Source organism: Thalassophryne amazonica, chromosome 7 (assembly GCF_902500255.1).
Source record: "Thalassophryne amazonica chromosome 7, fThaAma1.1, whole genome shotgun sequence".
Classification (NCBI taxonomy): Eukaryota; Metazoa; Chordata; class Actinopteri; order Batrachoidiformes; family Batrachoididae; genus Thalassophryne; species Thalassophryne amazonica.
In genome coordinates this window covers 50,166,138-50,238,226 of record NC_047109.1, presented here as the reverse complement: position 1 = coordinate 50,238,226, position 72,089 = coordinate 50,166,138, and the positions used below count along the sequence as shown (strand labels likewise).

Genomic DNA, 72,089 nt, shown 5'->3' with positions numbered 1-72,089 from the left:
ACTCAAGATCAGAGGAGGTCAGTTATGTATGCCCTTCTGCTTCACCAGCAGAAGGGCATAGCTAAACATCCAGGCATCAAATTACAAAGAACCCCAAACGCAGAACATGTATCTCCACACAGCAAAATTTGCAGAGTAAAGTAAAAGTAAAATGCCTTTATTGTCATTGTATACACACACACACACGATCCCAATACCAGTGTCGGGTGTAGGATGTAGGATTTTCACACTCAAGCTCCATAATTTCCAGACTATAAGCCGTTACATTTTCATACGTTTTGAACACCGGCTTAAACAATGATGTGGCTAATTTATGGATTTTACAGGCTTTCATGTAATTTACTCTTTAAGTCAAAATACGTCCATCAATGCTGTCCACTGATTGGCTGAAAGCTGCAATCCATCATGCAGAGTAAATTCACACACAGAGTAAATAATAAAGTCTTACCTGTTTCAGTGGAATTCATCATCACATGATCCTGAAGAGAAATAATCCACACAAAACCTCCTGAATTTGGAAATCAACACCTGAAAATACTCTAATTCCTTTAATGGCTGAAAAAAGTTCCTCTGTGACTTAGGTACGTTGCACCAGTTCCTCCATCAGAACTCAGATCAGTGTTTCAACGACGGAGATTGTCCATCAGGTTGGTGAGTTTCAGCCCCTGGTGTGGGTGTTCAGGCCGATGGGAGGCCGACTTGATCCGCAACAGGTGTAATCCGTTTGTTGAATGTCTGTGTCACTGAGTTCGGACCCTCCGCTCCTGCTCCACGGGCCACAATTTGTGCCAGACATGAGTCAGTGCGCCTCATTAACGGTTCGTTTAGCACAGACAACAGGCAATTCTGTCTGAATGCGAGAAAATTATCCCATGATCCACAAAGAAAAAAATAAAATAAAATAATGTTTAAATTACTATGTTTTGCCTCCGTGTGTTGCGGAGATGCCGTGCAACACCGTGTGTGCGTGCGTGCACCCACGCCATGCTCCTCCAGTATTTACATGTTCCGCCTTTGAGGAAAAAAAAAAATTACAGTTTGTATTTGTGTATGTTACTGGTACATATTTAATTAAAAGTTTAAAAAAATAGTATGGAGAGTGAAAGGCTGTTTAGCTTAGTGTCACACATCGTAGATAAAAACAGAAACAGGTTCACAGCTGATAACACAGAGAAGCTTCTTTTCAACAAAAAGAATCTGCCCCTCACATTTAAAAAAAAAGCTTTTTATCCTCACAGACATAAGTAAAGTTATTGATGGACAGTTTCAGTTCAGTTGTTGGTGTTGCATACTTTGTATTGTTGAAGTCCACAGGTTACATTTCAGTGAGATGTCTGGCAGTGTCATGTTTGTTAAGAAACACACAATTAACGTTAAAGGACAATTTGTTGAAGTCAAAAAGTGAAGTTACATGACCTCACTAGGGGGGAGGAGGAGTAACAAGAAAAAATGTCCCCCCAAAAATCTGTCCACCCTGCCTTCACTGCGCATACATCATTTTGAAGCTCAGCAGCGCCATTTCTGAGCATCACCAGCGTTTCGCTGATTAACACCTCGTTTCTGCTTCAAACTGCACTCCAGTCATTGTCTATCTCAGCAACAGATATCTGAAGCTTTTGTACAACAATCATTTCCACATAAATTTAGCATTATTTCATAATAAAAGACGACACGACTGATCACAGTGCAGAGCAGCTGCTGCGGCGCCTACGTCATTTCAGAGCACCAGTAACCACTCGCCAATTGTCGCTTAGTTTCTGCTTAAAACTGACCTTAGAATGATTTAAGAGGTTTTACCTTGTCATCTGATGGTTAATAATCCCATGAATCCATTTGATTGGTTTGGGTGTAGAGTGTCAGTCTCAGACGTGCTGCCGTGGTCCCAAATGACACATGCGCAGTGAAGTCAGGGTGGACCGATTTTTAGGGGGGTCCGTTTGGTCTGCGACACCAGCACATGTCATATCACCAATATGTTGGAGAAACTCCTGCAGATTATGTTTGGATCCATCTATCCATTTTCTTCTGCTTTATCCGGAGTCGGGTCGTGGGGGCAGCAGCTCAAGCAAAGCCGCCCAGACCTCCCGAACCACACACACCTCCCCCAGCTCCTCCGGGGGAACCCCGAGGCGTTCCCAAGCCAGCCGAGAAACGTAGTCCCTCCAGCGTGTCCTGGGTCTTCCCCAAGGTCTCCTCCCAATGGGACGTGCCCTGAACCCCTCTCCAGCAAGGCGTCCAGAGGGCATCCGGAAAAGATGCCCGAGCCACCTCAGCTGCCTCCTTCGACGTGGAGGATCCAGGAGTCTGTTTGGAAATCCCAGTGTAACCAAGTCCCGAAATGTGCATCAATCAATCAATCAATTTTTTTATATAGCGCCAAATCACAACAAACAGTTGCCCCAAGGCGCTTTATATTGTAAGGCAAGGCCATACAATAATTATGTAAAACCCCAACAGTCAAAACGACCCCCTGTGAGCAAGCACTTGGCTACAGTGGGAAGGAAAAACTCCCTGCATGAACAGTGAAGTTTGTTGTGCTCCACCTTTCCATCCACTCACTACAGAAACATTACTGCTGTAGTCAGATTAGTCTTTTACCAGTACAGTATAATAGTTAATACAGTTTTTGGCGCAAAGAAGATGAGACAGTTTTTTATGGTCAATAAATGTTTATTTATTCAGCTTACCCAGGCATCACAGTAAGCCCAACAATTTGTTTCCACAGTGTTAAAATTACACTCTAAAAAAGGAACTGCTGTCTCAATGAGAATAATTGATGTAACAATTTGCATTGAATTTTTTTTAAAGTTATTTAAACTTTCAACTGAGTTGACACCAGAAGACTTCTCTAGTTAGGTTGAAATAACTTTAGTTAAGTTGAAATGACTTTAAAAAAAAAAAAACTATACAAATTGTTACATCACTTTTTCTCATTGAGACAGCTGTTCATTTTTTAGAGTGTAGTTTATTTGTCAGACTCTCTCACTTCTTAGGGATTGTGGGATCCCCAAGGAGTTAATGGACATCATAGCCAGCCTACACACGGATACTGCGAACGGAAACAGAAAGACTGAGGTTTTCCCAGTAAAGACTGGTGTTCATCAGGGATGTGTTCTGGCTCCTGCACTATTCAGTGCTTGCATAGGCTGGGTGTTGGGTAGGGTTGTGAAAACCAGCTATTTAGGTGCATTTGTTGCCAAAGAAAGGTTTACTGACCTTGTGGACAATGCTGTGATCTTTGCGGAATCAATGGATACCCTGGGTGGTTGTGATATTTGGATGCTAAGCAGTGACCAAAGGTGACTACTGGATATCTTTGGTACCGGACCTTTTCAGAGGATCCTTGTGTACCACTGGAATGACTTCATATCATTTGCATTGCAAGAGCCCATTTGCTTGGATGTTTCTGCCATGTGGAGCCTTTCTCTGTGCATGATCTAGAACATAGTTGCTTGAGTTCTTGATGACCGCAGTGGATAGAGAAGGCCATGGGGACACCCACATTTCACCTGGGTATGGCAGATAGATAGTCACTTTCAAGAGCTGGGGATATACCTGTTGACTGCCTGGGTTGTTGCCATCCAGGATTCAAGGTGGATCCGTGGTGTCATGGAGGCAGCAAAGGGTGACACCAGCACATGCGCCAGACTTGACTTGATTTTTCCTGGATTCTCTCACTCCCAAAGCCTACTTCTGTTGGCCAGCAAGCCCACCACTGCTTATGGGTATAGGTTACAGATTAAGGGAAAATCTGACACAAATCTTGGGAATATGAATTTTAAAAAGACATCTTGCTGAGTCACACTTCTGCAGAGGTTGTGATTCAGAAACCAGAGGATCACCTACTGTACATGCAAAATTTGAAAGCGCTATGGAGCCGGTTCACTGTCTGCTGGGAGGACACCCTGATGATGAACACCCAAACACTGAGTGCCAGAGCCAGATGGAATGACACTCACCAGACTGTGAAGGACACATTCAAGGCAGAAGACAGACCAGAGCTCATATTGGGTTTCCAAACTTGATAGCAGCTTTGTTTCCTCAGGGAAAGGCGCACCACGCACAAGTTGTTGTTGCACTGTGTAATCCGACTGGCATTATAATAGCCTTGATCATAAACAATGTCTGGCTGACTTCAAGTGTGCAAATAACAGATCAACTGGAGTGCAGTGAGTGCAGATATCTGTTCAGCCCCCTTCGCATCCAGTGAGCCCTGATGAGAACGTGACGATTGGGCCCTGCAGCTGAACATTATCATGGCTGATCTGTTTACAGAATTTATGTTAATAATGGGGATATCCATTCTGAACAAAATAGCCTGATTCCATAACAGAGAAATGGCAATGAGTCTGAAACTCATGACAAATCATATATGATGTTAAAATAATGTGGTGCTAAACAAAATAAAATTTAGTGATGAATGCAATCATGTAATAAATAGGACAATCTTCTTGGGATGTTAATAACATTCACATATTTGCACTTAAAGATGAGCTTGCTGAAAGCATTCATGTTTTTTCCCTCAGTCAAAAACATGAAACTACATTTAAATCAAAACCTCAGATATTCAACTGCAATCTTCTAATTAGTGTTTTGCAGCATCATTTGTCATTATAATGAATCTTAGGGTTTTATATCATAATGTATTGCACAGTAAACTACACTTGTTTTCTTTATGGTTCCTAATTTAATGTATTCTCTGTGCTGGTAACATTATAGGGTTTGGACAGCAAAAATGCAGATGAGCAGGTGAGTGAGTTAGTTCTTCCCAGCCATCTTTAGATTAGATTAGATTAGAGTAGATTAGATTAGATTATGTTAGATAAAACTTTAGTGATCCCTTCGGAAGACTCCCTCAGGGAAATTGAGGTTCCAGCAGCATTGCATAGCAGCACACAGGGTAAGAAGTACACAGATTATCAAAAGTGAAGGCAAAAAAGGAAAACAGTTTGCAAATATACAGTAAATATAAGTACACAATATAAATACCAGACATCCTGATCAATACTGGTTTACTGGCTACTACTGTTCCTCTCATTCCCGACCTTTGTCTTCTTGTTACTCCTCCTCCCCCCTAGTGAGGAGCTTGTGTAGACAATAACTTAAAAAAAAAATAACAATAAATGCTATCTTGTAACTCACTAAATTACAAAGTGTACATATAAGAGGGGAACTAATTAGTTCATGGTGAACTTCAGCGCTCCAGATCAATCCCAAAACATAAATTTGTGTTCCCTATGTAATAGCCTATATGTAGCTGCTCTGCACCTCATGTTAGCATCAGCTAATGAGCACAGGTAAGCTAACAACCACAGGAACCAACATGATGCCCAGGACATGGACACATGAGACAAAATATACAACATAAAGGGAAAGTCAAACCTGAAGAGTAGATAGAATGTATAGCTGGGGATGGTGCCAAAATTTTTGTTGGTATTGCAAAACATTTTGATTCCTTAAGAAACATCTATATTTTGAACATTCATCCGGAGAGTGTATTAAAAAAGAAGACGTCGCATGCTGTGATGCCAGCTGGTGGACACTGGCACTCAGGAATGTGCATCAATATCAAATGATCAAATTATGAATGTTATTCATTCATTTTCTGAGGCTTATTCAGATTCTACACTTCCCTATCCTTGGCAAAGTCCTCTAACTCTTCCAGGGGATCCCAAGGGGTTCTCAAAGCCAGCTGGAAGGTATAACTTCTCCAGTATGTCCTGGGTCTACCCTGGGGCCTTCTCCCAGTTGGACATGCCTGGAAGACCTCCATAGGGAGACAACCGGGGGCGTCCTCACCAGATTCCTGAACCACCTCAGCTGGCTCCTTTCAATGCAAAGAACCCTGTCCCGGAGTGTAAGCTCACATACTCAAAGGAGGAATCTCATTTGCACCCTTTGTATCCATGATCTTGTTCTTTCTGTCATTACCCAAAGTTCATTACAACAGTTGAAGATGGGAGCATAAATTAACTGGTAAACCAAGAGTCTCCCCTTCTGTCTCAGCTCTTTCTTCACCACAACAGTCCAGTACAGCATCAACCGAACATCAGACATAGCCCCAATCCATCTATTGATCTCATGCTCCATCTTACTCTCGCTCATGAACAAGACATGCAGCTTCTAGAAATGTCTCCTGACATATAGAGGACAATCTGCTTTTTTCCAACAAGGGAACTATGGTCTCAGAATTGGAGCTGCTGAACCTCATCCCATTCACTTCAGTCACTGTCTTAGACCTCCTGCGTGCACATCTAAGGTCACTGTCTGATGGCCGATTGATCTCCGGACAATTTTAGAAATATCAAATGTGGCCAAAACATTTTGGAAAAAGAATTATGAATAGCTCCTCAATACCAAAGGTTTATAAATAAATAAAAAATACCATTTCACATGGAAATAAACTAAACTTTTCTTTTAAATTGTCTCCTGCAGGTCATATGCACTATGAAAATCAGATTGTATTTAATTATGCATTTACATTGATTTTAATATTAAGTGACCATCTGCACTTGAATTGGGGGGCTAAAATCAAGGTTTTTGTTTGTTTGTTTTGGAAATGAGGTTTCTATATTAGTAATCTGTTTGCTTATTTATGAAAATGAGAAAAAAAAATTTCACCTGGGACACTGAACAGGCTTTTTTTTTTTTTCTTTTTCATTTTTATAAAAAAAAAATTCTGAAATGTCTAAAATGTTTGCACAATACTTTACATCATTTTGAGCCAGCTGGTCAATAATTTCAAAAATGGCACTCGGAGAGTACATACTTCAGTCAATGGCGCCAATTGCCCAATGACAGGTATCTATAGATTTTTATTACATTGTTGGGGGTTCTTAAAACAGGGATTAAAGGAAGAAAGAAAAACCCATCTCCATGTGTTTATTTTGTGATATTTTATGAGCAGATACACAAACAGACAGGTGTGAGTACATTCGGTGTTTTGGCTTTTCCCATAATGCCCCTGGCAGTCGCCTGCGCTCCCAGAATGCACCGCGGTGCCAGCAGAATTCCGCCGTCTCACAGCGCATGTAAACAATGGCAAAGCGAGGATGTGGAAGGCGTTAATTTAGCGAGTACACAGGCGATTATGATTATACGTTCTCCCAAGTTGAGAGGGTTATCTAGAGGAGGTGTAGCACCTTTGATGGACTTCTGCTGTGCCCCGATGTTGTCTTATTGTCCATACACTGTGAGTGCTGAGCTCCTGACACTGGAACTATGCTGAAACTGACCTCTTGCGTGAGTCATGGACCGCCAGACGGACCGCCAGGCACGAGATTCACAACTGCGAAACACCGAATAACCTCCCTCATTTGGGTGGAAGTAGTCATTAAAAACATAACCTTTATTTTTGCTGTACATTTCCATTGAACAGTTAATATGCTTGTAATTAATAAAACCAAACGAGCAGTCAGGTTTTATACATGCCACATTATTATGTACATGGCAGGTGAAAGCTGCAGCTTTTCCCAAAGCAGATCTCAGCTTTTCACTTCAGCATGCAATACTTAATCAATACATTCAACTAAACGGCTTTGGAATAGAGCAGTTTCTCCCCAGCCTACTTTAACAGGTCCACAGAAATGGAATTGATTTAAGTGTCTATAGACCAGCCTTCGAAGAGAGAGCATAATTCATCACTCTTGATGCAAGACATCCTTAATTGCACATCGATTTTAAGCCCTTTTCCAAAACTATTTGGGCAAGCTGTAAAGTCAGCTCAGTAAACTATTCATTCAGAGCTACAGCTCAGATAGAAGCACTAAAGAATTAATCATTTGCTTTTCTTTTGCATGCAACCCAGGCCTGTGTTTGGTTGCTTCTCGACATCTGAAAGACTTCACTATCATCTCTGTACGTGCAAATGCCGGGTGCTTAAAGGTACGCTACATCAGCACCAACAAATTAGGATAATCGGCTTGATTCTACATCATTTTTTTATCAGGGATGACAGAGATGTAACCTGATTCGTTTAACAATTTCCCGTGTCAGCAGCTATTGATCGTGTGCACGAGGCTTACTTAATGCGGCACACACGGTCTTAGATGTGGAGTCAGGCTGCAGTACAATGGAAAGAAATATGAAACAGATTACAATTTAATAATGTGTGAAATTTCCATTGTTGCTGTGCCAGAATAAGTATAGCAAAAGAGTATACCACGCAAAATGACAATTATATATGAATGATTGTCGCTGCTCTAAACCCCCTGCTCACATCCTTTATAGGAAAGCACGTCTAATTCCCATATATTATCCTAATTATCCGTTGTTTACCAACTATCTACAGGCTCATTCGGTTCTCATGGGCGAAGTCAGTGTGCAAGTCTATTAAGGCCCAGTACTTTCCATTACCACAGCTAATGAGTGCATTAGTATACGGCAAGCTAGACAGGATTATGACAAAGAATGACTCCATAACAGTGAACATGGGGACACTTCAGGTGTTTGGATGGGCAGAAATGTTGTTCTTCAAAATGTCACCTGATAATTACAAGTTGTACGCTGAGGCTTTTAGCCATTGTTTTTTTCATGACATCAGCTCAAAAGCAAGAAATTCAAACGTCTTTATTAGTGGTGCTGCTTAGCTAAAATTTCCATAACAATTGTGCATAGAATTTGGCACACATTATTCTAAATTAACTAATGTTTATTTTCAGATATGGAGCCATGCTGGAGTTGACCTCTAATGAGCTACAGGGGTCAATAAAGAATTACACACGGGTCAAAAAGCTCCAATGATGTTGAAAACTATACAACAATTTTGGTGGAGTATTTAGCATGTGTGGTTAGTGTGGTGGTGTTTTTTTGGTTTTGTTTTGTAAAAATGAGGTGTCTTATGAATGTTGAGCAAGTGCTTCAGTTTTGTTTTTTTTTTAACTGGAGCAAGATGGAGCGTGCAGCGTGTCATCAGAGTCTTAACCAGACAGTGAGGATTCTGATGATGTAGGAGATGATTCCTCTTTTGTTCTGAATGAGGAACCAGAGCAATTGGATCCACCGACGTGCGCACAGATCTCCACAGTGGTTCGGATCACGCGCTTCTGTTTGCAGCTTCAATCAAGCCTGCTCCAATCAAACCTGTCAACAGAGGTCTATGTATTGTATATAATTTAATGTTTTGTATTCATTGTAATTGTTGTTTGTTGTGTGTCTGAGAACTACAGATGGAAAGTAGCTTTTTTGCTAAATCTGGTATATTTACACGATGTTATGAAAATGTACAAAGTGTTCATTAATGTACATTTTCCTCATCAAATAAACAATAAAGAAAGAAAAAGAAAGAAGTTTCTCCAGGACTCGGGTGTTATGAGCTCTGTCCCAGCACTGAGTCCTGGAACGCAGAGATGCAGACACACACTGCTCCAGCAGTGGCTCCAGGCGCGTTTTGTTTAAAGCATCGAGAACAACGTTAGCTTCAATTTCATTTTGTTCCTGTTTCATTTCTTTTGCACTCTTGATTTGCAGGCTATAAAGCTCATTCGTCCACCTTTTCTCAATGATTTGTGACTTTTTTCCCTTTGTTCAGGAATCGTCATATGCCGTGTGACCGGGCTTTTACTTTGACAGCAGCATTGGATGTTTCAGGGACCAGGTGCCGACAGCCGTCCATGTTCTGATGTCCGTTTGTCCTTCGTTTGCTTTTCAGCAGTTCAACTGGATGGACCCTGACCGAGTGAGTCTACTGGTTACCACTGATCAGGTTAAAGGTGCTTCACCAAGAGTAACATTAGGCGGTTCAGTGCTTTGTTGAATTTGATGGCAGTTTGAATGAACGCCACTGCACACACTGATCCGGATGGAGACATGCACTAAGAGGTTGCCATCTTGGTTTATCAGAATAAAGGTTTTTATCGATCTATTGATTCAGTCGCAGCAACGTCTCTTCCAGTTTACTTCCACGTCAGATCAGATGCCAGCATGACAGCACACGGCTGTCGACATGTGTTACCTCAGAGATACATTGTGTATTTGGGAGTGGCATTTGCTCTTGAATTCCAAATTTATATAATTATTTGTTTGAATTTAGTCATATTTCTGTTGTTGGGGCCTGAGTGTGGCCTTCAACTATTCAGAGGGCTTGGATAATATTGCTCAGGAGTGATATAAAAACCAAATTAGCAGCAGCGGGACTGGCATCTTGTCCGTACCAACTCCAAACTGGACAATGGAAAAATGATCCTACACAATGACCAGATGTTCAATATCCTGATATTTATTTTTTCCTCATAGACACACAAGGTATTTATGAAACTAATTTATATTTTATAACATTTATGTCATGTATGCGTTGTGAATTTATGATGACTCAGCACTCTCCTAGACTGCCTTCACTGTGCATGCATCATGGTGGAGCGTTAGCAACAATTAACAGATTATCACCTTGTTTCTGCTGAAAACGGCTTTGTTTCTGCTTAAAACTGACTTTAGAATGATTTAAGAGGTTTTACGTTGTCATCTGATGGTTAATAATCACAGTATTCAGTTTGATCGCTTTGGTTGTAGAGAGTCAGACTCAGAGAGAGAGTCTCAGACGTGCTGCTGTTGCGCTGTGATCGCTCTCCCGCCTTTTATGTGGAAATGATTGTTGTACAAAAGCTTCAGATATCTGTCGCTGAGATAGATGGTGACTGAAGTGCAGTTTTAAGCAGAAACAAGGCGATGATCGGTGAATTGCTGCTGACGCTCTGAAATGATGCATGCACAGTGATGGCAGGGGGAGTGCTGAATTCCTCACACCGGATGCTCTGTAGGTGCACCAAGCTTGTGGCATCATATTCAATAAGACTTGAGGCTGTAATTGCTGCCAAAGGTACATCAACAAAGTAGTGAGCTAAGGGTGTGAATACATATGTACATGTGATTTCTTAGTTTTTTCATTTTAAGAAATTTGCCAAAAAAAAAAAATTCTACATTTTTTTTCATGTTGTCATTATGGGGTGTTGTGAGTAGAATTCTGAGTGGAAAAAAATGAATTTGCTCCATTGTTGAATAAGGTTGTAACATAACAAAATGTGGAGTGCTGTGAATACTTTCCAGTTGCACGGTTCAAAGTCCTCACAGAATGGACTAGATTGAAAGTGAACTTTCTCACTCTGAGGCAACAGTGCGAACCACTAAGCCACTGGGCTGCAAAAGAATACATATGCAACATGCTATTTTAGATCATATTGTACAGTTTTGTTTTTACTTTGGGATTAAAATGATCATTATAATATGCTCTTTGTATTGAATACATAATTATAAATTAACCCTGCATTTTTTTAAGTAATTAAAAAAACATGTAAAAGCCTGAATTGGTGAATAATTTTCTAGATGGTGAATATTTAAAATACCAGCAAAGACATCAGGTCACGGTGCTGCCAACCTTGCCCTCATCCTCACTGCAACCACAGATGGCGTCTTGTCAATCACTTACCTCTGTAAGAACTGGAGCGTCTGGCTAATTAACAGCGTGCTTGCTCCACAGAGATATTTGCAAAGACCAGGCAACACAATGAAGGTATCACACCCACCATGTCTCCCCTAGTCATTAAGTCGCCCACCTCGCATCTCCAGCATAGTCACAGTCCTATTACTTGGCCTCTTTCAATCGCCAGCCCACGCCTGGCATTTTCCTTGTCAGTCATCCAGAGAATAAATATGGGTTGCGGTGTTGAGAGCTGACAAGCAACACTTGGATTTCTTTCCCATGACAGTGCCAGCTGGTGGGGTTTTTCTTCTGATTTATATTGCAGTTAGTCTCCCAACATGTTGGGTGGAGGTGATGGTCTAAACTCTAGAGTTTAGAAAGGTAGGCTTGTGACCAAAGGATTCTAGGCTTGATTTTTCTGTCAGACAGGAAGAAGTCCCTTGGGCAGTGTTTTTATACCCCCATCACACATAGCCGGAATCACACAGAATGGTGTCAGAATTATGAATCAGCTCACATCTGAAAAGTGTCAGATTTCAGTTCCAAAACGCTCTGACAGCCATCTGCAGAAGTCGACACAGTTGGTTAAAATTGGCTAGCAGCCCCTAGTGTGATGCACATGTTCAAAACTCGCCGAGCACCATAGAGATTGGACACCTATCTGACAGCGATCCATTTGTAATCTGACGACCCTCTGACCGCAATTTACATATTCTGGCGGCATCAAAACAGCATGTGAAATTATCTGATCGCGGTTGATTGAGCTCTGAGACTGATCGGTGACAGCAAAGTCTGCCGACATGCTGTGCCACATTTGTCCACCTCCACTGTACCCCAGCCAGAGAGGGTGAAGGAAATGTTATGTAATAACATGTACATGGCACTGTGCGCACATCAGAAGCTCGGTGCAGCGCCTGCAATGCAGCTGAACGGGATGTCACCGCAGTAACACATGTATTATTACACCTTCACCTCCTAAGTCTGTAGCAGATATGATGTGGAAATGTTTGCCCAGCACATGACAACATAAATAAACATGTAACTCACCTCTGGTACCTCGCGCTCCACAGCATAGCACAGACAGCTGGTCAAGTCCCTTTCTCCTGGCTGCGCTGTGTGCTGGCAATGTCGATGAGATGACAAACCATAATCCACCTCTGGTTTAAATAAATCCCATGTGAAGTGCTGTCCCACAACGATAATCCAACTACAGTTGTGTTAAGATGCGTATCAAGTACAATGACAACAAAAAAGAGTTTAAAAAAAGAGAAAAAAGAAAGTCCACTAGCTGCATCTGAAATTTGCACACAGTTGGGAAGTTGGTGCACTGCCAGCACAGTCCAACAGCAGCTACGGAGTCCAGCCAGATGAATAAAATCTAGTAATGCAAGTATACACTGATCAAGCACCTAAAGGGCTGCATCCTGCAGGTGCGCACGAGGCAGTCTGGAATGCATTTGGACACGGCTGACCACACCTTTTTTCCTCCAGACTACGTCAGATTATGGCAATATTTGCCGTGTCGGAATGGTTTCTCCACATTCTTGCTATGTGTGACAGGGGCTTTATTCCCCAGGTTGCTCCGGGTGTCCAGCTGAGTGACTTGCATGGCAGCACTCCTGACAATGGTGGGTGACTTTTAGCATCTGCATCAGATGGAAAAGTGCTATATGAATGCAGTCTACTTATTATGTCTGCCAAGGACATAATAAAATCTTCAGCATTTATTTATTTATTTATTTGTCTGTCTGTCTGTTAGCAAGATTACGTCAATACTACTGCACGGATTTTGAAGACATTTTCACCACAGATAGATATTAGGCCAAGGAAGATTCCATTAAATTTTGGAAGTGATCTGGATCCGGATTCTGGATCAAGATTTCCCATATAAGCTTTGAAGGATTACTTTAAACTACTTCACGGAGTCTCTTCAAATTTGCACCATGCATAGATATTAGGGCATGGAAGACTCCACTGAATTTTGGAGGTGATCTGGATCCGGATTCTGGATCAAAATTTCACTGTATATAGGCTTTGAAGGATTACGTAAAAACTACTTCACGGATTCTCACCAAATTTGAACCACACATACTAGGGCATGGAAGACTTCACTAAATTATGGAGGTGATCCGGATCTGGATTAGCGGACCTCAGAAATCTCTGATTGCTCTTGTTTATGTACTATGATCCATGACGTGATGAACATTATATGATTATATGCTGCATGCCTCCATAGCACCATGTAAAAGCTGCTGTATCTGATGATGAAAATGCAATTTTACCACATTTAGAGTTTTAGAAATAAACTAATCCTGCATCACTGAGAAAATGAGTAGTCTTTTATTTTCTGTCACACATTTTCTTTTCACAGGATCACATTTAAAATGTCGTCAATGCAAGCGCAGACGAAAAAATGAACAAAAAGAACAAAGCATTTGTCTTCTGCGCTGACAGACTTTCAGCACTGTGAGGAGATAATCATACTGCTTTTGTTTTCACTTGTTTGCTGAACTTGTCTGACTTATTTTGGAGTTGTTTTTTTCCCCCTCAAATCAATGATGAGGGTTTAAAATGATATCAAGAGGAGATAGACAACAACAAAAAAAAAAAACACTTTTATTTTTTAACAGGCTGCTTGTGGTTTGTTGTCCCCTGTGGTTTTGAAAGACATGAGGTCAGGGAAGTTGCTTCAGTTTGATTTTTGCTTCCTGCTGAGTAGAGTCTATTTGTTGTGTTTGCACATTTATCTTATAAATTGCAATTAAAAAATAAAGTCTAAATGCTTCAGGAGATGTCAGAATAAATCAGCCAGTGTCAAATAATGTTCTAAAATTTGATATTAATATTATTACAAAAGGTTATATTTAATTTTGTGATTTAAGTGATCCAGCTTTTTAAACTTAAGAGTCATTAATTTGATAATTATTCATTCTTAACTACATTGACAGAGTGAATTTTGATTAAACGGGCAGTTGTCAATGTTGCCAAACTACACAAAGTTAATGCTTCCAACAAAGCATGTCGAGCAGCTCAGTGGGTTAACGAGTTGAATCCCAATATTTGGACATGGGTTTGATTCCCAATCTACATGTGAGTTGTTTCAGTCCACCCAGCTGTAAATGGGCTGGGGAAATAAACTACAACATACTGGAGTCCTGTCCACGGAGAGGCATCAACTGTCATCTTCCTTGTGCTATAGCACAAGGGAAAAAAGATCGAGCAACAGTGGGCCTTGGGGCCTGTATGGAACTGTCCCGTTGCTGATTTTTGACCCATTTGCCTATGTATTTGGCACAAAAACACAACAGATTTCCAATCAGGACCTGAAGACGGGTGTAATTTGTGGTAAGAGGAGCATTGTAGAATACAGTAAGAAATCGTTTTAAACATGTGATGTCAAATTAAATTGTGATCAACAAAATGAAAATAGCGGGTACAGAATGGGCATAGTCTTGTATAAAAATAGATGAAAATCGATGACTGGGTACAAAATTCAGTAATTGGGAACTACATTTTCTCTGAGCCAAAGCTCCTTGTTATCCTCCTCTGCAATAAGAAACACATGAAAGGCATGGCATGCTCTACATCAGAAGACAGTTTTGAGTTGTTAACAGGTAGAATTTAGCATTTTGAAAAGTGTGGGGGGGAAATGCCGAAGTAGCATTTGTTATGGGAATTGTACACATAGGTGTGCTCAGCAATATTCGGGTGTATTACAAAATATTCTATTAAACTCATATGTAAGTGAATGTAAAGCAGTAGGTGGCAAAAATTTTACCTGCTATTTTTTTTTTTTTTTTTTTTTTTTTTTTTGTGCCAGGCTGAGTGTCCACTAGGTCTCCAGTCACAGGAGTATTCATGTCATACATGTTGGATAACATGCAGGGAAACACACCACATGGCCACAAAACTGTAAATATCATGACTTTTCAATGTAGGTAGGTACACCTTATGTCGGTCACTCTGAATATCTGCTCATGTGACAGAAAGTCATTCCAGCGGTCCCCAAAGATTCTTAGACAAACCTGATAAAAGTGCCTTCCAGTCTTCAGCTGTGTGAACTGTCTGAAGTATTATTTTTAGTTTAAAAGGAGGAAGAAAATTAAATACACTGCATTTATGCTGCACTTATCTGAAACAAACACTAAAGCACTTAATGATGCCTTTGCATTCACCTATTCACCCATGTTGATGTCAGTGTACTGTCATACAAGGCGTTCACTGGTTGCGAGAGTGAGACTGGTGTTGTTCTTTCAAGTACCCCCTCACACATTTTCCTAGCTGGTCACGGGATTGAACCTACGGTCCTCTATTCACAAGATCAATTCTTAACATGATTACATTACAGGAGCCAGCCCAAATACAACACACTCCCACACACATATTCACTAAGAAGATTAATATTAAATTTTTCAGTAATAGCAGTCAAGAGGAGGGGAGGCTGATTGATGGATTACAGATACTGAACTGACAGATGGACAAGCAGCCCAATGGAAAAGCACAGATGACAGTAGACAGACAGCTGGACAGATGTGTGTGTGTGTGTGTGTGTGTGTGTGTGTGTGTGTGTGTGTGTGTGTGTGTGTGTGTGTGTGTGTGTGTGTGTGTGTGTGTGTGTGTGTGTGTGTGTGTGTGTGTGTGTGTGTGTGTGTGTGTGTGTGTGTTGGTGTGCGTGTGTGTGTGTAGACCAGCCTTGTGATAACTGGAGCAAGAGAGGAACGTAACACTATGATGCAGAAACTAATAAACAGGAACCAACGGCTATATGCAAGAGTGTGAACACACCAACAAACAAAATGAACTGGCAAGAAGGAGAATTGCTGTAGTATACAGATCCGGAGGCACATTGGTTCCAAGAATTAACATACTGGGTGGATGATGAAGGAAATACAAACAGGTGAGTGATTGCTAAATGATATGCATGTGATATGCACCCACACATGGCTGCGACCGCCAATGGCGTGAAGCGTAACTCGGGGGTCTTGGGGTGTGTTCAGACCCACACAACTGCAGGACTAATGGACGTCCCACACACACTAATGCAGGACATGTAGGTAAATACTGCCCAATGAGGGATGGTTGGCAGCTCTGCAGAGCTTGTTGTGACACGTCCACCTGCAGACACATAGAACAACACACAGGGAAAACATGGAACAAGAGTAAGTAGGGAAAAACAGAAAATAAGTAAAAAGCTGTTAGCAAGGACAGACCTAACATGTCTTTACCCCCTGGACCACCAGTTCCCCCAATATTTTTGTCTTAATTTTTTCTAATATTATGGTTTTGCTGATGGTTGTGACTGTTCAAAATGTATATTTGTACGAGGTCTGTTAGAAAAGTATCGGACCTTTTTATTTTTTTCAAAAACCTGATGGATTTGAATCACGTGTGCTTGCATGAGCAAACCTTGAACCTTCGTGTGCATGCGTGAACTTTTTCACGCCTGTCGATTGCATCATTTCCTGGTAAGCAGCCTTTGTGTGAGGTGTGTGTCGTGCGCTCTGCGTTTTTCATTCCAAGGTAAAAGACGGAACGACTGGAGCAGTGCCGCATCAAATTTTGCCAGAAACTGGGCAACAGCCAGGTGGAAACCATTCAGATGATTCAGACAGCTTTCAGTGACGATCCTATGGGCATCACACAGATTAAGGAGCAGCACAACCGGTTTAAAGACATCCGCACAACGGTGGAGAGCGAGCCACACTCCGGTCGGCCATCAACATGCTGAAATGACCACATCATTCCAAAGTGAACGCTGTGGTGATGCGGGACCGTCATGTGACTGTCCGAGAAATTGCGGAAGAGGTGGACATCAGCACTTTTTCGGCACATTCCAATGTGACAGAAGATTTGGCCATGAAAAGAGTTGCAGCGAAATTCATGCTGCTGCTGATGGCACAGCAAAAGTGCCTTCGTGTTGAAGTCTCACAGGACATGCTGTGACATGCCCAGCTCTTCCACAATTTCTCGGATAGTCACATGACTGAAAAGTCACCGAAAGCCGTCTGAATCATCCGAATGGTTTCCACCTGGCTGTCGCCCAGTTTCTGGGAAAATTTGAAGCAGTGCTGCTCCAGTCGTCTGTCTTTTTCCTTGGAATGAAAATCCGCTGAGCGCACGACACACACCTCACACAAAGGGTGCTTACCAGAAAATGATGCAATCGACAGGCATGAAAAAGTTCACGCATGCGCACGAATGTTCAAGGTTGGCTCATGCAAGCACACGTGATTCAAATCCATCAGGTTTTTGAAAAAAATGAAAAGGTCCAATACTTTTCTAACAGACCTCGTAGATGCTGAAATTTGTCCTTGCACAAATATGCCAAATATATCAACATCGCATGAAATATCAAAAGTGTTGCTATTTTTGTGGATGACTATCGTTAACTCTTACGTGCTCCAACTAGTGCTTCTGTACCAACAGAAAGGACCAGTTCTGGATATGAGACAAAAACTCAACCAGGAACCTAAATGATTCATGTGTTTTAGTGTCAACCAAAGTGAAATTTGCCTGAGAAGGTTCAACATTCCTGAAATACGTTCAGTAGTTTCAAAATAAAACCTAATGATACACATTGACTCATTAATGCTCAAACACATTCATGAGTTAAAATATGAATTTCAGCAATCTGGAAGCACTAATTCAGTGTGATGTAAATTAATCTTTCCTGTAGTTTAAAATCTGCCTCGGAGAAATGTGCTTTTCCTCAGTGTGCTAATATTAACTCAGAAATTATATTCATCTTAATAATAATTGATCAACATATTGATTTATTCTGCCTTACAGAAACCTGGTTACAGCAGGATTATTATGTTAGTTTAAATGAGTCAACACCCCCGAGTCACACTAACTGTCAAAATGCTCGAAGCACGGGTCGAGGAGGAGGATTAACAGCAATCTTCCACTCCAGCTTATTAATTAATCAAAGACCCAGACAGAGCTTTAATTCATTTGAAAGCTTGACTCTTAGTCTTGTCCATCCAAATTGGAAGTCTCAAAAAACAGTTTTATTTGTTATTATCTATCATCCACCTGGTCGTTACTGTGAGTTTCTCTGTGAATTTTCAGACCTTTTGTCTGACTTAGTGCTTAGCTCAGATAAGCTAATTATAGAGAGTGATTTTAACATCCACATAGATGCTGTGAATGACAGCCTCAACACTGCATTTAATCTATTATTAGATTCAGTTGGCTTCGCTCAAAATGTAAATGAGCCCACCCACCATTTTAACCGCACTTTAGATCTTGTTCTGACATATGGCATAGAAATTGAAGACTTAACAGTATTCCCTGTTGTCTGATCATTTCTTAATAACATTTACATTTAGTTTAATGGACTACCCAGCAGTGGGGAATAAGTTTCATTACAGTAGAAGTCTTTCTGAAAGCACTGTAACTAGGTTTAAGGATATGATTCCTTCTTTGTTATGTTCTTCAATGCCATATACCAACACAGTGCAGAGTAGCTACCTAAACTCTGTGAGTGAGATAGATTATCTCGTCAATAGCTTTACATCCTCACTGAGCACAACTTTGGATGCTGTAGCTCCTCTGAAAAAGAGAGCCTTAAATCAGACATGCTTGACTCCGTGGTATAACCCACAAACTCGCAGCTTAAAGCAGATAACCCGTAAGCTGGAGAGGAAATGGCATCTCACTAATTTAGAAGATCTTCATTTAGCCTGGAAAAAGAGTCTGTTGCTCTATAAAAAAAAAGCCCTCCGTAAAGCTAGGACATCTTACTATTCATCACTAATTGAAGAAAATAAGAACAACCCCAGGTTTCTTTTCAGCACTGTAGCCAGGCTGACAAAGAGTCAGAGCTCTATTGAGCCAAGTATTCCTTTAACTTTAACTAGTAGCTTTAATTAGAGAAAAACTAATTAGAGAAAAAATTATTCATAACCATCCCAAAGACATATCTTTATGTTTGGCTGCCTTCAGTAATGCTGGTATTTGGCTAGACTCTTTCTCTCCGATTGTTCTGTCTGAGTTATTTTCATTAGTTACTTCCTCCAAACCATCAACATGTCTATTAGACCCCATTCCTACCAGGCTGCTCAAGGAAGCCCTACCATTAGTTAATGCTTCGATCTTAAATATGATCAATCTATCTTTATTAGTTGGCTATGTACCACAGGCTTTTAAGGTGGCAGTAATTAAACCATTACTTAAAAAGCCATAACTTGACCCAACTATCTTAGCTAATTATAGGCCAATCTCCAACCTTCCTTTTCTCTCAAAAATTCTTGAAACGGTAGTTGTAAAACAGCTAACTGATCAAATGATCTTCTTATGGCCTCAGACAGTGGACTCACCTCTGTGCTTGTCCTGTTAGACCTCAGTGCAGCTTTTGATACTGTTGACCATAAAATTTTATTACAGAGATTAGAGCATGCCATAGGTTTAAAGGCACTGCACTGCAGTGGTTTGAATCATATTTATCTAATAGATTACAATTTGTTCATGTAAATGGGGAGTCTTCTTCACAGACTAAGGTTAATTATGGAGTTCCACAAGGTTCTGTGCTAGGACCAATTTTATTCACTTTATACTTGCTTCCCTTAGGCAGTGTTATTAGAAATCATTGCTTAAATTTTCATTGTTGCGCAGATGATACCCAGCTTTATCTATCCATGAAGCCAGAGGACACACACCAATTAGTTAAACTGCAGGAATGTATTTCAGACATAAAGACATGGATGACCTCTAATTTCCTGCTTTTAAATTCAGATAAAACTGAAGTTATTGTACTTGGCCCCACAAATCTTAGAAACATGGTGTCTAACCAGATCCTTACTCTGGATGGCATTACCCTGACCTCCAGTAATACTGTGAGAAATCTTGGAGTCATTTTTGATCAGGATATGTCCTTCAATGCGCATATTAAGCAAATATGTAGGACTGCTTTTTTGCATTTGCGCAATATCTCTAAAATTAGAAAGGTCTTGTCTCAGAGTGATGCTGAAAAGCTAATTCATGCATTTATTTCTTCTAGGCTGGACTACTGTAATTCATTATTATCAGGTTGTCCTAAAAGTTTCCTGAAAAGCCTTCAGTTAATTCAAAATGCTGCAGCTAGAGTACTGACAGGGACTAGAAGGAGAGAGCATATTTCACCCATATTGGCCTCTCTTCATTGGCTCCCTGTTAATTCCAGAATAGAATTTAAAATTCTTCTTCTTACTTATAAGGTTTTGAATAATCAGGTCCCATCTTATCTTAGGGACCTCTTAGTACGATATCACCCCACTGTCGCCAAGTGCTTGCTCATAGGGGGTCGTTTTGACCGTTGGGAGTTTTCTGTAATTATTGTATGGCTTTTGCCTTACAGTATAAAGCGCCTTGGGGCAACTGTTTGTTGTGATTTGGCGCTATATAAATAAAAGTGATTTGAATTGATTTGATTTGATCTTTTCTTGGTCACACAGTAGTCTCTGCTCCATAGTTTAAAGTTCATTTGTTGGATGTGCACTAGATTTCACTCTCCTCATCGCCAAGCTTGGGGACCAACTGTACCTGATGGGATATGGAGCAGATTGTATGGTCAGCAACTGAGCAGAAGGAGGTGTAGCAAGAATAAGTTGCTCAAGTGTTTCACTTTCGGGCCCCTTCACACATAGTACGAATGTGGTCGAATTGCGCATGAAGCAGGAATCGTATGCAATACGTGTAAAATTGTAGCTGCCTCCAATGCCTCGTACGCCTGTTGCTACAACTATTTGCGCACACCAGCGGCTGAAAGACAGAGTGTGCCCTGTGCGAGCCCATTTGATCCCTCTCGCGGCAGGTGTCGGCCAAATTCCAGGTGATACACATGAACATCTAACATCCCTCGCTTGGCAATTAGAAAATGTGTGGCCATTCACACTGTTAGCACAAAAACAGTCAGCAGACGATCACTTTCGAGCTGTATGTGAAATTTGTCTAAGTGCCCCCACAAGTGTGGCGTTGCAAAAAGCAACACTGTTTCTCGCACATGTGTCGCGCTCCCCCTCCCCCAACCCGGCACACCACATGTGTTGGAGGGAGCATTTTATGCACACTTGCACTTTGGCCATTTTGGTCTACAGTTGTATGCCAACTTGTCATTACAAAACCGAATGACACTTAATGACAGCAGTCATAAACATTTATGACAATGACATAATGTTTATGTCACATTCATGACTGTGTCATGTAACATCTATGACAGTGTCATGTTACTATTATGACGATACCTTAAAAGTGAAGTGTTACCCTTTATTTTCATTAACAACTGTGTCAGTATTTCTGTAAAAAAGGCAGGATATTGTTTAACACCTTTTTTCTTATTTATGATTTCATTTAAAAGCTTCCAAGAAACTCTTGTTTGTTTCATTTTTTTCCAGTAAATCACTATCATACTGCTTTTTACAAGATCACATAATGTTAGTTTGTTTTTATGTGTTATATCTTTTCTCAGCATCAAATGTTCTTAGCTTTAAAACTGCTTATACAGAATGTTTTTCTTATTACATGCATTTTGCATGTAATAATGATTTGCACAACACGATGTATGTAATATATTAAAACTCATATTATTATAAATTGATACCACAGAAACAGATATATTTATTTGGCAGTATAATTTAAACCACAGTTTAAATTGCTGTGCATTTTAACACAAACCTGTCGTCAAACAATAGCAGCAGCTTGTTCATGGTGTAGCCATGTGGTTTCTGTCAAAACACACACACTTCGTTTGTTCAGGCACTGACATATGTAGTTTTTTTTCCACCCTAACAGGGCCTGAGATTCAGGTTTCTGCTGAAGCATGACCTATTAATGAACCATCACCTCAAACCACATAGCAGGCAAGAGACAGAGAAAAAAAGCTGACATCAACACATGTACAGTGAGCTTCAAACCTGCCTGAGAAATAATTCCTCCATTCAAGCTTGGAGAGTGGAAGAACATGGCAAAAGTGATGTACCTGTGTTTGTGCTTCTGGCTGGCAGCAGAACTACCAGGTCAGTTTGGATACACGTTATATCACAAATGTGTGGGCTTTCCACAGAGAACATCAAGTATTTGTAATTAAGACTGTTTCAGTGTTCAATATCTCAGCGTTTAAAATATGATATTAAGTATGTGTTCATTCATTTAGTCAGTGAGTGACAAGTATTACAAGCTTCCTATTGTCAGTAAATTTGTGTTAGCATTCTTCCTCTGCCCATCTGTCGATGAACAAAAGTATAAAACTAGAAGCAAATCTTATATGCATGGGTCTTGTATGTACAGTCAGACCCAACAATATTTCAACAGCAGCACAATTTTTGTCATTTTTTTCCAGTACACCTACAATGGCATGTAAATGTGCTTCTATTGTAGACCTTTAACTTTAATTCAAGGGATTTAATAAAAATACTGCATCAACTATTCCAAAATGACAGCATTTTGCATGTACACAGTGCTTCCATTTTCAGCATTCATAAGTAATTGGGCAAACTAAGCACAAGTTATTGGTCTTTCAGTTGCCCTTGGTTATCCAGGATCATCACAGTAAATGTAGTACAGAATCACATTGCGATCAGGTACAAGTTTTACACTGGGTACCCTTCCTGAGACAACTTTAACTCAACATGGAGAAACATACAGAGCGACTAGTCTGTCATGCTGTCTCACAGTACTACACAGGAGCTACTCTGCTTCACTTCTGAGATCTTGTAGGATCAGGTGCACAGAAAATGGAAAGGCTGCACCAACTAAATATCAGGATGATTTTTAATACAAATTATCACTTTTACAGTCATATTTCTGTAGACATGCCAGGTGATGGATGCATGAACATTTCCAAGTCACTGAATAAGTCTTGGGTAGAATACTGAAAATCTATACTCAAATTAGACTATTGTTGCCATAAAAATTGACTCAAGGAAAAATAAAAAATACCCATTTAAGAAACCTACTCACAGAGAAGTTAAAAAAAAAACCCTTTAAGAATTTACTCAAAGTACAAATTACTTTGCGTTTAAATATTTTAAGGTGTGTGACAGACCGTGATGTCAGTAACGTGTTACTTAGTAATGCATTACTTAGTAACACATTACTTAGAACCCCTTCACACAACTATCACGAATGTGGTCAAATTGCACATGAATTGTGCATGAACCAGGAATCATATGGTATATGTGTAAAATCGTAGCTGCCTCCAACGCCTCGTACACCTGTTGCTACAACTATTTGCGCACACCAGCGGCTGTAGAACAGAGTGTGCGCTGTGAGAGCCCATCGAACCCTTTCGCAGAAGATGTCAGCCAAATTCCAGGTGACACACACAAAAGTCTAACACCGTTGGCTTGACACTTAGAAAAATGTGGGGCCATTCGCACTATCAGCACGACAACAGTCAGCAGATGATCACTTTCGAGCTGGATGTGAAATCTGTCTAAGAGCCCCCACGAGTGTGGCTTTGCAAATAGATACAGTGACAGACTGGTGGGTGCGCTGAACTGACAGAGGGTGTGTCCACCAACAGGAGTAGCAGTGAAGATCTGTGGTTCTGGACAGCCCAGCTAGAGAACACGTACCGTGTTTGGATAGACATGAACTAACAACTGTCCACTGTGACGTGAGTGTTTCTGCTTGCTGTTCTCACATGGACATACATAAAAAGATATATCACTGTTGCAATGGGCTGCAGCAAGCAGGTGCACGGCACGCATATTGACAGGCTACCCCAGGTGAAACAGACGGTCAGATCATAACACACAGGGGGTGACCTGAATGCCACATCACCCACGTGAGCTCTGTTCCACATGATGCGGTGTCTATCCTGTGGTGTGCCGTCCACAAGACATGCGTGTCAATCACCACACGCGCGCGGGGCTGGCTGGATGCACTGCCAGCAGACGTGGACACGGTAAGAGCGCCCTGCTTCTCATTCATGTTATTTTATGACTGCACATCTGTGACCATGGGACATCTACAAGGGAACAGACAAATCATACTTGTATTGTCCGCTTGATAAAGGGATTCAATAAAATGTGGTGTTTTTATATGATATGTAGTTTTATTTTTTTTTAAATACATCCATGCCCTTTCTGATATCAGATATTTTCCCGCACCTTCTACAGGACAGCGATGGTAAAGTTTCTGGCTGGCAATCAGAGCTTTTGGAAATTGCAGGTTCAAATCCCGTGGGTGGCATGCATTTTTTTTTTTTTTTTTGCTCAGCAGCTGTGCGACGTGGTTAGACATCCCGCAGCTGCTCGCACTGTGTTCCCACGTGCACACACCATCGCAGCGGCATCGTGCACACTTGCCCGTCGGCTCCATGTTTTCGTGCTTCGTTTATACGAGCTGTTCCGCTGTGAGTCACCCTGATTTGTACTGATTCGCACTATGTGAAAGGCCGCTCAGTAACGCATTACACTAATCTGACCGCTTTTTTCAGTAAAGAGTAATCTAATGCGTTATTCTTTCCAAATGAATAATCAGATTAAAGTGACTTCTCTGAGTCTCTGTGCATTACTATTATTTTTGTATTGTGGGTCGATTGCAGCTTTAGAACAGCTGTCCCGATGAGACGCACTGGGGGGGGGTCTGAACTGTCCACTTTCAGTGAGCTGCTGCACAGAGCCGCATCCACTGTGCAGCTCAGCTCTTTGAGGGGAAAAGCAGTTCTCTCTCAAAACGCAGTTTTTCACTTTTTTTTGTCTTTTAAACTCTGTGCTGCTCTGTGTGTGTCCTCGTTAAAAACAGCTGATTCGCGATGCACAAATCCTAACACTTTTTTCCTACCCAAATGCACCCAAGTCTCTTTCTGAGGTCGACATGATGTAAAAAACGCTGATAAAAATTTTCTTGCCTGTCAATCTGGATGTGTTTTCTGCATAAATAAATGTTATCTGTTCTTCCTGGTCAAACAGCAAGCCAGGGGCGAATCCATGTAGGAAGGGAGCATGGACAGAGGGGGATGTGGCTCCCCACAACAGCCCTAGATTGAAGGTCTACTTTTGAAGACATTTTTTCATACTATTACTACTACTAATACTACTTATAATAATAATAATAATAATAATAATAATAATAATAATAATAATAATAATTTCAACAACTAAAATGTTTAGAAAGAATTTAAAAGTTAGAAAACTGTTACAAAGAGTTTAATAGTTACATTCATTAACAATGTAGGTTAGAAATGGTACGTTTTACCATTACAGTGCTGTCAACAGTTAAATATGAGGTCAAGAAAGATGTCTTTATTTGGTATTTTTTTATAAACAAGTATTTATGTTCATTGAAGTCAAGAAATGGTGACTATAAAGTGAGTATTGGCAAAACGGGTTATCAGTTTCATGTTGTTGTCAGGTGCTGAAAGTAACTAATAAAGTAACTAATAATCAAAGTAAGTTACTTTTAAAATTGAGTAATCAGTAAAGTAACTAAGTTGCTTTTTCAAGGAGTAATCAATAATCAGTAACTGGATTTCCAAAGTAACTGTGGCAACAATGGTGACAGATTTACCATACAGTACCATACTGTTTGTATTTCTGAATGATTGATGTAAATGAAGTCCAAGACATATTAAGTGACTTGGAAATGTTCATGTATCCATCCCCTGACTTGTCTCATGAAAACCAGCTGTAAATGTAATGAGTTATAAAAAATAAGTCTATTTACTGTGTCAAATTACTAATGGGCTCTGAAAATGAAGGCACTGTGTATACAACTGGCTGTAATTTCTAAACAAGAGAATATTTTTAGTAAAGCCCTTGAATTAAAGCTGGAAGAGTGCACCGCAAGAACATCTTAGTTGTTTCATTTCACCTCCATTATGGTACGAAAATTGTCACTATCCAAACCTGACTGTATGCATATATACTGTATATATTAGGGCTGTTCATTTTATATAGTGAAAAAAATAAAAGTTGTGACAAACTTGAGGCCACATGTTGTTTTTGTTCCACTTGGGGTTTTATAGGTGCAGACCAAATTTGAATTCAATCAGACAAGATTTCGAGGTCCCCCAGAGTGACACATTTTCCTCTCCCTCCGCTGGCAAGGCAACGTCACCCTAACGGGAGAAGACTCTGATGTCATTATTTTTCCTTTACAGGTACATGTGATGGCTTCTAATCAGAAAAAAGTGGTGGTTGATTGGTCACCCAGAGGAGAACATTACTGGAATTATTGGATTACTACATTGCTTGTTTGGGGAAAATTGGTGCTTTGTGGGGACCCCTACATAATGTCCGATTAAAATATAATTTGGCAGATCTTTTATATTATTAGTGGAATGAGAACAACATGTGGCCCAAAAGCTTTTGTAACATTTGCCATTTTGAACTGGATGGATGGATGGATGGATAGATGGATAGATAGATAGATAGATAGATAGATAGATAGATAGATAGATAGATAGATAGATAGATAGATAGATAGATAGATAGATAGATAGATAGATAGATAGATAGATAGATAGATAGATAGATGGATAGATGGATAGATGGATAGATGGATGGATGGATGGATGGATGGATAGATGGATAGATGGATAGATGGATAGATGGATAGATAGATAGATATGTAGATAGATAGATAGATAGAGCGAGCGAGCGAGCAAACATAAGCCAAAATAAATCAATCCTCACATTTAAGAATCTATTCCTGCAGGTTTATTTTTTACAAAAAACACAACAGTCATTTATCAATAACTCATTTATTTATGACTCAATGATTGATTGTTTTAGTTCTCATATCATCTATGAATTCATCAACACTCCTTGTTAATTAACCAAGGTTACCGTATTGTTTTTGTGAATTTCAGCAAGGTTTTAGAATAGCATATATTAAGTATTCTTTTTATTGCTGGAATTTTCTGTCGGGCACATCGAGCCATCAGGGGTGCAAACCAAACACACATTTAAAATATTTATAGCAGAAGCTGGACAGGTGTGCACTGGCTCGGAGCTCATTGTCTGGCACGTTGTATTAACGCTTATGTCTTTAGGCCTGACAGCGACTCCAGAGGGACTGAGGGTGAGACAGCACCCTCCCCATCTCAGTGTGATGAGGGGTGAGACAGCAACCCTGTCCTGTCATTTCAAAGTCGAATCCCTCACGTACGGAGTTCAGTGGTTCAAAATGAAGTCGGGAAAGCGGTTCATCCCAAAGTCATCCAGGCAGATCCTTTTGGAGAAGAACCAAACCTCATCCCTGGTGATCACTAAGGTTACACTGGAGGATTCTGGGTGGTATTACTGTGAGGTCAACGTCCTGCAGAAAGATCCAGAGTGGGGCAACGGCACTGAGCTGATCGTCTTGGGTGAGAAACAAATTGCTCATTTAAAATCGGGCCCATTTCTGAAACCAAAAGAGGGGGCAGTAATGGTGCCAGCAGCTGACACATGAGCTGGTCCTAGTGAAGAAATTAACAACTGAATGACCCTATAATTGATTTGATTGCTGTGCTGGGGAGATGATGTCATTCCGACATAATTACATCTCATTTGTATCTGTAATGCACTGGCGCCACAGTGTTTAGTGTGACACAGTTGGGTAAAAGTGCTGGTGCCGACTGTGCATCACCATCAAAAGAATGGCTCGGCTCAATCTATAAACATTCAAGTCATGTGAAATTCCCTCGGAGTTCATCTTTTTGCCTGAGTAGTTTTGTGACAGATCTAGAAATAATCACCCCGGCACTGTGCGCTGTGCCTTGTATTGATCTAGCCCAGGGAATTGAAACTCACCAGAAAACAAGGCAGGGAGGGATGGCCAAATTATTATGTGGAAATCCTTCATGCGAAGAAAAGCTTCCTTTTGATTTTCTCTGGATGCAGTGCTGGCTCCACCAACAGATAATGAATGTTTTGCTGCATTTTTCTATTTGATTTCTGTATTTAATTCCATTCCATTTTAATTTTAAACCATTCATTTTATATGGTTGGACAAGTGCCATTCACATAACATATTCAACTTATCATAATTAGTGGTGGTAATAATTGTGATTGCAGGATACAAATGTATTCACTGATTACTTAAAGAAAAAAAGCTGCAGTTATGCAGCTTTTGTAGCTTATTTTTCATTCTATTATTTTGCATAACTTTTCTTATGAGCGTATAATTTTGATTTGTACATTTTTATCTTTTTTCAACATTGTTCTCCTTAATATATAGTAATCTTCAAGCAATTGTCTACAACATGATGGTCCTCAGAAAGTTTTCAGCCTCACCAAGGAAACATTACATGGAAAAAATGCTCTGCGTTTTCATCCTCCACAAGCCAGATATTAGCCGCCAGTCAGGGTGTAGAGCCAACAGCCTTTCAACCATAATGGTTGCTTTCTAAGCATTCAGACATCATTTCCTAAACAAACAAAGCAAAAGAAACTAAATATTTATCTATTTTGCTCTATTTCACAATGAAGTACACCCCTAAATTCAGTGGACCCGAGTCACCACTGTCCCAGTAATGCTGTCCTATTCAGTTTCAATTTAATCATCTTATAATCAGTGGCGGCGCCAGGAAGTTTTTGTTGGATGAGCTGGGGGGGGGTAAAAGTTGGAGGGGCTCCACAAAATGTCATTGAAATGAACAATATATAGTAAATTGCTTTATAAATACCAAGGTATATGTTTTAGTCACCCATGCTTCTCTAAAATGTGGTATCAATGCACACATACATCACTTAGAATGATTACAAGTTCAGTAAACTTGCACATAGGTATACAAACTGAATTCATTGAAATGGTGCTCAAGACAATCCATGGAATCAACCTTACACAAATCATCTATATCAAAGATTTATTGCCAATTTAACACCGAGGTCATAACCATTCGATAAAAGTAAGTAAAAGATATAGACTGAGAAACTTAGTTGTAAACAATATACAAAAAAAAAAAAAGATTCTTTATGAAGTTTGTATACAATCTAGCCCAAGTTACATGTAAGGTAAACAGCCAAAGAACACGTTACTTCAAAACTATGCGCCTGTTCTGGTGGTAGGCAGCAAATTTATCAATGACAGCGTCAATGTCCAGCTGTTTTGCCCTCTTGTCAGTTGCTATTCACAATATTGACAGAATTATTGGGGGGCTGAGAGGGGGCTTGGCTCAGTATTGGGGGAGCTTAAGCCCCCCCCCCCCAAGCTTTCCCTTGGCACAGCCACTGCTTATAATGTGCCAAATCACAATAAAAGCTGTCTCAAGGCCCTTCACACAGAAAAATTCTATATAAACATTACACAAATAATTAAAAATGAATAAAAATTCAAATACATAATTAAAAACAGAAGTAAAAGAATAAAATAGATTAAAAAAAAACTATTCATAAGAAAGAGAATAAAAATGTGTTTTAAGTCTTGACTTAAAAACTCTGACATCACGGTGTAATAGTATATCTTCCCCCCTGGATATCTCCTCTGGGGGTGGGGGGAGGGAGGGGGTGGTACTGTTACAACGGGTCTGTGTCCATGACACACAGCGCGTGAACTCACTGATGCTCTATTACAACAAACAATCTCCTATTTCAGACATTTAATTGTTCTATCCACACTATTTTAGCAAGGTGGTGAATAATTATGTCACATTCTGCCAGTGGAATGCACAGTCAACTGTGCACAAAGCTGTTTGTGTGCATTCCACTGGCAGAACACAGCAGAATCATTTGCATTAATTTGCAAAAAAAAAAAAAAAAAAAAGGAATGATGGGACAGCGCATAAATTAAGCAAGAAGGATGGAAGAAGACTTAAATGTCTGAAATGGGTTATTTTTCTTTATTTCTTTCTTTTTTAATTACCCATACATGAGCATGCTCAGTAAAACAAAAAGCGTATGGTTGATTTAATTTTATTTTACTATTACCGCATTAACATGGACAAACTCCTCATTTACATACTGCTGTCTTCATCATGTTACCACCCTCTATCAATTGTGCATTTACTCTCAAAACTTTCTCCACCCCAATGCACAAAAGTTTGGATTTCCCACGCAAATAAGCACTCCTTATCGGGGATCTTTGTAAATCAGGCCCATATACTTTGTTATTGTACATATGACAAAATTTGGCTTCTGTATTTAACTCATCGTAATTGTGGTTATATACAATTTACCACTGTGTGCAGCCAGTACATTCTAAGTGCTGGTCCCAAGCCCGGATAAATGAGGAGGGTTGCATCAGGAAGGGCATCCAGCGTAAAACAAGCCAACCAACTATGCAGACTAAGAATCGAATTTCTATACTGGATCGGTGGCGGGTGCTGTTGCCCAACAGGGTGCCGGTGGAAATTGGGCTACTGCTGGGTGAAGACGACGAAGAAGAGGAGGAGAACATTTCCACAAACAGCGGGAGAAGAAGAAAACTAGAAGGGTGGAAATAAGAGTGGGGACTTTGAATGTTGGTAGTATGACTGGTAAAGGGAGAGAGCTGGCTGATATGATGGCAAGGAGAAAGGTAGACATATTGTGTGTGCAAGAGACCAAGTGGAAGGGAAGTAAGAGCAGGAGCATCGGCGGTGGGTACAAGTTGTTGTACCATGGTGAAGACAGGAAGAGAAATGGTGTTAGGGTCATTTCAAAGGAAGACTATGTTAAAAGTGTGTTGGAGGTTAAACGAGTGTCTCACAGGGTGATGAGCGTGAAGTTGGAAAATGAAGGGGTGATGATGAATATCATCAGTGCATATGCCCCACAGGTAGGTTGTGAGATGAAGGAGAAATGGAGATGGAGTGTGTTAGATGAGGTAGTGGAGAGTGTGCCCAAGCATGAAAGAGTGGTGATAGGAGCAGACTTCAATGGGCATGTTGGAACAGAGGTGATGAGGAAGTAATAGGTAGACATGGTATCAAGGATAGGAATGGGGAAGGACAGATGGTAGTTGATTTTGCAAAAAGGATGGAAATGGCTGTGGTGAATACCTACTTTAAGAAAAGGGAGGAGCACAGGGTAACATATAAGCGTAGAGGAAGGTGCACACAGGTGGACTACATTCTTTATAGGAGATGCAAGCTAAAAGAAATCAGAGACTGTAAGGTGGTGGCAGGAGAAAGTGTCGTTAGACAGCATAGGATGGTTGTTTGTAGGATGACTTTAGAGGTAAAGAAGAAGAAGAAGAGAGTGAGAGCTCAAGAAAGGATCAGATGGTGGAAGCTGAAGAGGAAGACTGTTGTGTGAAATTTAGTGAGCAGGTGAGAGAAGCACTGGTTGGAGGGGAAGCAATTTTGGACAACTGGAAAAGTACTGCAGATGTGGTGAGAGAGACAGCTAGGACAGTACTGGGTATGACATCTGGACAGTGGAAGGAAGACAAAGAGACTTGGTGGTGGACTGAAGAGGTCCAGGAAAGCATAAAGAGAAAGAGATTGGCGAATAAGTTTTGGGATAGTCAGAGAGATGAAGAAAGTAGACAGGAGTACAAGGAGATGCGGCATAAGGCGAAAAGAGAAGTGACAAAAGCGAAGGAAAAGGCATATTGCGAGCTGTACAAGAAGTTGAATAGTAAGGAAGGAGAAAAGGACTTGTGCCAATTGGCCAGACAAAGGGACAGAGCTGGAAAGGATGTGCAGCAGGTTAGAGTGGTAAAAGATGCACATGGTAGTGTGCTGACAAATGAGGAGTGTGTGCTGAGAAGGTGGAGGGAATATTTTGAAGAGCTGATGAATACAGACTGGATGATGTGGTGAGAGTAAATCAGGAAGTACAAGAGATTAGTAAGGAAGAAGTGAGGGCTGCTATGAACAGGATGAAGAGTGGAAAGGCAGTTGGTCCAGATGACATTCCAGTGGAGGCATGGAAATGTCTAGGAGAGATGGCAGTAGAGTTTCTAACCAGAGTGTTTAATAAAATCTTGACGTACAGAGAAAGCCAGAAAGAGTTACATTGTGTGTTTGTGGACTTAGAAAATGCTTATGATAGGGTGCCAAGAGAAGAGCTATGGTACTGTATGAGGAAGTCTGGAGTGGCAGAGAAGTATGTTAGGGTAGTGCAGGACATGAGATGCACAGTCGGAATGACAGACTCATTCAAGGTGGAGGTGGGATTATACCAAGGTTCAGCTCAGAGCCCTTTCTTGTTTGCAGTGATAATGGACAGGTTGACGGATGAGATCAGACAGGAGTCCCCATGGACTATGATGTTTGCAGATGACATTGTGATATGTAGTGAGAGTAGAGAGCAAGTTGAGTCTAGTCTGGAGAAGTGGGGATATGCTTTGGAGAGAAGGGGAATGAAAGTCAGTAGAAGCAAGACTGAGTACATGTGTGTGAATGGGAGGGAGCCCAGTGGAATAGTGCAGTTACAAGGAGTAGAAGTGGCAAAAGTAGATTAGTTTAAATATTTGGGGTCAACTGTTCAAAGTAATGGAGAGTGCGGTCGAGAGGTGAAGAAGAGAGTGCAGGCAGGGTGGAGTGGGTGGAGAAAGATGGCAGGAGTGATTTGTGACCGAAGAATATCAGCAAGAGTGAAGGGGAAAGTTTACAAGACAGTAGTGAGACCAGCTATGTTGTACGGCTTAAAGACGGTGGCACTAAAAAAAAGACAGGAGGCAGAGCTGGAGGTGGCAGAGCTGAAGATGTTGAGATTCTCTTTGGGAGTGACAAGAATGGACAAGATTAGGAATGAACATATCAGAGGGACAGCTCAGGTGGGACGGTTTGGAGACAAAGTCAGAGAGGCGAGATTGAGATGGTTTGGACATGTGCAGAGGAGAGACCCCGGGTATATAGGGAGAAGGATGCTGAGGATGGAGCCACCAGGCAGGAGGAGAAGAGGGAGGCCAAAGAGGAGGTTTATGGATGTGCTGAGGGAGGACATGCAGGTGGTTGGTGTGACAGAGGAAGATACAGAGGACAGGATGAGATGGAAACGATTGATCTGCTGTGGTGACCCCTAACGGGAACAGCCGAAAGACAAAGAAGAAGACCACTGGGAGCTGAGTGTGTATGTTCGTGCAAATTCAAGGGAGCTCCGAGGGCACAAGGTCTCCAGCACAAGGTCAGAACTGTATCGTGCAAGTACATTTGCATCAATTCTACTTCGCAATTTTTACAGCACATAATCTGAGGGCAATGAAAGGCATGAGGTGTGTAGATGTTGGATTTAGTCCATTAACTAATCCAGGTGGTGTTCTGGACATAAGAAAACATCAGACTGACATCTGTCATTGCCTTTAACTCTTTAATATCCTCACTTTTTCAATAGAATGTAGCAGATACCAAACGGCTGAGTTGAACATTAACGAGTTAAGAACCAGGTGCACTAAACCTTGTATCAAATGAATCCTTACTTAGGGAGACTCAGATGAGGAGTATCACTTGCATGGTGAGGGAGCATCAACTACGACACTGTCCTCATATAGTGCATTCCTTAGCATGTAGTGTAGGTGCCTCCATCCGTGATGCCCATGATTCACTTCAGTGGCTGCAGAAAATAGATGGTTCAATTTATTTTTCAATTTATTGCATTTATATAGTGCCAAATCACAACAAAGTTGCCTCTAGGCGCTTCATACAAGTAAGGTCTAACCTAATCAACCCCCAGAGCAAGCACACAGGCAACAGTGGTAAGGAGAAACTCCCTGTGATGATTTGAGGAAGAAACCTGAAGCAGACCAGACTCAAAGGGGCGACCCTCCGCTTGGGCCATGCTACAGACACAATTGAAAATAGAAAAATATAGGAATTTTTTGGGGAAATTTTGGGAGTCTATGCCGGTGGACAGGACAGGAGGGTTGCAGAAAGAGACAGCACTCCTATCTCTGGATGGAGCCGCACCTCAAACAGAGAGCAAAAACAGAATCAGGCATCAAAGACAAGAAATACAGTATAATTTGTCAGCATTAAGCAACAAGAGAAACATAAGTAATACTAAGGTGATAGCCAGCCACTAGCCCTAAGCTTCACTAAAAGACCCAAACTTTAGATAAAGTTGAGTTTGCGGCACACTCTCCTTATGAATGAAATGAATTTAAAAGGATAAAAAGCACAGTAACATATTATGCCAGTATGCTAGCAATACAAAAGGGAAAATAAATGCGTCTTAAGTCCAGACTTGAAAGTCTCTACAGAATCTGACTGTTTTATTGATGCAAGGAGATCATTCCACAGAACAGGGGCACGATAAGAGAAACTTCTGTGACCCGCAGACTTTTTATTCACCCTAGGGACACAAAATAGTCCTGCACCGTGAGAACACAGAGCCTGGGACGATACGTAAGGTTTATTATGTCAGCTAAGTAGGGAGGTGCTAGGCCATGAATAATTTTATAGGTTAGTAACAAAACCTTAAAATCTGATCTCACAGGGACTGGAAGCCATTGAAGAGACACCAAAATGGGTGTATTGTGGTCAAACCTTCTGCTTCGTGTCAAAAGTCTGGCAACAACATTTTGAACCAATTGGAGACCCCTAATGGTGGACTATGGTAAACCAGAAAATATAACATTGCAATAGTCCCACCTAGAAGAAACAAATGCATGAATCAGAGTCTCAGCATCAGCCATAGACAGGATGAGACGAATCTTCACTATATAACGCAGGTAGAAGAAAGCAATCCCGGTAATATCTCTAATGTGGAAAAGTCAAAGGCCAACGTAGGATCAGAAATTATCCCAAGGTTCCTCACTTTGTCAGTATGATGTATGACACACGAGCCTAGGCTAAGCGTTAGCTGGTCAAATTGGTGCAAGACCAAGAACCATCATTTCAGCCTTATCAAAGTTTAAAAGTAGGAAATTGCTAGGCAACCAGCTTTCACTGATGCAAGGCAATCTTCTAAGGATTTTATGTGGATGAGATTACCAGCAGTTATCGGCATGTATAACTGAGTATCATCAGCATAGCAATGAAAGGTAACCCCAAAACGCTGCAATATGTGCCCAACGGGTGCTATATAAAGGTAGAAAAGCAGGGGCCTAAGACAGACCCCTGTGGAACCCCAAATTTCATGTCACTAAGGTTAGAGGTAGTGTTATTGTACAAAACACATTGAGAATGACTGGTCATGTATGATTCAACCATGCAAGGGCACTCCCAGTAATCCTAAAATGATTCTCCAGCCTATCAAGTAGAATGTGACGATTCATGGTATCAAACACAGCTATAAGATCTAACGGCACCAGAACCGTAGTGGTGTCCAAATCCATTGCAAGCAGAAGATCATTCACCACTTTAGTGAGAGCCGTCTCTGTGAAATGGTATTTTCTAAAAGCAGACTGCGGTGGCTCAAAAAGGTTATTCTCAGTAAGGTGGTCCACAAGCTGCTGTGAAACTGCTGTGGTTACTTTTGAGAGCTGAGGATGGACCGGCTGTCTGCATTGATGGTTACCATCCAGGATTCCAGGGAGTTCGGTGATGTGGTGGATGCAGTGATGAGCCACAACCATACATATGCTAACAGATCTGACATGACTGCACCATCGAAAGCACCTTTTGGAGTTGCACTTAAATCTCGTTGCAATGCAAATTACAATGACAATAAAGGTGATTCTGATTCTGACTTGGCACGACCTTGGCACATTGCTATTTTGATAGATTAAGAAGCCAGACTTTTCCTGGCATGAATACAGTTTTGCATGTAAAACATCAAACCTTGTGAGCAGTCATCCACCACAGCTACCTCAGATTAAGGCTCGTATCTCACTGGGCTGCGACAGCCTGTGAATGGCATCCATGAGGATATTCGTACAGTTTGGTGTGAAGTTTGCAGCCATCCACCGTGCTCTCGCCTCAGTTGCAGGGCGGTGCCCACGCGCCGCTTGATTTTTTGAGCAGACCAAAAAAAAAAATCACTACAATGAACTCCCTTGCTAATTCATCAGCTGAGCACTTCTTACCTCTCACCATGTCGTCTCTGCGTGGTCATCTCAACTTCAGCTGTGGCGCTGAATATCTGTGAGTGTGCCGAGCAGAATTTGTAAATCCTTGTGCCTGCAAAGGATGCGTTAGTGCAGGACCCGGCGCCACGAGGGGGCGTTTGGGGGTGACGCCCCCTCATGTCATCAACCTCTCCCCCTCGGATGTGACAGTTCTCAAAAAATAAAAATAAAAAAGAAAGAAAAAGAAATACTGGAAAATATAGCAAAATATTAGTTATTCAATAGTATTATCACTTTACCGGGGCGTTGCTGGGCCGGTATCATAGATTTACGCCGACGGTACCTGGCTATACCTGCCTGCTATGCGTAAACAAATGACGTCATAGTGCGCAGCCCAAGAACTGTCCGCAGAGGGGAAAAAAAAAAACTGTACGCAGAGGAAAAGATGAAAATGCGAGAAGTGTGTTTTGGTCCCAATATGGATATTCCAGATGATTTTCTCATGGATAGTATGAAAATGAACAGCAGCTAAAGCAGCCAGCTTGATGAGGATGCACTGGCTAAATTGTAGAGCAGCGTGCGCCAGCTAGCCAACACGACAAAAGTTAAGTGAGCCAACTTTTTATGTACAAGTTACATGTTGTGTATCTCAGTAAAAAGTGATAATAATGCAAATAACATGCTGTTGTCGTGCAGTATGCATTTTCTTAGTCCCTCCATTCACGGCCAGTCGCCCGCAATGACAGATATTAAAGTTATGTATTGTTGTAAATATATCTACATGAAAGTTTTATCTTTGACCCGTTGTGTGACTGTCATGTTCAGCTGCGCTGTGTTTGCGCTCCTGATGGAGGGCTGTATGTGGGGTTAATCTACTGTCTTGTGTCGTTTCTCAGATCAGTTGTTGGTTTGGTTTTGTGGTATGCAGGAGATCACTTGACCGAGGATCTATACGTTCAAATAATAATTAAAAAATACTGTCATCACTCTTTACTCTTACTCAGTCAGTCTCTTACAACGGTGTAGCCTAAATACATGAGCTTTCCAGGAGCGCACCCAATTCATTACACACGCTCAGAGGCACGTCCCCTCCGGTGCGCACTTCTTTTTTTGGGGGGGGGGGGTGCAACTCATTGCCCCCTTAATATTTTTTTTCTGGCGCCGGGCCTGGTTAGTGCCACTTGACTTTTGCATGTGTGCTACGTGTCAGTGTCAGTGTCCCTCACGTTGTATGTGTGCGGGCTGTTCCAAGATTTGTGCCGCAGCTACTCCGGATGGCATTCAGTGAACAGTCAGCTGCTATGTGTGCATGTGTCAGGAGGACCAATTCAGTGAGATTCGGCATTAGAAATGTATTGTTTTTTCAGCTGTTTTTGCACAATCTTGGGTCTCTGCCTCCTCTCCACCAGTCATGCGTCAGTGAGATACTAGCCTTACCAGATGAGTACCTCATTCTTGCAAAACATCATCCTCCTCTATCTCTATTCACCTTTTCTTTACCAAATTGTACCAGGTGCAGACATCTCCACTACCCCACCATAGTAAAACTAGCATAAAATAAACCACATGAATTAAAGTTTTGTACTGAATCTAAGTGCTAATGAGCATCCCTGTATGGACAAGGAGAGTGACACTTTGTGACAATACCACTGACCTTATTTTGACAATAGGCCCATGGACGTATGTATGAGTGCAAGTTACTATTTAAATGGCATGAGTGCTGGGCATGAAACTATTCATTTGGAAAACAACAGTGATAATTGAGCTGCTTTGCAGCAATTGTAAAATAAGGTCCCACACTGCAAAAAGGGGTGTCTAAAAACAAGATAATAATACTAATTCTCAAGGAAATGATATTGTTGCATGGACAGATAATTTCACTTGTCAAGATGTTTGAATTAAGAGTGTTAAATCTAGAAATAAGCATATCGATTGCGTAAAATAAAGTAACCCTTAAAACAAGATAAATTATTGAACACTTCTAAATTTAAAGGTTTTTTTTATCTTGGTACACTGCAAATTATTTCTTATTCTTATTCTTACCAAGATTTAAAAAAAAAAAACTTTAGATTTAGAAGTGTTACATAAATTATCTTATTTTTAGGGTTAATTTCTTATGCTTATATCTACATTTAACAATTTTAATTTGACCTCTTGTCAAGTGAAATTTTCTGTCCATGCAGCATGAGCATTTCCCTGAGATTTTGTGTTTTTATTTTGTTTTTAGACACCCCTTTTTCACAGTGCAAATCTTTTAGGCAAACTTTCCCTTGTTGAAGGACAATGGAAGGACCATGAATCTCACATACCTGATTTAATGGTGTGAGGAATTTTGAGTTCATGGTGGAAACCCACTCAGGGTGAGATAAAATATGAAAAGTTGACACCAAAAGGAAGTGGATTTTATGAACTCAAATGTGACCTTCTTGCCTTTGAGGCAAGAGTGTTGACCACAGCCCTGACATCAACATCACTCAGGTAATAGTTGTAAGCGACAGGTGCCCTGTGCTGTAAGGAGAACATTGCCCTCAAGCAAAAGCACACTCACTTACAGTTCATCTTTGTTTGCTTCTTTCAACTGTCACAATTCTGACAGTTATTGGGTTGATATATGGATTTTACTCTTATCTGCTTTGGCAGGGCCTCAACCGAAAATAAATGAATACAGACATTTGAGTTGTCATGTATATTTGAGGCTTTATAGTTTATCGTCATACTCAAACAACATATAGTTACTATCATTTTTTTCTGGGTGAGGCCATGAACTTTCTTGAGGACCAACATATACTGAAAACACACCATTCTCTAATTTATGCTGCAATTAACCAGATTCTTGTCTTACTTAACTTCCATTGCAGCTGCACCTTCTGCCCCCAAAATCTTCCTCCAGACTCCTTCAAACCCACAGACTGGTCGGTGGGCTCTTCTCTGTCTCACTGGGGGATTCCACCCCAGCACGCTTACCCTCATATGGACCTACCAAAGCACAGGAGATGTTCAATTATCAGTCACCAACTGCACTCTTCCTGCTGGCAACCAACACCTTAATCTGTCTGACGCCCCAACCGCTAGTGCACTGCTGTCCTCAGACTGGTTGGTGAACTCAACAAATCAATGCTTACAAGTGATGGACAACCACACTCAGGCAGTTTACCTCTTCAGCGGGTTTTATCTCCCACTGAAACAGTCCTTGGACACACAGATCATCTTCACCTGTGGGGTGCAGGACCACCCTGCCATGACCACGGCCCTGACAACCTCTTTCACGTGGGGTAAATAAAAAACACAATTATTTTAGGTATAAACACAGTTTTACTGCCTGGTCACACAAAGGTAAAGTATATGATTAATTGAACTTTGTGGACTTAAGTCACACCTTTTTTCGGGTCTTGTCATGGCTAATTGTGTTGTAAACATGGAGCTAATCATTGTACACCAATTATCATAACACAAGGGTTGAACTATTTGTTGAAAATTACATACTGTTTGGAAACTAATAAAACAACGCAGTATGTGCTTTAAAAGCTCAAGTGCTACCTAGCTACATGCTAATTAGCCAAATTACTTGGCTTGCGACTGACAATGCTTGACAAAACTAGCTTAGTGTTGACAAAACTAGATTAGTGTTAACTTACAAACTACTGATCTGTCTCTGACACTGTTTATATTTTTTTCTGAGTTGGATGTTTTAACACTGGATTAAATGTTACATCTGGCTAGCATAGTACAACCACTCCCACTTTACTTATACAATGCATTAATAATTAGCAGGCGCATGTTCCTATTTCACTTCGTGACACATGACAGAAGCAAGCGGGTGTAGAAAATGAATAAATGAAAAAAATTCCCATACAAATCCATAGCAAACAAATCAGTATAAGCACAGTTATTTCATATCCTTGAGTGAATGCATGTATATTCACTGATCACATTGAAATAAAGTTATTAAAATAAAATAACTATTTCTTGACAAAACACTGGCATGATGAGCTGCTTAAAGATGCTTTCACACCAGGTTGAGTTTGATATCATTTTACACCATAACAAATAACAACTCAGTGCTCTTTGGCTGATTTCCCCAGAGCTCTCAAGTCTCACTCATTCAGAGTGAGACTCACGCTTAAAAGCGGTCCTGTCAGGTCTCATGAATTCGCCGTGAGGCTCAACATGTTGTCACGCTCTCATGCTAATGCATGACATTCTGAAACATTTCACCGCTATGACTTGCAACATGAGATTCGGCTGAAAATAACTCTTCAGCCCTCTCACAGAGTCCATCTGAGCATATACACCATAAATCAGGAAAAGCAACTTTTCCAGAGCTTGGTCAGAGTCCCTATGCCTCAGCCCAGCCTGTGCTCTACTCATGACCGCATGATGCAACCCCATTGCTACACTGCATATCTCAAAGCAAACTTGATGTACACTCCAGGCAAACACTTCCTCAACTCTTAATATCTTGGGATATCTTTTCTGTGATTGCAATGAGAACTGGACCACGAGTTGTACCAAGCTTGTAAGATGTTAGCCCAAGTCAAGGTGTGGAGACAATCACCCAATTGAGACATCCCATAATCCCTTGCATGCCAGAGAGTTGCTGCAGTCTAAACAACATAGAGAAACCACATGACAACAACTGCAAATGAACATTATACTACCAAAATGTAGTTTTCTATGCTTTTCCTCACGTTATTAAGGGCCCCTTTACACATAACATGATTGAAGCCGACTAGCGCACGAAGGAGAAATTGCATGCCATTCATGAAAAATCAGAGCTGCCTCCAATGCCTCATACACCTGTCTTGTGTCTGTCACCATGCTTTCAACTGTCTACTATGTCTGCTTGCTGTCCTCATGTGGAAATACATAAAAACATATAGCATTTCTGCGACGGGCTGGAGAGCACACACAGTGCGCACATTGACAGGCTGTCCCAGCTGGAATGGACCATCAGTTCATGTGGACACACAATAGGTGATCTGAATGTCACATCTGTCTGACAAGACTCCCATGTTGGGCCGGACACGCATGTGAGCCTGGCCCGACACGTGTCCTGTGAGCGGCGTTCCAGAGAACAAGCCAACAGTGTGACAAATATGCCACTTTCAGTCACATATCAGCAGGAATACGCTGTAACAAACGCCATTTGGTCCGTTATCACGGCGCTTTTTTCTCTTTTTTTCAAAAATACGTTTATCTCCTTTTTGATTTTAGCCATTTTACGTTCATGTTATATGACAGTGATTGTAGCGCAGTGGTAAAGTTTCTGTCTGGTAATCAGAGCTTTTGTAAATTGCAGGTTCGAATCCCATGAGTGGCATTTATTTTTTTATTTAACCAGGGTTATTTAACCGCAGGGTTCTGTATTGCATCCCCTTTATTTATTATTTATATCAACCCACTGATATTCACTAATTATACAGCTGGTTTTTATTTTATTTTTCTCCACATCAGTGCAACACGTCCCAGCTGCTCGCACTATGTTTGTGCACGCACGCAGTGGTTCGTGGTTCCCCATTTCATGTTTGGTTTGTGGATTTTCTTCAGTTTCTGCATCTTTCTTGTTATGTGTGAAGGGCCCCTAAGAGACGGCATGCATGAGACCCTGAAAACTTGCTAAAACAAATATTCCAAATAATCCATGTCTATTACATTTAACCTGCGTGTAACTTCATAAACGTAAATCGAATTTCAGACATCTTATATATTGTATATTACTCTGGAACAAACAGGACAAACAGTGTTGTAAAGGAGAATAAGCAGGGCGTCAAAGAGCAAACTTCACTTTCCCCCAGAATGACATGAACAGGAAGTGATCGTGGCTCAGGGCAATTCCCAATGAAAATAACGGAGAAACAACCTGAGCTTCTCATATGTTTACATAAAACAAACACAATAACAACATCTGTAAACCCAGATAATATATTCACAGAGTTTTAGGCACAATATACAAAGAATTTTATGTTGCAATGTTAATGCTGTTGTCCATGTGCAGCGGTTAAATTGCAGCCTGATCCGACCATCTCAGTGCATTTCTCAGTGTTACTGACATCTCACAGAGCGTGAACTCTATGAGATTTTGTGAGATTTTGTGGGATTTAAAATCCCAGTAGGGTGAATGAAGCTGCGCTCCAGAAAATTTGAACATGTTCACAACTGGCATAAGGTTAACTAACCCTTTCTGACTTGGCCAAGCCATGTAGAGCAGCACAATGAGCCAGCTGCACCAACAAGAACCAGCCATAAGCTATGGAAGGATGCCACTCATGAACACATGGCACCAAACACGGTCATGTTTAAAGTTGCTTAAACCTGTTGCATACTGCAGGAGATCCTCTGCCTGTGTAACACAGTGGTTTTCTTTTCAAAAGATGAAGTCCCTATCATCTGAGATAGACAAAGTCACTAGCACAGATTTTTGCCAATTTATTAAAAATAGAAAAACTAAGGGTACAGAAACATTTCGGCTTCTTTGAAGGTTTCAATGAGCACAATGGCCTCCATCATCCGTAAATGGAAGACGTTTAGGTCCACCAGGACTCTACTTAGAGCTGGCCACCCATCTAAACTGAGCAATTGGGGAGAAGGGCCTTAGTCAGGGAGGTGACCAAAAACCCGATGGTCATTCTGTCAGAGCGCCAACATTCCTCTGTGGAGAGAGGCGTTCCAGAATGACAACAGTCTCTGCAGCAATCCAACAATAAGGCCTGTATGGTAGAGTGGCCAGACAGAAGCCACTCCTTAGTAAAACGCACATGGCAGCCCACCTGGTGTTTGCCAAAAGACACCTGAGGGACTTTCAAACCATGAGAAACAAAATTCTCTGGTCTGGTGAGACAAAGGTTGAACTCTTTGGTGTGAATGCCAGGCGTCATGATTGGAGGAAACCAGGCACCATCCCTACAGTGAAGCATGGTGATGGCAACATTATGCTGTTGGGATGTCTTTCAGTGGCAGGAACTGAAGACTAGTTAGGATGGGGGAAGGTTGAATGCAGCTAAGTATGGAGACATCCTGGATGAAAACCTGCTCCAGAGCGCTCTTGAACAAAGACTGGGGCGACGGTTCATCTTTGAGCTGGACAATGACCCTAAGCACACAGCCAAGATATCAAAGCAGTGGCTTCAGGACATCTCTTTGAATGTCCTTGAGTGGCCTAGCCAGAGCCCAGACATGAATCTGATTGACACTGTAGAGATCTTAGGGCCCTGTCCCACTGGCGTTTAGGAGGATTTGCGTATGGATTGCGCACAAAATTGGCCCATATTCGCCAAACATCCGCAATATCCGTGTAACATGCCTGTATGAGTCGGCCGTCATCCAAACACGCCCGTGATCATCCGCAGAGGCACGCATATCCGCAGCCAGGAATTTTGAGCTGTTCAAACATCTGACGGGGATTTGTGGCTTGGCAGCTGACCGGGACAGTGTGTAAAACAGATATATATTGTGCCCATCATGTCCACATCACAAACTAAAATATGTTGTAGTGAATGCACACAAATTGGCCACGAAAAAAGCGTTTTCATTTCATCTGCTTTGCAGCTGATTTGCAGACAATCTGTGAATGCATAACAAACACGTCACGTAAACCCAAAGTACTATATGTGGCAAAAAGCGGCATACCTGCCAGTCAGTGCCGGTCCGGCTGTGTAAATCCACAAAGATGTAATAGCTGCTGCAATCGAGGACTTTTATTTAACACCAACAAAAGGAAGAGTTGCTGACTCACGCTGGAGTCTGTTTTCTGTGACACTCTCAAAAAAAAAAAAAAAAACACCGTCTCACACCCTGAGCGGCTTCCCCCCCTCCCGCTCCCCAAACTCATGAACAGTTAACCCTCGCATGACAAAATGAACATTAACTCTGTGATCAACTTGTCCAAGTCCAGCAAATGCTCCAGAACCTGCATTGTTGGTGTGAATAGTGATGCCGACGGCCCGAGTGCGCTTATTTTATGACCGCAATGCAGATGCCGTGCACGCGCAACACGTGCGAGATGCATTCATAATACACCCATAATACTGCCGTGATAATCTCAATGTGTCGGATCAGTTTCCTCACTACATGCGTTATATAACCGTGATTGTTCATCACATATTCACAATATATTATTAATATATCCATTTTTTTTTGCGGACGACAATGAACGCCCGGAATTTGTGTACTCAATTCATGCGCAATTGATCCTCTCCCCAGTGAGACAGGGCCCTTAAAATGGCTCTGCACCGACACTCCCCATCCATCCTGATGGGGCTTGAGAGGTGCTGTAAAGAGTAATGTGCAAAACTGCCCAAAGATATGTGCGCCAAGCTTGTGGCATGATATTCAAGAAGACTTGAGGCTGTAACTGCTGCCAAAGGTGCATCAACAAAGTACTGAGCAAAGGGTGTGAATGTTTATGTATGAGTGATTTCTTAGGTGTTTTTTTTTAATTTGCAAAAATTAATTAAAAAAAACCTTTTTCATGCTGTCATTATGGGGTGTTGTGAGTAGAATTTTGAGGAGAAACATGAAGTTACTCCATTCTGGAATTGGGCTGTAACATAAAAAATGTAGAAAAATTGAAGCGCTGTGAATACTTTCTAAATGCACCATATATAGCTCTAAATCACGTCACTACAAGGCTTTTCACAGTGGTAAGATGGAACCTTATCCACTCCCTGAGCAAGTACATTGACAACAGCAGTAAGGAAAAAACTCCATCACGTGTTTTTAGATTATAGGAAGAAGCCTCAAGCAGACCAGACCTATGAATAAAACAGAACAAAGTACTGTCAAACTTACAAAGACAGAGATGATGCAGCTCAGCATCCACTTACCTATAAAGTCCAGCAGCCGTATTAACCAATTTTCCAAATATTCAAGGGATAAAGATCATGGACCCATGAAGTGGGAATACTGGGATCATTATAGTCAGCTGACAGTTCTGTTCCTGAGAAACATCCTCCAAAGGTCCATAATCCCTGAAGGTTTTCCATATATCCATAGCAGGCCCCAGACACAAATGTAAGAGGATATGCTCAAAAAAGTCCTTCTAAAGTTGCCTGTCTAAGGTGTTAATTGCCCAACTTTGCAGCCATTTTTTTAAGGATTTTGAACTTTATTTGCACTTTTTATTCAACAGATGGACACAAGACATCAGCAACAATGAAACATGGATCACAAGGATGAGAAAATAGGTGAACAGTATAGTCCAGCAGTTAAGGGATAGAATCGTGCACTTTTTTACAAAAGCGCCAAACTTTGTCCAGGGTTTAGGTTATATTAAGTCATGTCAAAGCGGGAGACATTTGATTTTAGCCCTGTATCCTGCTTTTTTTAAAAGGGTGTTTGCATGGTTATAATACAGTGTATATTTTGCTATTCATATAACAATACGACCATATGGTTATTATGTAGGGGGCCAGTGATCAAGATTGGACCTTGTTAAGCTGTAGAGAATGGCTACTGCAACTAGTGCAAAGCTATACTGAGCTTATGTGATCATGAATCGTCCGTCGTGCGGCGTCATACGTCGTCGTACATCCTTATACATTAGCAGGGTTGTATGTTTCAAAATGGAAAGAGGTTAAAATGTAACATTAATTTAGCATTAATTTTTAAGAGTGTAAACTATGTTTAAGTGCATTTGTAGCATACTTTCTTTTTCTATGCATGAAAACAGCTTTCAGTCACTTTAAGTAAATTAAATATTGTCATGATTTTATGTTATGGAAGATATAGCATAAGGTAAACTGAGTGTTTTAAATTGTAAACTAAATGGTTATGGCTATAAAAACAAAATTGATTTCTTGTAATGAATAAAATGGCATTTCTTTCCATTCAAACACTGTTGTTATTTTAGAGTGTAAATATGTTAGAGTGCATGAGTAGCATCTTTCCTTTGCCCTATGCTCGCAAACAGCTATATTGCATAGGTATATTGATATTCACAATGAGTTATACAATATTTAGTTACTTTCCCTAGATTAACGTTTTTTCTAAGAGTGTAATCACACTGAAGTACATTCAAAGCATCCCTACTTAGCCTTAATACATTTTTCATAACTTTCAAGTTTATATTATAAACTTAAATAGACATTTGGATGAGTTTGTCATGAATTATATGCTGTAGAAGGCTGAAAATGGTTATTCTTAAACCCAAGTTTTTAGAGTGTAGACGTTTATGGATTCAATGTCTCCCAATCTTATATACTTCAGGACACTATAAGGTACCTCTGATAAAGTTTTGGCGCTTTTGTAAAAAAAAGTGCACGATTCAACCTAAAATTTTTCCCTTAGCCACCGGACTAGTATCAGTGTGCAGGCATTCTGACACAGTGGACACTGACAACAGTTTGGGGCTTCCCATAGCATGTGTCATTCAATGTTTAGCCTATATCACTGTTAATGTGGGCCAGACATCAATCATTGTCAGACGACAGATTGTCTACTAAACCACTTACCCTAACAAATGAATGATTTTCCCAATCAATTTTTAAACACCTCTTCTTCCAGGGAGGAGGTGAACGTCCATCAGGAAACACCAGCTCAGCCCTCCTCATTTAATTCTGTCTTGCTCAATAACATAATTCATTGCTAATCAGTGTTGGCCTTTTTTCTTCTCTGCTTTCCAGATGCCACCCCTAATGAGCTGATTATGCACTTGAATATTGCTAAGATGTGTTTCCTGTCTGCGGTAACCGTGGTGTTTTTGTTGCAAGGTGAGCGAGAAAACCTCTTCTCCAGAATTACAGTTGTTAAGCAACACTATTTCATTGATGTAATCTTGCTCTCTGCAGCAGTCAAACATTTCTACACGCAGAGAAAATGATCCCAGCCATGTGAGTTAAACATATTCTTCTTTGCCTTTGACAAACGTTCACACAGGTCTGGTTTTCTTCTTCTCCCTTATTGCTGTATCCCTGTAACCTATCACACGCTGTCTGGAAAAAAGTCAACACTGACGCACAGACTGATTATTGTCTTCCAGGAAATCAAAAATGAAATCACCGATGACAGAAAAGGACTCATCAGCAGACCAACCTTTGACAAACATCACAGAATCGTGTATTAATTCTGACGCACTAGTTCATTTTGTACTATGGGTAAATGTTTGTGTGCGTACAAGCTGCTCCCTCTTGTTCGTATTAGATTTTTTTCCATTGCTCTGTTTCAAACCTCTTCCTGTCCTCCATATTCTGCTTGACTTAGTATATCCTCCAAATGTTGATGCACTGTCGATTCCTCTGTGCACCTAAAAGCTGTTTATCTCAGTAAATCTCCATCGCTGCAGCTTGCTGACTAGCGTGTTTCTGGATTTGCTTATTGTGTCAGTCGACTGTAGCCTGCTCATCGTAGTTATTCACACATGCCACTGTCAAAATGGATGCTTCATGCATGATGCATCTATCAAACAGTGATCAGCTCCACCTCCACATGGGCCTAATCCTCACAAAGCAGGATTATATAGTTGATGCTGGCAATTCCTTGTTTGATAGTATTGTTTATGTTTGCGCTGCGTGCGCACTATGATTGTGATTTACTGGTTGGAGGAAGTTAATTTTACACATAATCCCGCCCACGCTGGAAGGAATAATGACAAATAATTGAATTTCTAATAAGATGATGTGCTGTGCCTGCAGGACTGGTGTGAAAATGAGCTTTTTGTTCAATAAACCTGTGAATAATCACACTTTCTGCTGTTTCTTTATTTATTGCAAATTACTCATATGAACATTTTTATATAAAAAACATAATATGAAAAAGTACATAATTTGTAACGAACATGGCTGCAAAAAAACACATATAAGACGCAATGAATATTTATATTCATAATATTCATGTTCAGGTAGTGTTGAGTTTATCAGGTTTTTGTCATTACACGCTCACAAACGCACATCACACATCTCAGGGTGAAGGTAATGTGAACAATTTATGTGTTTGTTTGTAGGCAAGGATTCTCAAGCATCATCTCCGTATCTATTCAGTATTTTGTATTTTTGGCTAAAAAGGCATATCACATGACTCCTATTAAAAATGCATGGAAACAGTCATTAAATTATGAGACAGCATGTATAATCTACAAACACTGCGTGTTTATACAATGCATGCATTGTAGGTGGATTTTAATGGGGTTAGGGTTGACTAATGGAAATCATTAGTCAACTAGTCGGGTGCCATTAGTCATCGGCTAAACAACTAATCCTGACAAGTAATTAAAAAGGTCAAATCTAAGCAGTGACGCTCTAAATTGACTTTCATAATGAATGAACAACTATAGAACTACAAGTTGAGAACACGGTGTTAACACAGTGAACTACATGATAAAGATACCTATTGGCTTAGTAGAAACAACATATTTATTCAAAACCCTGAAGTCAAAAGAGTGCTGGCTTGAAGAGTGAAACAGACCCTGTCTCTATTTTTGATAAATGCACAGGAAAATCTGAATTGCGCAACTCGTCGACTAATTTTCTTGACGATAACAATTAGATGTGCCAACCTTACATTTTAAAAATCAGTCATTTCTTCAGTCACTTTACAGTGAAGCTCTGGGAAATTTTTTAACCTGGGTCGCACTTCTAGATTTTTTTTTTTAGGGTTCAGCTTTTCACTCTGTACAAAAATAGTTTTCATCTGCCCCGTATACAATGATGGGCTCATTCTTCTGCTTAGAATAGGAATAAGTTCCTCATGAAAAGTTAGCTTGAAATAGCTTAGTGGACAACAATGGTAAGAACGCGAAAGAGGTCTAAGGTAAGACGCTAAGTGTCTGATTTTCGAAAGATTTGTATGTGTTAAAACATGCACAGACACCACTGCACTCACAAACATCTGCATGCTGATTTATTAGCAGTGCTTAATGAGGAATGCATCTGTCAATGCACAGAATAGTGCATAATATCTTTTAGTGGATTTGCCTTTATGAATATGGAATTGGGGGGTTTTACACATGAATGCACAAAATTCTTGGAGTAAACATACAAACTGGCAAGGTTTGCACGCACAACATAACAACAGGTCAAAAGGAAATTTGCTGATTGTGGCTGTACTCTTGCAACATTGAAAGCTTGGCATTAATTTATTGTGCTTGACTGATATTCCAGCAGCACGGACACTGACGCCTCCTCACACACAGAGCAAGGAAAAATCATTCATATTCAATGTTGGCCATATTTAAAGCCCCGCTCACATGGCATTAACGAAAGACAACGAAGCCCAAACGAAACAAGAAATCTGGATTTTCATTGACTTTTGGAGGCATCATTTAATCTTCATTCAGCTTCATTCCTGCAGCTGGCGCTTTGTCAGAATTTTTAAACTGTTGAAAAATTTGCACAAATACCACTGACAACCTCAATTCTTCCGTATTTCATTTTGCTTTCGTTCTTCATGGTTTCTTATTGTTTGCTTAGTCTTTGTAACGTTAGTGCTTTGTTTGACATTCGCCCAACTTTGTTCAACCTCCCAAGTCCAAAGTATTGAATGAAGGTTGATGAACGCAACGATATCTGAATGAATCAATAACTAAAGCTTTGACAAGCTGAATGAAACATCCTTGTATCACTAATGATTTGTTCATTTTTGGGACAAAAAAGCAACATTTTCATACCGCAACAATAGCGTTAAGAACGTTTTATCAACTGCTACTACTGTTTGTGGCAGGCCTCTGTCTGCCTGCATGTGCGTGTCTTCAGGAGTAGCCTTGGTCTGATATGGACAGTTCCCCATGGCTGATGTCATGGACTCGTCAAAAGTACTCGTCAGGACACGTACTATCACAGATAAAGTGTACAGCAAGGTGCAGACACACCGTGGGAACTCAGAATGTGAAGACAAACAAAATTTGTTGTTATGAAGACAAATAAAATCTTGCACATGCTTGAACCCTCGTGCGCATGCGTGAGTATTTCCACGCCTGTCAGTGACGTCATTCGCCTGTGAGCACACCTTGTGGAAGGAGTGGTCCCGCCCCCTCGTCGGATTTTCATTGTCTGAAAATGGCGGAATGAAAAGGACTTTTTTTCCATCAGAATTTTTTCAGAAGCTGTTAGAGACTGGCACCTGGAAACCATTCGAAAAATTTATCTGGCTTTCAGTGAAAATTTTACGGGCTTCACAGAGAATAAGGACTTTAACTACAGGGTTAAGGACCCCTTTAAGGACGGTCGGTGCGCCGCGCTGCGAGCTGCGACGACGCGGCACAAACCACTGGATAATTTCTAAGCTGATGGCTCTGTGGCTACGAGACCGTCGTGTGCTCTTTCTCTGGTTATCACAAGACCTGGACATCAGCCATTTCGCGCGTCACGACCGATTCGCTGATGAAGCGAGACAAAGGAACACCTCCGTTTCGGCGTGTTAGAGGACAAGTTGGGACATGTCTATCTCGGCTTTCAGTGCTTACCAGTCGAGTGAGTATAAAAGAACTTGTGGAGAGCTGGACATGTCCCAACTTGTCCTCTAACACTCCGAAACGGAGGTGTTCCTTTGTCTCGCTTCATCAGCGAATCGGTCGTGACGCGCGAAGCCTCCGCGCGGCTTTCCATGACAAAATCTCTTGTTAAAAGTGAAATCTGCCGGAAAATGGCTGATGTCCAGGTCTTGTGATAACCAGAGAAAGAGCACACGATGGTCTCGTATCCACAGAGCCATCAGCTTAGAAATGATCCAGTGGTTTGTGCCGCATCCTCGCAGCGCGGCGCACCGACCGTCCTTAAAGGGGTCCTTAACCCTGTAGTTAAAGTCCTTATTCTCTGTGAAGCCCATAAAATTTTCACTGAAAGCCAGATAAATTTTTCGAATGGTTTCCAGGTGCCAGTCTCTAATAGCTTCTGAAAAAATTCTGATGGAAAAAAAGTCCTTTTCATTCCGCCATTTCCAGACAATGAAAATCCGACGAGGGGGCGGGACCACTCCTTCCACAAGGCGTGCTCACAGGCGAATGACGTCACTGACAGGCGTGGAAAAACTCACGCATGCGCACGAGGGTTCAAGCATGTCTGACGTAAAAACATATGAATGAAATCCATATAGTTTTTGAAAAAAATAAAAAGGTACGATACTTTATGGACAGACCTTGTACTGCGGAAATGAGATCAAGGCTGGCTGCGCTTGGTTTTATACCTGCTTTCGGTCATGTCATCATGAATGTTTCATTTTGATTTTAATTAAAGTGCTGAGGTTGACATTTGCTTTGTTTTTCATTTCGTTTTAAGTTCTGTTTGAATTTGCTTGACTCACAGGCTTTTCGGTGATAGGAAAAGTGCAGGATCTTCCTCTACCTTTTCTGGCTGATTTTTGACTTTTTATCCTTTGTCCAGCTATCACCGTGTGCCGTGTGACCGGGGCATTAAGCTTCTAACAGTTTATTTCTTTAAGCACATATCTCTCCATGAATAACAAGTGGACCGGAGTATATTTTGGTGTAACTCAAGATAATTACAGTCATTGATTTTTCACACTGTGTCACACAAATACACGGACACATCTCGGGGTCTATGTGGGATGATGCACACACGTCTGTGCACGCTGTGTGCATTCTGCTGGTGAAACACACGCAAATAACTGTGCAGAGAGCACTGCCTTCTGCTGGCACATAGCCATCTGTCTGTGCGTTCCACCACTAAGCACAGCTTCCTGTGCACGCGAGACAGCTGTGCCTCATCCCTCACAGTCTTCGAGCTGTAAGCACACTCTACATGTGCATTCTGCCATGTGTTACTGTGCGCATCAATAATAAACCAATAAAATATACTGCTCCATTTGTATTAGATCTGGATAAAGAGGTACCAGTCAACTGCAAAATCCTTATTTGCATACTGCTGTCTACGTCACATTACCGCCCACTCTCAACTGCACATTTACTCTCAGTAAATCACTCGCAAAGCAAAATTTTGCACTGCCCACACAATTTAGCACTCTTCATCTGGGGTCTTATTAAATTAGACCTTAACTGTATAATCAGTCATTCTAAAAGGTTTCTTTCGTAGGTAAACATGAACACATTTACATCCACAGGGGTCCTCTCCATGTAACTAGACACTTCTAATGACATTTTCACCTATGCTGCAACAACAAGAGGCTGTTTGAGACTTTTATCTTGCAATGCTATGCTGATGATGTGTTGATGTTGTAACACAAATTATTACATTAAAATTGTTTTTGTCCCGGGTGACATTTTTACCCCTTGAACATGAAAACATTGAGGCATAGGTTGAAAAATTCCAGAGTTCTCCTGTTGGTCTACTTCAGAAGTGCACACATTTCTTTTTTTTAGTACATGTGACACAGGTTTATCGTCTTATATCACACAAGCATCCTACTCATATTGAAGTTCAAATATTCTACAGATGTCTGAAGCTATATCTTAGATCCAATGCTCTCTACATTAAAACACTCAAGAAAAACATTAAAAGGAGGTTTCCACCTTCATGATGTGTAACACGATGCGTGATAAACTGCAAGATTTGTCATCTTGATGTCTCACTTATGTCTCACGTTTGTTTTTTCCCTCCCATCACGAAGTGATTCAAATTTTCGTGACAGGGTTTTTTAACTCACCCTGCTCTAACTCTACCCCTGGTGTGGTAGAGGTGTGACGTGTCATTATGGGCTACACAGACCACCAACACACTGCAACCTCTTGAAATGATGTCAGTGATCAAAATATGTAATGGAACGCTGTGTCGTAATGGCAGTGCAGTGGTGTCATGAGAACACAGTGGGTGGGGCACATTTCCAAGACAAATGGCCACTGACCATCCAGTCTCATGGCAGTTCGTGGGACTAGGTCACGAAAAGTACATTAATCTATGGGTTTGTGACAGGGGTATGAAAACGGGGCAAATTCATTTTGTGACGGGGGCACAAAATGTGGGGTGAAAGGGGGGTCATGGTTAGAGTTGGGAGAAGGGGAAGATTATGAAAAGCAAAATAAAAATTGTGTCATGAAAAGCAGGGGCTTTTTGTGACAGGGGTATGAAAAGAATGTGAGACTGGGCTGGACCATCACAAACTACAGCTCATGATGGTTCAGTTTGTAGAACCTGACAATTTCTGAAAATGGAAACCTAACGTATCACAGATGTTGTGAAACCCTTAATTTGTAAGGAGCATTATTTGAATGTAGTGGTTCAGTGTGACTGGACTTACAAGCATAATACTGGACTGCATTTAGCACTGAAAACAGTGTTCCAAATAGGAAATTTACAGTGGACAGTCAAACAAAGACACGCTGCACTGTGTACAACATGTCAAACCATACACGTGGTATTAATTTCCTGCTTTCAGGGATGAAGAAATAGCAAATTAGTGACTGCAGCTGCTCACAGGCCTCGTTGTCTTAGATAGCATTGATGTTGTCTTCTTTGTGGTCCTTATCTTTCCCAGTCTTGTTAATACCTCTCCACAAGGCCCAGAATGAGGGACAGGTCACGCAACTAAATAGGCGTCTTTTAACACCTTCCATCATGTTGCCCACAGTCCCCCTCACCGCCGCCGAGGAGAAATAGAAGATAAGGGGGTCGAGACATGCGTTAAAGGTGCTGCACAGTAGAGCCTTGTCCCTCCAATCAGGACTCCGCCACATAATAAAACCCACAATATGTGAGACGTTATAGGGCCCGAAACATACCGCAAACACCAGCAATGTTCCAAGAGCCATGCCGATGGCCCGAAGGCGTCGCCGGCGTCCAATGTGCTGCAGCCTTAAAAGAATCTGGATGAAGTTAATGTAGCAGAAGCTGCTTATGAGGAAAGGGATGCAGAAAAGTACCAAGCAGAGCTCTAGACGCACCGGCAGAAGGACCCTCAGCTGAGCATCTGTGAAGTTCTCATAACACACCTCCACATTGTTGTGAAGTGAATGTTTGACATGCACTGGACTATCAAAGCTGGTATTTGAAACGTTGCTGTAAAGCTCTTCAAAGTTGGAGGCATTTTGTCCCAAAGTGCTGTTCACAGACAAATTTGTAGAATTTCCAGAGCCAACGAAGGGCATGATGAACACAATGCTCAGGTTAATGAAGGAGAATATCCAAAAGAAGATGCTGGCGGCGACAGCGTACATCGGCCGCCGCTTCAGAGTGTGCTGGATGGGGAAAGCCACCCCGAGGTAGCGCTCCACGCTGACCGCGGTGAGGAAGAAGGTGCTGTTGTAGATGGTCATGTAGAAGATGAAGCCTGACAGCGGGCAGAGGAGGAAAGGCATGTCCCACATCATGTTGTTTATCACCTCCTGCATCTTGAAAGGCAGGAAGAGGAGGAAGAGGAGATCAGAGATGGTCAAGTTGAGGAGGAGGATGTCGATCGGCATTGGCTTCTGTCGCACCTTTTTGCTAAAAGTGTAGAAGGCGAGAGTATTGGCCGGGAAGCCCAACACAAACGTGATGATGTAGACAGACAAGCAGAGCCCCGTGTGACAGTCCTGCATGGTGGGCCCGGTATGGCTCATTCACTCTCACTCAGTCAGTCAGGCGAAACTGTGGAGGTCAAGATGTGACACGCCCATTTCTCTAAGGGTAAGAATCCTCTGCAGCATGGGGAGGCTTGATCTGTCAGCCAGTCGACGGAGGCTTCTTACTGGACCAGTCGTGTGGAACAAACCCGGCGAGACAGCGTGGCTTTCTTGTCCCCGCCGATAAACCAATGCTCATCATTTCCTCAAGGGCTTTGAGCTCTGCTGATAAGAAAGAACGGAAGGAGATTACCACGCCGCAAACCACCACTTCAACCTATTGCCCATCCAACACTTGATTTAAGAGTGCTATACTTCTTACACTTTAAATTTTAGACCATAAATTGACAAGAGCAGAGATAATCTGCAACTTTTCTTTTTATTATCCCTTTTAAACAGCTACTTCAGAGTTTATTGGTGGCCTGAGTTATCTCATGATAAGGTGCGTGTGTTTTGGTCCATCACATAGTTTTGTAAACAAACCATAATATTGCGTTATTGCTCCCTCTGTGTCATAAATTCCATACAATTATGCCTTTATCTTCAACTTGCAACTCCTGATCTCAATATGTGTACAAAACCAGTGTATGTTGGGAAAGGGATGACCCTCATAAAACTTAATGGCTTTGTTATACTCAGGGGAATTAAGTGACGAAAGCATCTTCTGGCACAGTGTCACAACGCGCCTTTGTAATCAAAAACCATTTTTGTATCGAATTACATTAGTTTTTTTTTAGCATTTAAACTCTAGACAAAATATGCATTTAAAGAATTAAGAAATAATGATTTCCTTACCCTTTGCCAATGTGTTCCATCAAATAAAAGCGTAAATGTTTGATAGGATTCCAGTCTTATAAAGTCCAGCAACTAAGCAGGGGGAAGGTTTTTCTTTGCGCTCCAGAGAAATGTGATGAAACCAAGTAAGTGCCACCAGTTTAAACAAGTTCGAGACTTCTTCCTGGTCTCTTCTGTTTGTCTTCTTTACTCCATAAGCTTTTTTTTTTTTTTAAATGGTATCAGTATCAACATTTTGGAGCAGAGACTCCCTACAAATAAAGTAACTGCACCTTACCTTATTCTGCCATGTAGTCCTCTGCACATCCACATGCGCTGATTCTTCGAGTGTTTTATTTGATCTCCTCTATTCTCTGGCCTTCACCTCCTACCTGCTGTCAACTGGGACATCCCCCTATTTACATGACAATCCACTGCACATAATAAACATAATTATGGTGGTGATATGGCTGCAATTTATCTCCCACGCTCGCCAAACATGGTTTCTATGGTAACAGCTACCCTCCCCTTTTGTTTCTTTTTTTTTTTTTTTTCCAATATGAGGGATGCGAATGATCCGTCTCATGCGGGTTATTAAATCAAATTTGTTTATCCCTGCCCAGTGCTTCTTTACGCTTCTTGGAGAGTGGAAAACAAGAGAAGACAGGGATTTGACACGGATGACCTTTGATCTGAGCGCTCCTTCCAGTCAAAACATGTGGTGCTCACAGTGAGGCCGGCTATTTGATTATCCAAACAGAGAGCTGCTTTGACAATTTACAGTGCAACCAGCAAGTATTTACAGTGCTCCACTTTTTCCACATTTTTGTTATGTTACAGCCTTATTCCAAAATGGTAGGAAATTCATTTGTTTTTGTTTCTTTTTTGTTGTTGCTGTTTTTTCTCAAACTTCAACACACAAGATCTCATAATGACAATGTGAAAACCATTAATTTCAGATTTTTTAAAATTTATTTTTAAAAAAACAACTAAGAAATCACATGTACGTAAGTATTCACAGCCTTTGTCATGAAGTTCAAAATGAGCTCAGGTGCATCCTGTTTCCACTGATGATCCTTAAGATGTTGTTCTACAGCTTAATTGGAGTCCACCTGGGGTGAATTCAGCTGATGGACATTATTTGGAAAGACACACACCTGTCTACAGTGGGGAAATAAGTATTTGATCCATGCCAATTTGCAGGTTTTCCCACCGACAAAGAATGTAGACATCTGTAATTTTTATTGTAGGTACACTTCAACTGTGAGAGACAGAATCTAAAGTGTAACTGCAATAAATAACATTGTATGATTTTTAAATAATTAATTTGCATTTTATTGCATGAAATAAGTATTGATCGTCTACCAACCAGCAAGAATTCTGGCTCACACACACCTGGTAATTTTTCTTTAAGAAACCCTCTTATCTGCACTCTTTACCTGTATTAATTGCACCTGTTTGAACTTGTTACCTGTATAAAAGACACCTGTTCACACACTCAATCAATCACACTCCAACCTGTCCACCATGGCCAAGAACAAAGAGCTGTCTAAGGACACCAGGGACAAAACTGTAGACCTGCACAAGGCTGGGATGGACTACAGGACAACAGGCAAGCAGCTTGGTGAGAAGACAACAACTGTTATGATTATTTATTAAAAAGTGGAAAAAAACACAAGATGATTGTCAATCTCCTTCGGTCTGGGATTCCATGCAAGATCTCACTTCATGGGGTAAGAATGATTCTGAGAAAGCTCAGAACTACAAAACAAGACCTGGTCAATGACCTGAAGAGAGCTGGGACCACAGTCACAAAGTTTACATTAGTAACACACAACACCGTCATGGTTTAAATCCTGCGGGCAGCAAGGTCCCCCTGCTCAAGCCAGCACATGTCCAGGCCCATTTGAAGTTCACCAGTGACCAATCTGGATGATCCAGAGGAGGCATGGGAGAAGGTCATGTGGTCAGATGAGACCAAAATAAAGCTTTTTGGAATCAACTCCACTTGCTGTGTTTAGAGGATGAGAACAACCCCAAGAAAACCATCCCAACCATGAAGCATGGGGGTGGAAACATCATAATCTGGGTGTGTTCTTCTGCAAAGGGGACCAGGACGACTGCACCGTATTGAAGGGAGGATGGATGGGGTCATGTATTGCAGGATTATGGCAAACACCTCTTCCTCAGTAAGAGCATTGAAGATGGGTCATGTCTGGGTCTTCCAGCATGACAATGACCCCAAACACAGCCAGGGAACTAAAGAGGGGCTCCATAAGAAGCATTTCAAGGTCCTGGAGTGGTCTACTCAGTCTCCAGACCTGATCTCAATAGAAAATCTTTGGACAGAGCGAAACTCCAAACCTGATGGAGAAGATCTGCATGGAGGAGTGGACCAAAATCCCTGTTGCAGCATGTGAAAACTAGGTCAAGAACTACAGAAAATGTCTGACCTCTGTAATGGCAAACAAATGTTTCTGTACCGATTGTTAAGGTCTGTTTTTCTAGGGGATCAAATACTTATTTCACGGAATAAAATGCAAAATTGACAGTGGATCAAATACTTATTTTCCCCCACTGTACATATAAGGTCCCGCAGTTGACAGTGCATGTCAGAGCACAAACCAAGCATGAAGTCAAGGAATTGTCTGTAGATCTCCAAGACAGGATTTCAACAAAATTGAAATGAGGAACCAGGAAACATTCCACCTTCTGTCGGGAGGGATACACGGTCAGACAGGTGTGCACGATACAGTGCTGGACAGTTTTGTGCACGCGCACAAGCGTGCATGAACACAGTGTGAGCAGCTGGAAAGTGTTGCACCACATTGCGCCACTGCTGTGGAGAAAAAAAATAATAAAACCACACACCATAAAAACACCGCAATTTCTAATATTTAATCCCTCTTATCGAGTGGACAATATAAGTATGATCCTTCTGTTCCTGTATATGACCCATGGTCATAGGTGTCAAGTTATGAAATGACATGAATAATTATGCCCACATCTGCTGGCACGACATGTCCAGCCGGCCCTGCGTGCATGTCCAGCGAGCAGCACGCCAAAGGACACCGTGTCATGTGGACCATAGCTCACATGGGTGATGTGACATTCAGATCACCAGCTGAGTGTACACATGATAAGGTGGTCCCTTACACCTGGCAGCGCCTGCCGATGTACGCTCTGTGCGCTTGCTCCAGCCCATTGCAAAAGCGAAATGTTTTTTATGTATTTCCACGTGGGGACGGCAAGCACACTCATGCGCCTCACAGTGTAGCGTTGTAATGGCATGTCCTTCGTAACACGTGTTCTCCAGCTGTGACTTGCGGGTCCAGAGATCTCCAATTTTTCACAAGTGACATTTGACTCCTCCTTCATGCGCCATTGTGCCTCAATCGTGTTATGTGTGAAGGGGCCCTAAACTGAGTGAGTGATCAGGGGAGAAGGGCCTTAGTCAGGGAGGTGACCAAGAACCTCATGGTCACTCTGTCAGAGCTCCAGCATTCCTCTGTAGAGAGAGGAGAACCTTCCAGAAGGACAACCATTTCTGCAGCTATCCACCAATCAGGCCTGTATGGTAGAGTGGCCAGAGGGAAGCCACTCCTCAGTAAGATGCACATGGCAAAAGGCACAGTGTCAGGAATTTTCAATATATTATCAATTATTAATGTCTTTACCTTGATTTGCTGTCTTTGATTTTGTCTTTGATCTCATTCTCCATATACACATTTATATACATGTTTCAATTATATAATGTGTTTCATTTTAATATTACTCTGTTAATCACTGAATTGCTACAGTAGTTATATTCACGACATTGATTGATTGATTGATACATATCTATTCATTATATTCAGTGAACTGTTTAAGCAATCGTTAAACTGCTCACAAGGGAACTTTGGCTCAGTGAGAGGGCAGACTGTTTTGCTGAGATCCTGTTTTTGCTGAGCACAGATGTACGTTTTAATTAACAGTCCAGCCTTGAGCAGGGAGCGGTGTGACCTGCGTATTAGTTCAGGGTTACACTGTTTACTTCGTGAGACTGGAGGCTTAAAGCCATAACAATTGGTGTCACTAACGTGTTTGTATTTTGTTGTTCCTATATGCTTGTATGTAACTTTATTCTAATAAATATGGGAGGCAGATGGGTGGGAGCTGACGGGACGGTGGTCCGTGACGAGGGTGAAGCTTGTTCTGCTCTCTCCTGATCAGGAAAAGAAATTCAGTGTCTCCTGCGTGATTATTTTCTGTGTTAACTGAGTTGTTCTTTTCAGGTCCAACTCTGAACAATTCTGACACACAGGAAGGACTCTCAGACAAAATTATCTGGTCTGATGAAAGAAGATTGAATCTTTGGCATGAATCCCAGGCAGTTTGGGGGAACCAGGCACCATCCCTACAGTGACGCATGGTGGTGACAGCACCATGCTGTGGGGATGTTTTTCAGTGGAACTGGGAGACTAGTCAGGATTGAGGGAAAGATGAATGCAGCAATATACAGACATCCTGGATGAAAACCTGCTCCAGAGCGCTCTTGACCTCAGACTAGGGTGATGGTTCATCTTTCAGCAGGACAATGGACAGCTGTCTCAAAGCCACTCCTAAAGCCCTTGAGTGTCCTTGAATGTTGTTGAGTGGCCCAGCCAGAGGCCAGACCTGAATCTGATTGAACATCTCTGGAGAAACCTGAAAATGGTTGTGCACCAACAGTCCCCATCTAACCTGATGGAGCTTGAGAGGTGCTGCAAAGAGGAATGGGCAAAACTGCTCAAAGATAGGTGCGCCAAGCTTGTATTCAAAAATACTTGAGGCTGCCAAAGGTGCATCAACAAAGCACTGGATGCTGGATTCCCACGGGTGCATTTTGGCTGGTTTGTTAGCATTGGTTCTCATAAGACAATTCTCATCGGGCTTTGCTGAGGGTTGTATCTCACCAGGGAGCAACTGATGAAGAGTAGGCACAGTCACAAGCGGCTCCTAGCTTGCAAACAAACAAATGAAGGGTAACAAGGTTTAGGCCACTCAAAAGAAGTTTTACTGTAAATCACAATTAACTTTAAATAAAAATAAAGATGATGAGGTGTGAGATGTCAGCATGTAAAATGTATGCAGTGCATGGGTGCGTGAACATATATGTGCCCAAGTTGTTTGAATGTGTAACCAAAACCAACAAAACTGAACAAAGGGTGTTACCTGTGGGCCAGCAGAGAGAGGTTGCTGGAGCCCTGCTTAAATAAGGAGCCCCAGGTGACTCCAATCAGACATGGCCCTGCCTCTGCCTGCAGGAGGATCCTCCCCTACAGGGCCATGACAGCGGAAGACACAAAATTGTGACATAAGAGGCATCTAGGTGGACAACTTTCTCATATGGAATCTCACAGAAATGGTCCTCCTGACATGTTTGTGCATGGCAGGCAACTGTGGGCTAAATGCCATCTGGAGTGGCTGTGAAAATATCAATCAATCAATCAATTTTTTTTTTTTATATAGCGCCAAATCACAACAAACAGTTGCCCCAGGGCGCTTTATATTGTAAGGCAAGGCCATACAATAATTATGTAAAACCCCAACGGTTCAAAACGACCCCCTGTGAGCAAGCACTACAGTGGGAAGGAAAAACTCCCTTTTAACAGGAAGAACCTCCAGCAGAACCAGCTCAGGGAGGGGGCAGTCTTCTGCTGGGACTGGTTGGGGCTGAGGGAGAGAACAGGAAAAAGACATGCTGTGGAGGGGAGCAGAGATCGATCACTAATGATTAAATGCCAGAGTGATGCATACAGAGCAAAAAGAGAAAGAAACAGTGCATCATGGGAACCCCCCAGCAGTCTACGTCTATAGCAGCATAACTAAGGGATGGTTCAGGGTCACCTGATCCAGCCCTAACTATAAGCTTTAGCAAAAAGGAAAGTTTTAAGCCTAATCTTAAAAGTAGAGAGGGTGTCTGTCTCCCTGATCTGAATTTGGAGCTGGTTCCACAGGAGAGGAGCCTGAAAGCTGAAGGCTCTGCCTCCCATTCTACTCTTACAAACCCTAGGAACTACAAGTAAGCCTGCAGTCTGAGAGCGAAGCGCTCTATTGGGGTGATATGGTACTTAGATTCCTAAGATAAGATGGGACTGATTATTCAAAACCTATAAGTAAGAAGGAGGAATTTTAAATTTCTTATTCTAGAATTAACAGGAAGCCAATGAGAGAGGCCAATATGGGTGAGATATGCTCTCTCCTTCTAGTCAAATTCAAAATTCAAATTCAAATTTATTAATTTATATAGCGCCAATTCACGACAAAATCGTCTCAAGGCGCTTCACAACATAAAAAACAATTAAAAATTTAAAACACAATAAAAACAAACCATAAAAGAAAGACAGCAGTAAAAGAATAGAAGATTAAAACACATCATAACACTAATGATAAACAGGAGAAAATAAATGAGTCTTTAAACGTGATCTAAAGGTCTCCACAGTGTCCGACTGCCGAATGTGTGCGGCAGATCGTTCCACAGAGCTGGGGCACGATAGGAAAACGCTCTGTGACCGGCAGACTTTTATTCACCTAGGGAACACACAGAAGTCCTGCACTCCCTGAGAACGCAGGGCCCCGAGCTGGTACCTAGGGGCTTATCAAGTCAGCCAGATAGGGAGGTGCACGTCCATGAACAATTTTATAAACTAAAATCAGTACTTTAAACTACGATCTTGCAGAAAAAGGAAGCCAGGCAGGGACGCCAAGATTGGCGTATGTGGTCAAACTTTGCTCCGTGTCAAAAGTCTGGCGCAGATTCTGAACCAATTGAAGACCCCTGATCCTGGACTGCGGTAAATCCAGAGAATAGAGCATTACAAGGTCCAATCTAGAAGAGACAAACGCATGAATCAAAGTCTCAGCATCTGCCATAGACAGAATAGGACGAATCCTCGCTATATTTTCGCAAATGGAAGAAGGCATTCTTGTAATGTCTCTAATGTGGAGATCAAAGGACAACGCAGGATCAAAATTACTCCAAGGTTCCTCACTTTATCCGTATGATGTATAACACACGGACTAGCTACATGCTAGCTGATCAAATTGATGCCGATATCTCGCTGGACCAAAAACCATAAACTTCAGTCTTATCAGAATTTAAAAGTAGGAAGTTACTAGACATCCAACTTCTTAAGATGCAAAGACCAATCTTCCAAGGATTTATGTGAGTAAGATTACCAGCAGTTATTGGCATATACAATTGAGTGTCATCAGCATAGCAATGAAAGGGAATCCCAAAACGCCGCAATATATTCCCGAGGGGTGCTACATAAAGAGAAAAAAAGCAAGGGGCCCAAAACGGATCCCTGAGGAACCCAAACTTCATGTCTCTACGATCGGAGGAGGTTCCATTACACAATACACAGTAGGAACGACTGGACAGGTACGACGTCAACCATGCAAGAGCAGTTCAGTAATCCAAAGTGATTCTCCAGCCTATGAGTAGAATATGGTAATCCACAGTGTCAAATGCAGCACTAAGATCCAGCAGCACCAGGACCGTAGTGATATCCGAGTCCATTGCTCGCAAAAGGTCATTCACTACTTTAGTAAGTGCGTCTCTGTGGAAGTGAAATTTTCTAAAGCAGACTGCAGTGGGCCTCAAAAGATTATTCTCAGTGAGGTAGTCCACGAGCTGTCGCGGAGGACCACTTTTTCCAGGATTTTAGAACAAATGACAGATTTGAATCGGTCTATAATTCTTCAAAAACACTCGGGTCGAGATTTGATTTTTTAAGTAATGGTTTGATCACTGCCAGACTTTAAACACTTAGGAACAGATCCAGAAGTTAATGAGAGATTTATAATTCCAGCACAGTTGGTCCAAGAATGGGCCACAGGTCCTTAAACAGTTTTGTTGGTATAGTATCAATTAAACAGGTTGTGCTTTTAGTAGACGTCACGAGCTTCGTCAATGCGCCTAGCGAGATACCATCAAATCTGTAAATCTGGATACCACCTCAGTGGACATCCACCTCCACAGCAGTATGCAGTGGTTGGGCCAAAGCCTGCTGAGATATACTCAACCTAATATCCTCAATTTTCTTCTCGAAGTAATCCAAGAAGTCCTGTGCTGAGAAAGGAGAGTGAATAAACAGGTGGCTGTCCATGAATAAGAAGTGCTACAGTTTCAAACAAAATCTTGGAAATTATGCTTATTTTTATTAATCAAATCAGAATAATAGGCACGCTTGTAGCCAGTAGTGCCTGCTTATAATCCAAGACAGCATCTCGCCATGCAAGATGGAACACCTCTAACTTAGAACTACGCCATTTCCGTTCAAAACCTCGAGCCTTCTGCCCTAAGGTCACGCAGGTAACCATTAACCAAGGTGAGTATGCCTTGGGAAGGCGTGTCCTCAAGAGAGGAGGCGCAACCTTGTCCAGTGTGGCCTTGAGCGCTGAGTTCAAGCCATCCGCAAGACTATCTACTTTAGTTACCCGTTAGTACTCTAGCTGCAGCATTTTGAATTAACTGAAGGCTTTTTAGGGAACTTTTAGGACAACCTGATAATAATGAATTACAATAGTCCAGCCTAGAGGAAATAAATGCATGAATTAGTTTTTCAGCATCACTCTGAGACAAGACCTTTCTAATTTTAGAGATATTGCGTAAATGCAAAAAAGCAGTCCTACATATTTGTTTAATATGCGCTTTGAATGACATATCCTGATCAAAAATGACTCCAAGATTTCTCACAGTATTACTAGAGGTCAGGGTAATGCCATCCAGAGTAAGGATCTGGTTAGACACCATGTTTCTATGATTTGTGGGGCCAAGTACAATAACTTCAGTTTTATCTGAGTTTAAAAGCAGGAAATTAGAGGTCATCCATGTCTTTATGTCTGTAAGACAATCCTGCAGTTTAGCTAATTGGTGTGTGTCCTCTGGCTTCATGGATAGATAAAGCTGGGTATCATCTGCGTAACAATGAAAATTTAAGCAATACCGTCTAATAATACTGCCTAAGGGAAGCATGTATAAAGTGAATAAAATTGGTCCTAGCACAGAACCTTGTGGAACTCCATAATTAACCTTAGTCTGTGAAGAAGATTCCCCATTTACATGAACAAATTGTAATCTATTAGACAAATATGATTCAAACCACCGCAGCGCAGTGCCTTTAATACCTATGGCATGCTCTAATCTCTGTAATAAAATTTTATGGTCAACAGTATCAAAAGCAGCACTGAGGTCTAACAGAACAAGCACAGAGATGAGTCCACTGTCCGAGGCCATAAGAAGATCATTTGTAACCTTCACTAATGCTGTTTCTGTACTATGATGAATTCTAAAACCTGACTGAAACTCTTCAAATAGACATTCCTCTGCAGATGATCAGTTAGCTGTTTTACAACTACCTTTTCAAGAATTTTTGAGAGAAAAGGAAGGTTGGAGATTGGCCTATAATTAGCTAAGATAGCTGGGTCAAGTCATGGCTTTTTAAGTAATGGTTTAATTACTGCCACCTTAAAAGCCTGTGGTACATAGCCAACTAACAAAGATAGATTGATCATATTTAAGATCGAAGCATTAAATAATGGTAGGGCTTCCTTGAGTAGCCTGGTAGGAATGGGGTCTAATAGACATGTTGATGGTTTGGATGAAGTAACTAATGAAATAACTCAGACAGAACAATCGGAGAGAAAGAGTCTAACCAAATACCGGCATCACTGAAAGCAGCCAAGATAACGATACGTCTTTGGGATGGTTATGAGTAATTTTTCTCTAATAGTTAAAATTTTGTTAGCAAAGAAAGTCATGAAGTCATTACTAGTTAAAGTTAATGGAATACTCAGCTCAATAGAGCTCTGACTCTTTGTCAGCCTGGCTACAGTGCTGAAAAGAAACCTGGGGTTGTTCTTATTTCTTCAATTAGTGATGAGTAGAAAGATGTCCTAGCTTTACGGAGGGCTTTTTTATAGAGCAACAGACTCTTTTTCCAGGCTAAGTGAAGATCTTCTAAATTAGTGAGACGCCATTTCCTCTCCAACGTACGGGTTATCTGCTTTAAGCTACGAGTTTGAGTTATACCACGGAGTCAGGCACTTCTGATTTAAAGCTCTCTTTTTCAGAGGAGCTACAGCATCCAAAGCTGTCTTCAATGAGGATGTAAAACTATTGACGAGATACTCTATCTCACTTACAGAGTTTAGGTAGCTACTCTGCACTGTGTTGGTATATGGCATTAGAGAACATAAAGAAGGAATCATATCCTTAAACCTAGTTACAGCGCTTTCTGAAAGACTTCTAGTGTAATGAAACTTATTCCCCACTGCTGGGTAGTCCATCTGAGTAAATGTAAATGTTATTAAGAAATGATCAGACAGAAGGGAGTTTTCAGGGAATACTGTTAAGTCTTCTATTTCCATACCATAAGTCAGAACAAGATCTAAGATATGATTAAAGTGGTGGGTGGACTCATTTACTTTTTGAGCAAAGCCAATAGAGTCTAATAATAGATTAAATGCAGTGTTGAGGCTGTCATTCTCAGCATCTGTGTGGATGTTAAAATCGCCCACTATAATTATCTTATCTGAGCTAAGCACTAAGTCAGACAAAAGGTCTGAAAATTCACAGAGAAACTCACAGTAACGACCAGGTGGACGATAGATAATAACAAATAAAACTGGTTTTTGGGACTTCCAATTTGGATGGACAAGACTAAGAGTCAAGCTTTCAAATGAATTAAAGCTCTGTCTGGGTTTTTGATTAATTAATAAGCTGGAATGGAAGATTGCTGCTAATCCTCCGCCTCGGCCCGTGCTACGAGCATTCTGACAGTTAGTGTGACTCGGGGGTGTTGACTCATTTAAACTAACATATTCATCCTGCTGTAACCAGGTTTCTGTAAGGCAGAATAAATCAATATGTTGATCAATTATTATATCATTTACCAACAGGGACTTAGAAGAGAGAGACCTAATGTTTCATAGACCACATTTAACTGTTTTAGTCTGTGGTGCAGTTGAAGGTGCTATATTATTTTTTCTTTTTGAATTTTTATGCTTAAATAGATTTTTGCTGGTTATTGGTGGTCTGGGAGCAGGCACCGTCTCTACGGGGATGGGGTAATGAGGGGATGGCAGGGGGAGAGAAGCTGCAGAGAGGTGTGTAAGACTACAACTCTGCTTCCTGGTCCCAACCCTGGATAGTCATGGTTTGGAGGATTTAAGAAAATTGGCCAGATTTCTAGAAATGAGAGCTGCTCCATCCAAAGTGGGATGGATGCCGTCTCTCCTAACAAGACCAGGTTTTCCCCAGAAGCTTTGCCAATTATCTATGAAGCCCACCTCATTTTTTGGACACCACTCAGACAGCCAGCAATTCAAGGAGAACATGCGGCTAAACATGTCACTCCCGGTCCGATTGGGGAGGGGCCCAGAGAAAACTACAGAGTCCGACATTGTTTTTGCAAAGTTACACACCGATTCAATGTTAATTTTAGTGACCTCCGATTGGCGTAACCGGGTGTCATTACTGCCGACGTGAATTACAATCTTACCAAATTTACGCTTAGCCTTAGCCAGCAGTTTCAAATTTCCTTCAATGTCGCCTGTGGCCAATATGGCCACAAATACACAAGTCTGCACACATATTGCGCGAGAGCCACTGACATGCCGTTCGACACACACGCTAAAGTCGAACACCACTGACGAGGCCTTTACAGTTGTAAGGATTTGCTTGCAAATGCCGTGTGGCATTTTCACAGATGTTCAGCACCACTAGTGCGGCTAAAATGATTACGTTTGTGCACACAGTGCTCAGGATGGCTGTGGACGATTACATCGTTATTCTGTGAAAGAAGCTGTGAAAAATCCCCTTGACTTTAGACAGATAAAGCACTATAAATAGTAATACAATAAAGTAGCATAAATAATAAATACATAATAATTAGTAATAAATAATAATTAAAAAATATGAAGTGTGGACAGCTATTCACAGACTTGCAGACCAGTGGTTGGAACAGTTCTGCTAATTGATAATTAGCTAAGCTAACTTTTTGTTAGCGGATTAACTTTACGGCTAACTTCAAAAACCATCAGCAGACCAATTAGCTTCCGCTAAATTTAGTTCCGCTAACTTTCAGCCCACTAACATTTGTTTTTGCTGACATAGTGAGTAATGCCGAACGGTCTTAAATGTTTGTAAACCCTAAAATTTTGGGTCAAAATTCATAGAACACTGCCATCGGCTGGACGGGAGTATGAATAGCGACCAACAATCACACAGTTGCTTTGTGCAGTATAACACTTAACAGAATTTTCAGTTTTGCAATTGCCTTTTATTGCTTACAAATGAAAAAATGACATATTTACAAATACACATTTATTTGTACAAACCAACACACACATTACAGTAACTTGTGTGTTGGTTTTTAAAAAAATAAATAACCCAACCAACCAGTGATGATAGGAGGCCCATTTTCTCATAATGCCTTTTCGCATCTGTTTCTGTTAATGCTCAAACCTTCAGAATTAGTGCATTGCTTTAAAACTAAAAGATATGTGTGATATTTTCACTTTGTAAAAATGACAGAGTTGACGTTAATGTAGATAAACTGTCTGGAATTAGCTTAGTTTTTAACTCAAACCATAAGTGAAAACTGCTGTGCTTTTGATGTCTTCTGCCATACATCTGTGCTGTTCCATGTTGAAAGCAAATGACACTTCCTTACAGCAGTGGGCAGGGTGCACAAAGACAGAAGCTCTGACTTGTTTGTGTTCGGTTTGTGATTGACTTTGATTTGCTCAGGAGAATGCTTAAACTCAATACTGGCTTGTTAGTAGCTGCCAGTGTACTAGAGTCAATACTAATACCCCCATCACACATACCCGGAATCACAGATGGCACAGCTCCTCCTCGGCCAAACAGGACGTTCCCAGCCTGCTGACATGCATGTACAGTGGGTGGGTGCAGGCGCTGGAGGGTGCTGGACTCACTCAGCCACTTCCAGAAGTGCTGTTCCTCTCCAATCATATGAAAGGAAATGTCACTCACAAGTTGTTTCCCATGTTGCACACATTCTAAGTCACAGAGACTATGTGGTGAGGGGTACGAGACACCTGCATGACTATTTGGCGAGGAAGTTCATGCACTATTTGGAGGAGTTTCATGCACAATTTATTTGGTCTGTTCAAAAACCAAGCAACACACAGGCATCACCCTGAGGCTCAGGTGAGGGGATAGCCGATGGCTGCAAATGTTGCACAAAATTGCAAGAAATCTCTTGTAGATGCCGTTCGCAAGCTGTTGCAGCCCACTACCCTTAGCTATGTGCAGGACCAGCACACAACCCCAGATTAGAAAAAGTTGGGATGATATGGAAAATCCAAAATAAAAAAAATTAAAAACTAAATCCACAGTGATCCCTACATTTACTTTGACTTCGCTTTCATTACAGACATTATGAACCCTCGATATTTCATGTTTTGTGTGGTCAACATGATTTCATTTGCGAACAAAGTAAAATGATTTCTGCTGCATCAGATGTAGAGTAGTATGTTGGCCAAGTGGTTAGTGCACATACTTCCAAAACAGAGGGTTCCTAGTGTAAGACCAGGGCCCTCATGTACAAAGACTTGTGTTGACTTTCTACTAAAAATTGGCGTACGCCAAAACCCTGAATCAGGCATAAGCACAAAAATATTCACATGTATCAAAGTGTGCATAGGCATGAATCCACGCACGTTTGGTTTGTACATCCCACTGAACATGTGCACACGCACCAAACTCCTCCTTGGCCACGCCTCTATCTGAATATGCAAATGTTTTCAAATTGTTTGTTTGTGTCACGCTGACGGCACCATAAGTGTAGGGTGTTGTGTGTTTGATAACGCCCGCCATCGTCTCTGTGTTGTTTTGTGTAAAAATTTCAGAGACAATGTGGAAAAACAGGGAAAGCTGTGGTTAGATCGCCACTCTCTCTGTTCTCTGTCATGTAAAATGGAAATTAAATACGTATGTTTGCGTGTGTAAATGTTGAAGTGAGCTGCGCACACACACTGAAGTAAAAAGATATTAGGTGCACGGCGGCTGACAGTGTGTGACATTAACATGACACACACTTTTATTGACAAATACTGAACACAGTCAGGGGCTTGTTCAGAGCCTCATCTCTAGTTCCACCATCAAGAAAAAGAAAACATATTAATAATAAAAACAACAAAAAATAATAAACATGCCCAAATGTGTCCGCGCTGGTTTTCATTAAGAACAATTATTATCCACCAAGCAGCCCCCCCCATCAAGCACCGCGCCTCCAGCCTGATGTCCATTTGCGCATCACATATGATCTGAACATTGATGGAATGAAAATGTTTCCTATTAACCCTCTGGGCCAATGCCGTCATATACGATGGCTGAGACCAAGTTTTACTAAATTATAAATAACTTTTTAATGATATGAGAGAGAAACTTGTTTTTTGCTGAAAAGTTAACTCCGCGGACTTTCGAGCCAGCCATCCACCATCTTTGTACTCCTCATAGAAGCTGTGTGATGACGTGCACAATGTGTGTCCAATCGGAATTGGTTCACCGTCACATGGTTTTCCAAAATCCAATCGTAGAGCAGATTTACCTCACGTGATAAACCAAAGATTGTTTTTAGCAGTGATGTGTTACTAGTTGACCTGTTTGAATAGCCCCCTGGCTGCTGGCTCCAATGCGCCCTGCACCATTACGCACAGCAATCAGTGAAAGTCATCAGAGGGAGCAGACGGAGAGCCTCTCATACAATTTCACGTGCTCAAACACAGTGTGTGAGTTTCAGAGATGCTCCACTAGTCATTGCCTGTGAATGTTATTGAATAAGCCTGTGGGATTTAGGAAAAGGATAAGGAAGTGACAAAGCACTTCCTGATGGCTCTGATGAAAATTCAGGAGATTGTGGAAGCGGAATCACATCAGAGGTGTCAGGCAACAGTGGAGCTCCTGCTCCGGTGTCAGATGCGGCCAGGTACCGCGGCAGTTACGCTCGGCGTTTACATGGCATTGGCACCGGGGGAGTGGCCGAAGGCGGTGTGGAGATACGTCTCGGTGCAGGTATGGGTGGCTGGCACAGCACTGAAGGCTGACTGGGTGCTGGCGAGGAAAATTGGAGAAATGAGATGGCTGCGTCGGACAGATTGATTGATGAGGGTGTGTCACAACAGAAGTCATTAAGCTCTGATTCAAAAAGAAAGTCCATCGGATCTTCAATATAGGGAGGAACTCGACCCTGCTTGAACCACATCTTATCTGAGCCAGATCCGGGTAAGCAGACACAATATCAGGTTGTGTTTGCAGGATTTGATCAAGCGCAGACAAAATCCATTTTCTGTTCTGCCGGTCTGGGTTGTCCTGATATTCAAAAAATAAGTCTTGAATCCTGAAAATTATATTTGCCGTGTCTTGGAGAGCCAGCCCTTCAGCTTGTATGACGTGTCATCTTCAAGGTCAGTCCATTCTGATTCGCTGTCATCCAGAGGGAAGGTGGCCGTCAGGTGCAGCGCTGTTTCTTTAATCCAGGCTGGGAGCTTTTTCACTAAGAATTAAGTTGTCCGATCTTCTAACTCCGGAAATTAATCATACAGCCAGAGTTTGCCTCTAGAGCTTCCCATGCTTGATCTAAATATCCAATTTCTCCCTTGAGAGAGATACAGTCACGAAAGCAGACAAAAAAGAACTGTAGATCTGACCAAATACTTCTTGAATTGCAAGCATTATACGGGTTTTGAGTTCTGCAGAGTGACTGCTTACCGGCATGATGGATCTGAGTCCACTGTGTCCAGTTCTGGCTAGTTCGTCCTGTCAGGAACTGTGAGGACATGGCACGACAGGCAGGTGACACAAATGCAGACTCATCACTCAGAGGTGGGATTAGGAAAAGGTTTAATCAAAACCTGGCTCGGTCGATGACAAGCAGGAAGGTGGAGGTACAGACAGGTCGTGAGGCGGCGGCGTGGTCAGTAACGAGCAGAGTTCCAGCACGGGGCAAACGGGTTGTATCAGAGGAGGCAAAAACTGAGTCAAAAACAAGCAGGGTTCAGGCGCAGAGAAAGCAGTTTTAACTGGCTCAGGCAAAGGCAAGAACAAGACAGGTGAGGGTCATACACCGCAAGAAAACAGAGTATGGCAGAACGAGAGGCTTGGAACGAGGCAATACGCACAACGAACTAGCAGTGAGTGGTGGAAGACAAGGGGTTTAAAAGCAGAGGATAATCACGGCGAGATGAGATGCAGGTGCAGGAAAGAAGGCGTGGCTGATTGAGACGAGTGGAGTGACAGGTGGACGTGTCAGACCAAAGTGAGACGAGTGGAGTGACAGGTGGACGTGTCAGACCAAAGCAGCAAAAAGAGGAACATGACAGAACAAATGTTAAACAATTAGGAAATAATGATACCTAGAACCCAAATGTGAGAAGCAGAATAAACAAATGAAAAGGCACAAACAGAACAACAGAAAATTAAAGGCTGGATCTAACTAGAGAAGAACTCAACAGTGCAGGAGAGTACAGAAAAACCTAAGGGACTAATGTGCTACAAAACAGAGTGACTGAATAACCAGAAAATAAAAGACGAAGACTAAACTAGAACAGAACTCAATAAGTGGCTGACGTGTGACATAATTCTCAAAACCTAACTTGATAACACAGAATGACTAAATAAGAAAC

The 72,089-nt window shown here is 41.4% G+C and overlaps 2 protein-coding genes and 1 long non-coding RNA gene across 4 annotated transcripts; 1 reads left to right on the top strand and 2 right to left on the bottom strand.

Moving 5' to 3' along the window:
• The first annotated feature begins 21,979 nt into the window (after positions 1-21,979).
• Positions 21,980-47,873, top strand: LOC117513894 (tyrosine-protein phosphatase non-receptor type substrate 1-like). 2 transcript variants are annotated; one of them, XM_034174132.1, is made up of 6 exons: positions 21,980-22,407; positions 27,393-27,707; positions 39,055-39,468; positions 46,816-46,902; positions 46,984-47,022; positions 47,172-47,873. In XM_034174132.1, exons 1-5 carry the CDS (start codon positions 22,353-22,355, stop codon positions 47,010-47,012), a joined length of 900 nt encoding a protein of 299 aa, XP_034030023.1. In that variant the 5' UTR covers positions 21,980-22,352; the 3' UTR covers positions 47,013-47,022; positions 47,172-47,873. The 2 variants fall into 2 exon arrangements, with proteins under 2 accessions (XP_034030023.1, XP_034030022.1); XM_034174131.1 differs by having other exon boundaries at positions 46,981-47,022.
• Positions 47,874-53,525: 5,652 nt separating this feature from the next.
• LOC117513439 (free fatty acid receptor 2-like) lies at positions 53,526-54,614 on the bottom strand. The gene has a single exon (XM_034173621.1). It carries the CDS (start codon positions 54,612-54,614, stop codon positions 53,526-53,528), a length of 1,089 nt encoding a protein of 362 aa, XP_034029512.1.
• Positions 54,615-67,359: 12,745 nt separating this feature from the next.
• LOC117513812 lies at positions 67,360-69,229 on the bottom strand. The gene is made up of 3 exons (XR_004561724.1): positions 69,146-69,229; positions 68,043-68,049; positions 67,360-67,370 (listed from the first exon to the last, which is right to left on the bottom strand). It is a non-coding gene; the product is annotated as an uncharacterized LOC117513812 (long non-coding RNA).
• Between the last annotated feature and the right edge of the window lie 2,860 nt (positions 69,230-72,089).

What these genes read in the sequence shown, in the direction of transcription:
- LOC117513439 (XM_034173621.1), bottom strand. Translation starts at nt 54,614, where the DNA reads ATGCAGGACTGTCACACGGGGCTCTGCTTGTCTGTCTACATCATCACG.
- LOC117513894 (XM_034174131.1), top strand. Translation starts at nt 22,353, where the DNA reads ATGGCAAAAGTGATGTACCTGTGTTTGTGCTTCTGGCTGGCAGCAGAA. An exon ending in CACTGAGCTGATCGTCTTGG is followed by an intron (nt 27,708 to 39,054) that starts GTGAGAAACAAA and finishes CTTCCATTGCAG; the next exon opens with CTGCACCTTCTGCCCCCAAA. An exon ending in CGTGGTGTTTTTGTTGCAAG is followed by an intron (nt 46,903 to 46,980) that starts GTGAGCGAGAAA and finishes TGCTCTCTGCAG; the next exon opens with CAGTCAAACATTTCTACACG.